Source organism: Haliotis cracherodii, unplaced genomic scaffold (assembly GCF_022045235.1).
Source record: "Haliotis cracherodii isolate W230 unplaced genomic scaffold, xgHalCrac1.p SCAF_10, whole genome shotgun sequence".
NCBI classification, from domain to species: Eukaryota; Metazoa; Mollusca; class Gastropoda; order Lepetellida; family Haliotidae; genus Haliotis; species Haliotis cracherodii.
This window is the reverse complement of record NW_027266265.1, coordinates 43,089,126-43,161,214: the sequence shown is the minus strand read 5'-3', so window position 1 is coordinate 43,161,214 and position 72,089 is coordinate 43,089,126.

Sequence of the window (72,089 nt, the reverse complement as noted above, 5' to 3'; positions counted from 1 at the left end):
GTTTCCAACTAAGTTGGTTGGTTGGTTTGTTGTTTAACGCCGCACTCAGCAATTTTCCAGCTATATGGCGGCGGTCTGTAAATAATCGAGTCTGGACCAGACAATCCAGTGATTAATATCATGAGCATCGATTCACGCAATTGAGATCAATGACATGCATCAATAAAGTCAGCGAGTCTGACCACCCGATCCGGTTAGTCGCCTCTTACGACAAGCATAGTCGCCTTTTACGGCAAGCATGGGTTGCTGAAGACCTATTCTACCCCGGATACCCAAACCGCACTTGTCAAGTAGATCAGCAACAAATCATGTCTTGAATCGCCCTCTTGTCGTTCTTATATTTGATGTCCGATTCAGAAACTCCTAGATGTTCAAACCTGGTCAGGACAGCACTTGATATTTTTTCTAGTAGTTATATCATTTACTACCAAAGACAGTTGCTACAAATACGTTCACGACAGTTTCTACCGACACGAAATTACTTGCATATATAAAACTGAATACTGGGTTCCTTTCTTATTGTTCATCGTTTTATATAAACATGTTTGGTTAGCGTATGATACCTGTGAGTATCATGCAATTAACGCAATATCTAATGACTTCCAATCTTTTTAACCACCATCCAATCTGCACAAAAAGCTGTGACATTTCTTCTGTGAGGGAAGCTTAACATCATGACAAATCTCTCTAAATGAGCTTCATCGATTTAACTCTAACAAGGGTTTTCATTAAGCGGTTCTGATGTCTGGTACACATGGGATTCAGTCACGCAGTCTACCCACTCCATATCGCAGGCCATCACTTTTTACCCACTAATCTGATTGAACGAAGGTCAACATGATATATATGACGACCCCTAAGTGGGGTCGTTAAATGATCCCTTGAATTGAAAATCAATGTTGTGATAATGAATATTTTTCATTTTGAAACTGGTACTTGAACGAATTATCCATTACTGGAATACATGGTCGATATCGTTCGTGTGGAATCTGCGATTGGTCTGTGTAATGCAGCACTTTAATTCTTTACCACTGCAATTGGTCATTTGAAATAAAATGAATAAACATCACATATTTTTAACCTCAATGCCATGGCCATTGCATTGATAATGACTTCTAGGATCACGTGCCTTCAAGACATCCCATATATGTACACGTATCAAAGACACTGTGATGTCACTGATGCCAACATTAGATGTGGAACGTATGTTTGATGTTATTTTGTACAATACAAAACATCCGTTCTAAACAAAATTCGCACTTGTATTCAAAGGAGTTTGACCCAAAGTATTTAATCCAGTGAGAGATGACACTGTCGATATTTTCTGTCTCTGTGATGAGCCTTGTAAATGTTCAAGAGGGTCCAAAATTTAAACATCCGCTTTCGGACATTTGCAGTGATCTCCAAATCCTCGTGAACAACCCCTGCTGACGTCATACTGTGTTTCGATGCATTAATCTTGCCAGATTACAATACATTGATGAGTACTTGAAACATTTTTAGGTACAAGTGGGTGCGTGATTTAAAACGTCGCATCGGCATTATTTCAGCCATATAGCGACGAGACCAAGTTGAAATGTTTACAATTGAGTCATTTATGTAAAGTTATATTTAAAACCAATTTATGAAACATATTTGAGTATAACAATATCATGTTTACAGTTTTAAAACACGGGCAAAAGGCCGGCAGTAACAAAAGCAAGGCCACCTCGCTGGGGATCGTGGGGACTAAGAGTACCTCTGCTTCCTGCATGATACCCCAGCAGGATTTACGTCATCACTTTAGCTACAAGTGGTTGTGCACAATACCAGCCAATAATAAAAAAATATTCAGCAATGAGTTGGCTTAAAAACACTGGTTGATGATAGTAAAATCGATTATGATAGGTGGGTACAAGCCATGTCCTGCAACATAACTGATAGCATGATAGTTATTAAATGGAGAAATAACCTGCAGTTGATCATTACTTTTAGTTACCATTCGCTTTCCATACAATTTAAAATGTGTTTTTCCAGACACGTGAAAACACAATCAGAATACATGTATGTTGTTATTTCAGGCTATAATCAGAGTCCGCCTCCATGGTCTAGTAAACAGAGCCTGCCCGGAGTGGTTCTGTCTATTACTCTTTAAAGTGAGTGAATGAGTAGGGTTTTACGCCACTTTTAGCAATATTCAAGCAACATCACGTCTGGGGACACCAGAAATGGGCTTCACACATTGTACCCATGTGAGGAATCGAACCCGGGTCTTTGGCGTGACGCGAACGCTTTTACCACTAGGCTACCCTATCGCCCCTACTCTACAGATTTAGTTATGATTTATTTATTTTTACAATGGGTTTTATAACGGATCATCTTGGGTATCGTCTTCTGGTAGTTTGAATTTCCTCAACAACAAAAATATACATAGACATGATGATCAAGCATTTTAGAGCATTTGCCCCACAACAACACTTTGCGTGTACTAGAATTCCACGTCATGCACTTAAGTGATAGCTCAACTGGAAATCATGTACACCCACTCCAGGTTTTAAGGGTCAACACATTCAGCTTTACGTTCCTACTTTTGACAATGTTCTATTAAGCTATCAGCCCGATATGCCCTGCTTGAGACAAATTGAGCGTGAAAGAGGCTTGCTACCGGAAGTCAGGTTGTTGAAGTTGCAAGGTATGTTTTACGTTACCAGAGCAACAGTTCAAAGGATGAGGAAGCAGCTTCACGCAACCATTAGTAATCATCACTGACGTGGTAGGCCAGGGGTGACCACTCCTTCACAGGATCGATATTCGCACCATCCTTTGTCTTCTCTTTAACCTGGAAACCCATTTCGTGGTGCAGTAGCGCTATGGAAGTCTGCCCGGAGAGCGGAAGGTCGTGGGTTCGATCCCCGGCCGCGCCCTACTAAAATACGTTAAAAGTCGGTACTTGTTGCTACCCGTCCTGACGTTCGGCATTAAGGGGCTAAAACAAGGACTGGTTGGCTCGGAGTCTGTACACTGTGACTGAGTGGGATATCCATGTTAAACTGCGACATGGTATCTCAGTAGTCCAGTATAGGTGTAGCAGGGCGTAGAGTCATCCCACAGATGACATCCTTACCTTGTCACCATGCTGACGGGGTTAACCTCTTTGGTCATGTGGACAAGGCGTCCGACCTCTGATTAGAAGGTCCGTGGTTTAAATCCCATGACGGGATTCGGAAATTTTATGGTCGCTACATTGGCTCCCAACGTGGGGCTGAGCATGTTCATATTAAATTTGAGCAAAATAAGTCTCAGTACCCTACTATGCGGCCCGAGGCGTACCTTCTGTTGATGGGGGAGTATGTAGCAGGGCGTGGAGTCATCCCACAGATGACATCCTTACCTTGTCAGCTTGCTGACGGGGTTAACTTCTTTGGTCATGTGGACAAGGCGTCCGACCTTTGATCAGAAGGTCTGTGGTTCGAATCCCATCACGGGACTCGGAAATTTTAAGTCGGACTGGTGTAAGTGTAACTTACGTGTATACATGGAAAAAGCTTCGTTGCACCCCACTGCACCTCACCGCACCTCTTCAACATGATAGAGCATCTTCATCATCCTGTTTAATATGAGTTTATTAGAGCAACATACATACGTCTATTCACTCCTTGTGAACGTGCCGATGATACATGTATTCATATCCACGGCTGTTGTCCTCAGCAAAGTATTGCATAAATGAATCACTTCACTTTTCAATTACATGCATCTGTACGAATCAAGGAAAAGGGTTTTGTCGTAGACTTCGAGCTGTACAATTTCGTGTAGTAATTTGCAGGAGGTTAAGTTCACATATGACTCCGCTTCCTAATGTACCTATTCTTTAACGCAGACCGTGTTATGTGAGATGTGAAGGGGTTGCCCGTTGATCAAATCTCACTGTCCCCTCAGAGCATGAGTTTTTAATTTTACACTCTATCTGCTTCTCTGTCTGTTCAGGTTACAACTTCAAAGAGTCTCCTCTGAAACATCTAATGCATATATTTCCCATATCATGTAAAACCCATACTGACCACATCGAGGTACAAATGCAACCTCTTTAACAATTCCCTCAGTGATAACATGAATATAAAGACTAACCATTTCATGTTGGCTAACATAAACGACATCACTGAAGACATGACTAAATCAATAAAAAAAAATGATATAATCGATACTTTTGTCAAAGATTACTGTGCACCAGGGTAGTTCTCATAATAACGAGCTTAACGTGGGTTTTTTCAACCACTAGCACGGCACTATCATGTGTACAATTCTTGGAGGTAATTGTACTACAGTAAACTACGGTTATAACGAACTCAAAAGGACTACTAGTGAGTGAGTGAGTTAAGATTTTAAGTCACATCGTCAATACTTCAGCCATATCGTGACTTTCAAAGGTTATACATAATAGATACGTGTAAACTGTAAAAACCTGTCAACAAGGGACAGTAAAATAACTAGACTTATCACAGATTATTATTACCATAAAAATACATCACTAGACAGAACAATACATTATAAAAAAAAGAGCTATAGATCGCCAGCAACTGAAGGTAGATCACCATACTGGGGACCATGGGGACTTACAGTACCTCAAAGGGACCACTAATTTTAGTTCGTTATAACCGTAGTTCGTTATAAGCATATACACAGCATAACTACAGCAGAAAGTCGGGACCAAAAACGTAAGTTCGTTATATCCGTCAGTTCGTTATAACCGTGGTTTACTGTATATATAAGGTGAAATTCAATACAATTCAAGTCATGTGTTACAATGCAATATTATCATATTCTTCCCTGGGCTCAGAATCAACAACCATCAAATAAAAACGACAAAATCATTTCCATAATCATAAGACATTTCTATTTCAAGCAACGGAATTTCTGGTCATTATTGTAAGGCATCATGTACACATCAATGGATGACCCTTGCCATTCGTTTCACCAAAAAACTGCGACCAACACGTCCTGTCTCGTGTTTGCATTCGCCTCATCAAAAATGTATAAAGAACTTTCAAGATGATATACGTCAGTAATCTTTTTATCTGTTGCAAAAGACGTGATGATAGATCTACATGTAGCTAGCCACCAACTATTTCTGTACTGTGCTTGTCTGGCGGATCCAAACGCTGCTCCTTACCGAAAAAGTCAATCAATTACTCACTGTCATCACCTTGACAGAGTGTTGTCCGTATTAGAAACACTTCTCTTGCACGTAATGATGTATTAAGTGGTAGGAAAATTGTATTTGTTTGCAGCTACCAATCCTGACCTCTTTAAGATGATAAGAAATGCAACTCTCGTTCGTAGACAGGGGAGATCTTTCCACGGGAACACTTGTTTGCCTGAACAGATCCATCATGATATTGATTTTACGACTGATCTCTGTGAAGGGGTCATGTCCTTGCGGGTTGGAACTAATTCATCTTGTGAAGACAACATTTATGAAAGCAAGATAACTTCGTATGATACTGCAACTCTAGAGTCACGTCTTGTCGACATTGCGATATGATCTGACTGATTACGGCGCTGTGGTCATCAGGTAGGATTCACTTGGAGCGTCGCAATTTGCCACGCTGTAGTATATGTTATTTTTCTACCAAAGGCTGTCTTGAAGGAAAAGGGGAGGTCGGGTAGCCTAGTGGTTAAAGCGTTCGCTCGTCACGCCAAAGACCCGGGTTCGATTCCCGACATGGGTACAATGTGTCAAGCCCATTTCTGGTGTCCCCCGCCGTGATATTGCTGGAATATTGCTAAAAGTGGCGTAAAACCATGCTCACTCACTTACTTGAAGGAAAATGTTGAATAAATTTACCGATCATTTTTCAGTCTGTTTTATCTTTTTCATGTTTACATATAGACGTATTCTTTATGTTTATTTACATGTAGTATTCAGAACTTATTAATATTATACAACCCCTTATACAATAGACATCATGACTCCTTGAAAAGTGCCATATGAAAATATCCGATAGTCTGACTTATTTGTTTTCCAATTGTGGATACACTTAACTGCCATTGTGTATTTAAACAGGATTGACTGTTTCTGTTATCTGTTGGTATTTTCTTTTCAGATACTTAATGTTTGTCTAAATATAGGACTCATATCGGGACAGAAGTGCAATTGGAGTCTGGTTTATTTCTGCTGCATAGTTTCTAAGGTATAACATTGCGAAAAGGAAATTTATGTTATTATTAATTTGTCGTTACTTGATCATATATCGGATAATTAAAACATTAGTTCCAATTACCAGCCCCTTCGACAGGGTGTGAGCGTTGCGGCTCATCATGATATCATTGCGAAAAAGAAAATTAAATCGACGTAATTCAGCTCTCGTGTGATTAACACCCTTGCATTGCCGCATTGTGTTCAAGACATGTTAAACCGGTGTGTCTATGTTTCCGGATTCTTTGTGTCATTATTAATGTGTCGTTACTTGATCATATACCGGATAATTAAAACATTAGTTCCAATTACCAGCCCCTTTGACACGGTGTGAGCGTTGCGGCTGATATCATTTATTCTGAAGGGAAGAAAAAAAGGGAAAAAGGAGAAATTAGATCACAAAGAGTGTGGTTTGATCCTTCATCAAATTACTCAGTTCAACCAAACTCATCAAAACATGTGTAAATAGTGTTTCAATTCTTCTATGATCATGTACACTGCACACGGAGTTAATGATTACAGAAACATCGAAGGCTTATATACTCACCGTCAAAAGAAACGTGAATTCCATACATGTTGGTTAATATATGAAGATATACTCGTATTCAAGAGATATTTTATTGGTTCGATGCACAAATGAACATACTGGTATGTTATGTGAACCGAGGCTCATGAATGCATCACAAGCGACGTCATAGATCCATGACTTAAGATGCACCAGTTGTCTCGTGCAGGATTAGCGTGTAAAATTTAGAAAACACTTAAAGCATAAAGGATAAAGTTAGTCTGTGGTAACACTTGAGTGATGGTTAGTTTTGTCATTATTTGGTACACATTGGAAACATCTTCTTAACGTACATACTTCTCTGTGTTTCTATGGTTCGCATTTCTTTCTGTGGTTAGTATATCTCGGTAAAACATCCATATCCTCCTTGACATTGTAGCTTTAGGCTAAGATGACACTTCTTTAAGTTCAGTTTAAGCCATCCCTAAGGGGGAGATTTCTAATCCTAAAAGAGGATATTGTAGTTAAATCTACCTTAAGACACCGAGGAGTACAGTTTTATGTATTGCATAAGAATGTATTAATGCTTTCTGGGAACAAACCAAACAATAAATATTTTGCTACATTTCCAGGAAGGATTGTTCAAACATGATTACTGCCATGTGGGCGGAAACAGATTGTTTTGTCAAAAACTGACGCCTTTGCAAACTTACTTCAGATTTTCATCAAAGCAACGTGGAAACGTTGGAGGAAGAAAACAAATACATGACAATTTGCCTACAATTTGGTATGCACTATGGACATCGCCCGTCCTTTCATGTACTAACAAAACGGCATGTCACAAAAAATACCGTTTGTAATGAATAGTGCCACGTGCACCTTGGGGCACGACAAGGCTATTTTAAGATGTAAATTTGTTTTCTGTGAATGTTTCTTACTTGCTGTTACACAATGATTCCCCACGAATGTTTACGTCAGGAAAAAGATATCGATGGAGCAATTAAACAACACAGAAGTAGCGTGTTACTGGTGTATTGAATGGGACATGAGAACTTAAATAGGAGATACTGAATTTTGACGTTTTTCTGCGGAACCTCTCAATGTCTCCATGAAGGTATTTCCAAAGAAATATACATACGATTGTGGGTTAAAATGCAGATTTGCAATCCCTACAATGCTCAAATGTATGTGTGGCACTCTTAGAAAACTCAACGGAATTCAACAAATGTCAGGGACACTAGAGAGATTGTAACTTCTCGTATTGTGACCACAACTGCATCACTATGAAGGACGTGACAGCTTTGCAGTTTAGAACTAAGCCACCGTTAGGGCAAGATACGCCCACCTTTTCGCAAACACCTGGCATCATCACTGTTTGATGGTGATTCACCATGTGTTCAGGTCGCCTAGGCTCGCTAAATACAATGTTTATTCCTAATACAGGATATGTATCATTCACAAACACACAAGCGTGATAGCCGCTGTACAGACATGGATGATTGCTGCTGAGAGAACATATCCACAAACATCAAAGGTGAGTTAGTGGGGTTTAACGGTGTTTTAAACATTGTTTCAGATAAGTGTGCAACACTCTGTTAACTTCGGCATCTGAAACCCACAAACATGCAAAGCCAAGGGTCATAAGCAGGGCGAAACCAGTATTTGAACCATCGATAAGCGGATCCTGACCTGGCTAAGCCATGCAACTCTACATAAAGCGAACTGTTACATATAACACTCTTGTCGACCACACCCTCTATGCCTCTACCACATGTCCACCACTCTACCCAAACCTAAGTGAAAACCTTTAAAGTGTATTCGATCAAGTAGTAATTCTTATCTCAGGTGGTTTAGGTTTTCTTTCCTATCTTTGACGTCTCGCATTTCGAGATACCAATTATTATTTTTTCACAGCCGGGAAATTACTTTTAACACTTACTCAGTCTTCAACTGATGATGGAGCAAGAAGTAGCTCTGAAACGCCGTGACACAGAATAAAAGAAGTTCTTATCAATAAACAGTGTCATGTTTTCCTGTTCTTCCAAATTCTAAATGACAATCAAAGACTTCAGATAGTTCTTACGATTATGTGGAGTTTCATCGCTAATATTTCATAAACCTTGAACATAATTTGTAATTAAAACCAAAGATGAACTCTACTTTTATGTTCTAATATATATGAAATCAACAATTCAATCGCAAAAACTTTGAATACTTATTATTAAAGAATATTATTCAGTAGGTATCTGGCTGGTTAATCATGATCTGTTCTCTTTCACTTTCAGGATATTTTTTTTAGACGTGTTGTCAAACTATTCATGAAAGATGACAGGCAAATGTTATTTGTAAATCTATGAACGTGTATCTACGGTTTCGTGGGTTCGAATACCGTTTTACCCTGACTATGTTTCTAAGTTTGTCAGCACCATAGACATTGCAGAGGGTTTCACCAAAGTGGTAAACGTGTAAGACTGTCATAACTTCAGGCTTCCCTCCCACACAAAACTGACACGCCGTGATATCACTGAAATACTGTTCAAACCGCCGTCAAACAAAAATCACTTTTTTCTCCACATCCAAACAGAAGCCGATCACACGACCGCGGGCCCTTAGAAAGAGGCGAGAGGGTTCAACTTATACCAAACACTTTACTTTGCGGAAACACGACGTTGAATTGTATAGGATTAATAGACGAGAATATACCGGCATTAATTGTATCACGATCCACCCATGTATCTCCACGTCGAGGAATGACCTCCAGGATTTGGATTCTCACCAGGCCTGTAGTTAATGAATGTTTTGTTGCCAACCTGCCCGCACATCACACAGACTACATCACAAGGCCCAGATCCGAAAGGAAATGAAACGGATTTGTCCGCTGCCATGTCAATTTCTCTGTAATCTTGAATCTGTATGATTGAACAGTAAAGTCCGCAAGACCACACAAGAGAAGAATCAGCCCCGGACGAAAGATCTACGTGGGATTAGCTTCCTCTCGGCGCTATCCAGGCATGACGTTTTGGCCTATGGCCGAATAATTGTGATATAATGCCTATCATTTCTATCAGGACATGTTCTTGAGACTTTTGTGTGGTGAAAAGGGCCGAAAGATGCTAATAATGTTGTCTGATCAACAAGAACGATGGCTTAAGCAAATGGAGCACTATTGCACAGGCGGATCCAAAGTCGTGAAAAAAGGCGTGTACACTATGCCTAGTTATGTTAACAAGTGAGAGGTCTAACGAAAACACCGCCTCTAGTTCTGCCAGTGCAAAGCAAATGAGAGTGTGCTGTAATCTGATTTATTGATGAAAAGGATCTGAAGCTTACAACTGGACAAGGCAATACGTATGCTTGCATGTACGGAGAGACTTTCTTCTGAATATTACTTTGTCACTGAATTGTCTGAAGCATGATATATATATTATATACTGGAATACTGTTTAAAGAGGTGTTTAACCCAACTCACTCACTCTTATTATAAATTTCGCTACAACAGAGCCCACAGAAAACATATTTGCAATGTTAGTCAATTTTTTGCATTTATAAAAAACACATGTAAGTATTTACAGAGGATGAAAGATTTATATTATACCTCTATAAAAAAAATTGCGAAACAACACGTGCCTTAACAAATGTCCAGATCTGAAATTCAAATGTGTATCAAACTCCCTTGCATTGCGACAAGGTTGAAAAACAGAAAAAAATTGTCATTTCGTAAAATGTCAATATCTGACCTTTCAGAAAATTGTCATGCGACACAATCGGTTATATGTTACCAGAGGTCACGGTCCCCTCAAACCGACAGTGAAAACAGTTTCTTGTCAGTTATGTCTAGTGTTGCTTCGCTTACCAAGCGTCTCGTGTATTTTTTGTTACATTACCGCTTTAATCCCGATTGTCATAGTGCGTGCTTATACCTTACAAACGTAATTCGACTTATAGGATATGAAATATACAGGTGTCAATGTTCCATATCGTCTAGATCTATCGATCGTTTTTTAATCGATCTAAAAACTTATTCTCTGAGCCTTATGTAATCTCACCAACAGGAGACTTCAGCGCAAGCTGTGTCCACGGTAGAATATTGAATACGTTTAAATTCTTAAACCTGTCTGGCTTATTACAATGTAACGTCCGTGTATGTAGTGTTTAAGCATGAAAAATGGAAAATATATACCCAAACCTCTCTGCTTGCGACAAGTCTAAATGGTAAAATAATACAATCTACTGATTCATTCTAAAAAAAGGTTGCGTCTGTTTCTAATAACCCGAATTTTGCTACGTAGATATACCATCAATCTCCATCTTTTGACACCTTTATTCAACCGGTGGTGTCATGCGCCTTATGCTCTGATGTCCACTGGCTTGTAACAAGATGGCTTTGGTTTGTCATCAGACAGCTCTAGCTCCCCGCGTGTTTGGAATTAATCACCTGTTTGGAAGGCAACACCACTGTCACGGGGAATACTGATATTAGCTCGACAAAAGCCGGTTGAATTCATCTTTCAGGTCAGTTGATACTAGAGGGCGCCATAAACGTCAAGGTCGAATGAGGGCTTGGAAGCACTTCAGCTGTGTTTGCACGAATATTTGAGACTAGTTTTAATCTCAGATAGCTTTTGTGCTTCATGTTCTTACGCAGGTTCCGTCAGTTGTTCAAACTAAGCTGTTTTCATCTCTTTATAAAAAGTGTGGGTAGAGTAATTGCTGAGCGTAATTAGGACTGCTTTTAATGAATACGAATGATGGCAGACAAGTAAGTGAACAACAAATATTTGTGCAACTGTCGATGTGTCATGGAAAGCCAATGAATATATTGTGGAGGTTAAGGGATTTGAAGCTACGAACAGCAAATCATGACAAAAGGAACGATAAATATGCACAGTGAACTCTATTTGACGGCGGTCTGTATGTAATCTAGTATGGACAAAACTATCCAGTGATTGTCATCATGAGCATCGATCTACTCAATTCAGATACGGTGACATACATCAACCAAGTCACAGAACCTGACCATCCGATCCCGTTAGTCGCCTCTTATTACAAGCAAAGGTTAACGTTGCTGAAGACCAATTCTAAACCGGACCATCACGGGGATGGTATATCTAAAATATGTATGATACTTAATTCAATATTTTGCTTCAGTGGAATAAAGCGACAAACCCCTGTCCATATCCGATAGAAATCTCTGCATTAAGCAGAATCGATTGTACAATTCCAACTTTATCACGAATCACTATCATATAATAATGATACAAGGTGTTCGCGAAAAGGTGAGCGTATCCTTCCCCACCGGTGGCACCCGTCACAAACACATGCAAAGGCAAGTCAGTTGTTTACCTGAAAAAACACGGGAACAAATGGTACAAGTCAAAATTTGGAAATGTATCATTTTTGTTACTGTTGCGTCAACTTTTGAAATATCCTCCACCTGTACATGTCTAACATAAAAAAAAAACATTCCTGAGGCTTTGAATGTTGTAACCTTGATCAAACAACTTCTGAGCAAGAGTCGTATGACGCTCTTTGAAATCTTGGTAGGAAGATATAGTATCTCATATATTGTGAAATGTAAACACCAAAGGCTGGAGCTGCTGGAATATTGCTATCAAATAGCAATGAAACTAGGTGTTCGCGAAAAGGTGAGCGTATCCTGGACAACGGCATCGGACATCAATGTTCTCACTGATGCGTCACATTTGGAAATGTCCTCCACATGTCTACCATAAAAGCTTTGGGCAAGAGTTGTATGACGCTCTTTGAAATCCTGGTAGAAGGAGCATGCTCGATGGTATCTGGAAAACTGTGAAATGTAAACACCAAAGGCCGGAGCTGCTGAGATAAAGCTCGACATGAAGAGAAAGTTGACTATTGGAAAGTTGAAATCATCCTTCTTATCATACAGTCTTGTGGAGAGTATTTTGGTACTCTAAATCTTTATGCATTGATCTAAATATGAAACAGATGAGGCGGTCTCACGCGTCTCCTATGTTTCTACTTCAGGTGGGTAAATCAGTGGAAGGGAATTAGCTTTTTGTTTGTTTTGTTGTTTAACGCCGCTCTCAGCAATATTCAAGCTTTATGACGGCGGTCTGTAAATAATCGAGTCTGGACCAGACAATCCAGTGATTGACATCATGAGCATCGATTCACGCAAATGGGATACGATGACATGCATCACCCACGTCAGCGTGCCTGACCACCCGATCCCGTTAGTCGCCTTTTACGACAAGCATAGTAACCTTTTACGCCAAGCATGGGTTGCTGAAGACCTATTCTACCCCGGATCTTCACAGGTCAGGACCACCTGAAGCTGTAATCTGATCGTGTTGATAGTGTCTACCGGTGTGTAACCACTGTACATTTTACTTCTTTTCCCTCAATTAGTTTTATGTTTGTTTCTTGTTCACTCAGGAATATATTATCAAACATCTTGCAATACTCTATCATTGGTCTGGTAATAGTCTATATAAATTGTCAATGGCACGGCTGGCCCAATCGTCTAGGGCGCCGCGATTCGCTGTGCAGAATTACGTCCCTTGGGCACTCCAGAAAACTATGATTGTGGGTTCGAATCCCGGTTCGTCCCGATTATGGTTCTAGGTTTGTCAGCACCATACCATGCTCGTGGGTTTCACCGAAGTGGTAAACGTCTGGGACCTGCATCACTTCGGGCTTTCCTTCCACATTAAGCTGACACGCCGTGATATAACTGGAATACTGTTAAAAGCGGCGTTAAACCCAACTCACTCACTGACTATAAGTTGTCTGGCTATACCGCGGTAGTGTAAAGTGTACAATGTCCTCTCGGATTTCTTAGCTTTATCAGTGTCAGGAAAATGTGTGTTTCGGCTATTGAGACATGATGCTGTCATTCTGACACATTTGGATATCAATACCAGACAATCCAGTGATTAATATCATAAGCATCGATCCACGCAATTGGAATCGATGACATGCATCAACCAAGTCAGCGAGCCTGACCACCCGATCCCGTTAGTCGCCTCTTACGACAAGCATAGTCTCCTTTTACGGCAAGCATGGGTTGCTGAAGACCTATTATACCCCGGATCTTCATGGGTCGAATTAGCTATTTGATTGTTATTGAACGATATCGATATACCTGAAGCTTAAGTTAAACTTCTTAGCCAAATTATCTTGTGTTGACTTTGCCAATCCGAACAGAAAATCCGATTCATGTGCAAAAAGAAACATATCCGCAAGAAGGGAAGCACAATTGGTGCCCATGGGTATGCCTACTTACCACTAAATTACCACGAAGATGTTATCAATGAGGACGTTCACATATTGTTTTCTCAGTTAACTTAATGACATTTGCATTCATTTTTCACAAATTGTCCTGAACCTCTGAATATAGATACGTAACTGTATCTGTGTTCACCGTGTTTTGACACAAAAGCCCCATGGATCAAGGAATGAAGTTTGCCATGTCGAATAGGCAAGTTCTTTGATCAAACAATTAATGTAGTGATGCTTACATATAATGGTTATGTTATGTCTTTTCAGTGGAAACAACTACAAAGTTTTCATGGATGAAAGCTGGGTTTGTTACAACTCCGTTTCCTCTATTCTACCAATGACAACATCACACACGGACTTAACCCACTGTGAAAGACATTCAACAGGTTCCCATGTTTTAGCATATTCTTCGACAGCATCCATAATGATTTGAAGTTGTGATCCCAATTGGTAGGAGGTAGGAGGTTTTCACGTTATTTTGGTACTTATTTGAATAACTGACGAAGGCTGTTATTGTCAACAATTGATTATATGATCTGCAGGTTGATTGCAGTATGAGTCTTGGCAGCCAATTTACATCATGAGCCGCTACACGTTCCTATAATGGCACAATTTGCATAAAATATATGTGTCTGTTTCCTCACACCGCACAGCATGCGACGAAGCTTTGAAAACAAACCAACAAGTCAATCCAAGAAATCAAGTCACACGATAGTGCAGTCACTGATTTTTGTTAACACAGACAAACGATATGTTAATTTTGAATCACGTCTGCTGTGTACAAGTGCAGAGATATTTTAAGAAGATAAAACGTTTCAGCACTAGTGTTCGTAAAACTATACTTTCATTGTTTTATTGTTTGTTTGTTGTTTAACGCCGCACTCAGGAATATTCCATCTATATAAGAGCGGTCTTTATATAATAAAGTTAAGGCCAGACAATCTAGTGATTGACACCATGATCATCAATCTGCGCAATTGGGATACTATGACAAACATCAATCAAATCAGCCTGACCACCCCATCCCATCATGACAAGCATGTGTTTCTTAAGACCACCTCAGCCGGAATCTTCACGGGTCGAGAAGCAATTATTTAATAGTGTGTGCCAATATTTGCTAATATATCATTCAACATTCTATTTTCAGGTTTCCAAAGACAGGATTTCTGGATTTACAACAAGTAGGAACTAGTTGCTCTTACGTATTTCCAGGTTTCCACTTACAAGAATTTTCAGTTTAACACAAGCACATGTTCTACTAATTAGAAACCTGGGACTGTTTCAGTGGCACTAAGCAAACATTCGACGTGACTATTTCCCTGGAGATCGCCTCCGTGGTCTAGTGGTAGAGCGTCCGCCCGGAGAGCGGAAGGTCCGGTGTTCGATCCCCGACTGCGTCATACCAAAATACGTTAAAAGATTGTACTTGTTGTTACCCTGTCTGGCGCTCGGCATTAAGGGGCTAAAACAAGGACTGGTCGGCTCGGAGTCAGTATACTGTGTCTGAGTGGGATATTCATGTTAAACTGCGGCATGGTATCTCAATGAGCTAGCACTATAAATCGACATCAGTCCGGTCTAGTACAAGCAGCCACACACACACACGTACATGCACGTGGCTACGTAAGTGCAATAATCTTGGACGCGACGTTAAACCCCATTTCACCTCACCTCTCCTGTTTCCTTTGTTCATTACCGGGGAATCGACCTTTGTCATGTAATAACAAATCGGGTGATGCATATAAGGATTATTGGGGTGGTTGTCTTTCAGAACAAAAGAAGTTTAATGTGATTACAAGCCTAATTTTGGGTAAATACAAATTAGGGAATGAACATTAGACGAAATAGACTCATCTCATGTTTATTTACTTATACCAATCTTTAACCATTTGTATCAGTTTGAACACATTTTTAGTACAGTTGCCACAGTTCATGCCAATTTAAGCAGGTGTTCAAGACATGTTACACGACACGTGAAGATCCGGGATAGAATAGGTCTTCAGCAACCCATGCTTGCCGTAAAAGGTGACTATGCTTGTCGTATAAGGCGACAAACGGGATCGGGTGGTCAGGCTCGTTGACTTGGTTGATGTATGTCATCGTTTCCCAATTGCGTGGATCGATGCTCATGATATCAATCACTGGTTTGTCTAGTCCAGGCTCAATTTGTTACAGACCGCCGTCATATAGCTAGAATATTGCTGAGTGCGACTTTAAACAACAATCAAACAAACAAACAAACAAAGAAATGTTATTATTAATGTGTCGTTACTTGATTATATACTACTCAAAAGAAGTTAAGGATCACCTGATTCTTTCATATTACTATAGTTAATCTCTCATGTCATGCCAGATTAACTTTACCTTTATGAAAGAATCGGGTGATCCTTAACTTCTTTTGAGTAGTATATATGTAAGAATTAAGACATTAGTTCAATTACCAAGGGTTAGAGTCTAGCGACTCATAATGATGTTAATCATTCTAAAAGCAAGACGACACTGGGAAAAGGAGAAACTAGACTATAAAGAAGGTGGTGTGGTGTGCAGGGCTGCAGGTTTGCTTTGATCCTTCATTAAATTACCCAGTTCAACCAAAGTCAACACAACATTCCGGCAATGTATATCATTCACACATCTAAAGAGGTTTCAATTCTTCTTTAGTAATGTACACAACAAACGTAGTAAATGGTTATACACAGACGCATTTGTTAAAACATTTGCAAAGATCCTTTTTACAGTTCATTTTATTCATACATGAGCTGATTTGTTTTCAACAATGTGTTAAAAATGATTTTTTTATTAATCTTGAGCTACATCGAGTTACATCATCTCGGTAGAGCACATTTATTTAAGCATGGTGACATTTGCTATATCCTCTTTGACATTATAGCTTGAGGCCGTAGAAATATAACATTTCTTTAAGTTCAGTTAAACCACCCCCAATGGGGAAGATTTCTAATCCAAAAAGAGGACATTGTAGTTAAATCTATCTTAGCGCACAGAGATGTTCAGGTTTATGGAAATTCGTCAGAATGTATTGAAGGTTTCATTTCATATTTTGCTACATTTCCAGAAAGGTTTATTCAGATCAAAACTGCTTACTGCCACATGGGCGGAAACAGATTGTTTTGTCTTAAGCTGACGCCTTTGTAAACTAACTTCAGATTTCCATCAAAGCAGAGTGAAGACGTTGGAGAAATCAAATCCATAATAAATTGCCTACAATTTGGTATGCACTAAGGAAATCGCCTGTCCTTTCATGTTCCGGCAAAACTGCATGTCACCAAACAATTAAATATTGGTTATAGACTGGGCCACAGGCACCTTGGAGCAGGACACGGCTATTTAAAGATGAATTTGTTTATCTGTGAATATTTCTTTCGTTCTGTTACAAAATATCTTCACGAAAATTTAAGTCAGGAAAGATTGCGGTGAAGCAATTAAATAACACAGGTGTAGTATGTAACTGTTGTATCGAATGTGAAATGTGTAGTAGCGAATCGTATTGCTTTTGGAATTCTTAAGTATGTTTCATTTATTCCACCATGGATTAGGGGAACGTGTGGCCCAGTCGTCTAAGGCGCCGCGATTCGCTGTGCAGAGTTGCGTCCCTTGGGCCAGAAACCTATGATTGTGGGTTCGAATCCCGGTTCGCTCCGATTATGTTTCTAGGTTTGTCAGTACCATACCCGTGCTCGTGAGTTTCAACGAAGTGGTAAACGTCTGACACCTGCATCACTTCGGGCTTTCCTCCCATATTAAGCTGACACGCCGTGTTCAAAGCAGCGTTAAACCAAATCCACTCACTCACTCACTCACTCACTCCACCATGGATTTTGAATATAGTCAGTTCTGATTGATAAATCAGTGGTTTCTGATCACTGTTACCATGATTGAAACCCCTGATTTCACGGTCGATTCTAAGCGGACGCAAATGGTAAAAAGGAAGAACTTTTCTCTCAATGTTTGTCGGAAGGTACATTTAAAACGATGATAAGAATCACAGTGACAGACCTGTTGTATTGAATGGGAATGAGTACTCAGATAGGCGATAAAGATACTGAGTTTGTAATTCTGTTGTATGAATCATGCCCTGGGAAAATAGTCGGTTCTGATTGGTCAGTCATAGGATTCAAATCACAGTTACTCTGATTGAAACCTCTGATTTCACGGTCGATTCACTGCGGACGCTCATGGTTGAAAGAAAGAACTTTCTTCTCAGTCATTGTATGTTTTAAACAAATGATAAAATTACAAACAAATGTAGGTTACAATACACCAATACCCTATAGTACACGAAATATGTGTGAGCAATTGTAGAAAACACGATGAACGATGTCACGGCAGGATGTCACGATTTAGTACTAAGCCTTGTACGGTTCGCGTTATTTTTCTTAAAGGGTTTCCACGTGTTGTTTCCTTACGAAGTAGTGGGACGAAGTGTAAACTTTCAATGCGAGTATATTGATGAAAAAGAATCAATCCAGGTTAATATACATCTACCTTGCTTAGAGACGATTATTGGTGAGTTTTTAGGTAACCAATTGACTTGCTTTGCGTGTATTTGTGACGGTTGTCGCCCGTGGTGCAGGATACGCTCATCTTTTCAAGAACTCTTGGTATTTGATAGCTATTCATAAATAGTTTGCTTTTGATATAGTCGGAATCGTATAATTGTCTCTGCTTTGAGCAGAGATTTAATTTTATCATTAAAATGACTGTGCCGCTTTTATTTACTTCTGAAACAAACCCTACTGTTAGGTGAGGTGAGGTGAAATGGGGTTTAACGTCGCGTCCAAGATTTTTGCACTTATATAGCGACGTGCATGTACGTGTGTGTGTTTGTGTGGCTGCTTGTGCTAGTGCTGATGCCGATTTATAGTGCTAGCTCACTGAGATACCATGCCGCAGTTTAACATGAATACCCCACTCAGGCACAGTATACTGACTCCAAGTCGACCAGTCCTTGTTTTAGCCCCTTAATGCCGAGCGCCAGACAGGGTAACAACAAGTACCATCTTTTAAGTCTTTTGGTATGACGCGGCCGGGGATCGAACCCCGGACCTTCCACTCTCCGGGCGGACGCTCTACAACTAGACCACGGAGGCGGTCCCTACTGTTAAAGTGAGTGAGTGTTGAAACATTTAACCTCGCATCGATATTATTTCAGCCATAAAGCGACGACCACTGTATAGTAGGCAATGCAGGCATGTCTGTTCAGTAGACTTGCCATATCCGACATTAAGATACTGAAGTAATCGTTTGTTTGTTTGTTTGTTGTTTAGCGCCCCACTCAGCAATATTCCAGCTATATGACGGCGGTCTGTAAATAATCGAGTCTGGACCAGACAATCCAGTGATTAATATCATGAGCATCGATCCACGCAATTGGGATCGATGACATGCATCAACCAAGTCAGCGAGCCTGACCACCCGATCCCGTTAGTCGCCTTTTACGACAAGCATATTCGTCTTTTACGGCAAGCATGGGTTGCTGAAGACCTATTCTACCCCGGATCTTCATGGGTCTGAAGTAATCGTGCTTCATCGGACTTCTGTTAGTTTGAAATCGGCATTTTGTAACATCAATTGATAATTGCTTGAAACGACTTACTGATTACGATTGAGAAAAAAAGAGTTGTCTTACACAATTATCCAAAGCCTACACTTTACAGGGGAGATTGGTACCATAATGTGATAATATTACAGAGAAAGAGAAAGTGAATAACAACTAAATTGTTGAGGTGATTAGCTGGTTTTGCCGGCCAAACATAGAGAAAGAAACTCTACTTTCTCTAATTACATTATATAAATATTGTAAGAATATACATTTCGCTGAAACCCACGGACATGGTTTGAACCCACAAATAGCGGATCCTGACATTGATAAGCGATGAAACTCTACATAGAAACGAACTATGTCTAACACTCCACCAACCTACCCCTGCCTTCACCCGAAATCCAGAACCCTTAAAGTGGATTCGAGCAAGTAGATATTCTTCTCTTAGGTGGTTTAGGTTTCCTGTCGCCTTTTTTGACATTTCGCATTCCGATAAACCGATTATTACTTTTTCAGTCGGGAAATTACTTTTAACAGGCGGTTAACTTTGGAGGAACATTTTCAATTATCCCTTGAGACAGAAGATGTTTTCGTCCTGGAAATTGGTCTCCCTGTTCATAGAGTAGGGTCAGGTCCGACTGGTTAAAACGTTTTAAATTGTACAGACAGGAGTGTCATTTCGCTGTCAATTGTTTGCCAGTCACATGCACCTATTCCAGCTTGGCGGATTGACTTGTCGCTAACAGATCTCGTTTTCTTCAATAACCTGGATTGTTTTTTTCGGGTTTTTTCTCAATTGTAAATACTGTTACACTGTTGTTGTTTTTTTGTTTTTTTGTGGGGTGAAAAGATATTATGCTGAGATGTTTTCTTGAGCTCGGCCTTTGTAGAGAGTTTCGTCTTGGCAAGTATATATGCTAGCCTGGGGCACGGGTGATCCAGTCGTCTAAGTCACATCAAAATTCTGCGTTGAGATGCGTCCCTTAGGCGTGCAAGTAACCTCTTTGCATTGGGTTCGAATCCTGATTCGTTTTGGTGATGTTTCTCGGCTCGCTGACTAAGTTGATGCATGCCATCGTATCCCAAATTGCGTAGATCGATGCTCATGTTGTCTTTGACTGGATTGTCTGGTCCGGACTTTTACAGACTGCTCTTATATAGCCGGATTATGGCTGCGTGCGGCGTTAAACAACAAACAAACAATGAAAGAAAGAACGTTCGGTATTACTTATGTGTTGGAAAACGAACATCGTTCTGAAACGTTTTATCTTTACATATAAGCAGAACTTCTGAACTTGTAGACAGCAGACGTAATTCACAATTAACATATCGTGTGTCAGTTTCCACAAAACTAGTAAATGCACTATCGTGCGACTTGATTTCTGCTTGATCGGGTGGTCAGACTCGCTGACTTGGATGATGCATGTCATCGTATCCCATTTGCGTGGAATATTGCGGAGTGCGGCGTTAAACAACAAATGAGACCAGACAATCCAGTGATTGATATTGTGAGCATCGATCTATGCAATTGGGATCGATGACATGCATCAACCATGTCAGCGAGCCTGAACACCCGATCCAATTAGTCGCCTCTCACGACAAGCATAGTCGCCTTTTTACGGCGAGAATGGGTTGCTGAAGACCATTTCTATCGATATCACGAGGAAACGCCTGTACTGTAAACAGAGATTTCTAAAATAGATGACACCTTTAATGGATAACAAATTGTTTTCGTCTTTGGTACGAAGTTTCAGAGCTACTTCTTTGCGCCTTCATCAGGTGAACACTGAGTAAGTAATCCGTGCACTTAGTTAGTATTCACTTGATGAAGGAGCAAGAAGTAGTTTAGAAACGTGACAAAGAATAAAAGAGGTTGTTATCCATAAACAATGTCTTCCAAATTCTAAATGCTTATCCAAGGCTTCAGAGATTTCTTTTGATTAAGTTCCGTCGCTAGTATTTCACCAACCTTCAACAAAATATGTAATCAAAAGCCAGGATAAACTCGAATATTATGTTCTAGTCTCTGTGAAATCACCTATTCAATCACATAGAGTTTGAATACTTATAATGTTCATGAAATATGACGGCATATGTTATTCTGAAATCTATCAACGTGTATCCATGGTTTCCCGTTTAGGTCACTTTCCTCATGTCCTAGTCGCCTGAGGCTCCAGAGATTTGCACTCTTGGGTTCGAATACCGTTTTACCCTGAATGTTTCTAGGTTTGTCAGTACCACAGCTCTTGTCGTGGGTTTCACCAAAGTAGTAAACGTGTTAGACTATCATCACTTCAGCCCCCCCCCCCCCCCCCCCCCCCCCCACACACACCAAACTGACACGCTGATATCACTGAAATACTGTTCAAATCGGCGTTAAACAGAAACACCTTCACTTCCCCATATCCCACCACAAGCCAGTCATACGACCGTGAGCTCTTAGACAGGAGGCGAGATGGTTCAGATTATACCAAACACTTAACTTTGCGGAAACACAAAGTTGAATTGTATAGGATTAATAGACGACAATAAACCAGCATTAATTGCATGGCGATCCACACAGGTATCTCCACATCGAGGAATTACCTATAGGATTTGGATTCTCACCAGGCCTGTAGTTAATGAATGTGTTGTTGCCACATGCCCGCACATCACACAGTCCACATCACAAAGCCCAGATCCAAGAAGAAATGAAACAGTTTTGCCAATTTCTCTTTAATCTTAAATCTGTATGATTGAAAAGCTAAGTCTACAAAATCACACAAGAGTGAATCAGCCCCGGACGAAAGATCGACGAGGGATTAGCTGCCTCTCGGTGCAATCCAGGCATGGCCTATGGCCGTATAAGTTTGATAAAATGCCTGTCATTTCTACCAGGAAATGTTTGTGTGACTTCTTTAGACACTTTTGTATTGTAATTGTTTGTTTTTTTGTTTGTTGTTTAACGCCACACTCAGCTATATTTCAGCTATATGACGGCGGTCTGAAAATAATTGAGTCTGGACCAGACAATCCAGTGATTAATATCATGAGCATCGATCCACGCAATTGAGATCGATGACATGCATCAACCAAGTCAGCGCGCCTGACCACCCGATCCCGTTAGTCGCCTTTTACGAAAAGCATAGTCACCTTTTACGGCAAGCATGGGTTGCTGAAGACCTATTCTTACCCGGAATCTTCACGGGTCTTTTGTATTGTAAAAAGGGCCGAGCCGCTAAAAGTGTTGTCTTATGAAGAAGTACGATGGTTTAAGCAAATGGAGCACTATTGCACAGGCGGATTATGAATTTGAAAAAAAAGGCGTGACCACAATACCTACTCATGAAATAAACACACAACACATGACATGTTGACACATGATAGGTCTAACGAAAACAAAACCTCAAGATCTGCAGGTGCAAAACAAACGAGCAAGTGCTGTAACCTGATTTATTGGTGCATATGATCCAAAGCTTACAATTGAACAATGCAATCCGTATGCTAGCTTTCTTGATTGAACATTAACTGTCTGAAAAGTAGAGCCGAGTATCGTCTTCAGAACATCGAGCATGTCCATGAAACTTTCTTCTGAAAATTATTTTGAGTTAATCTGACGTCAAACACACTTTAAAATCACATAAACACGTATGAGATCTGGCTCTGTGCTAATATCAGAGACTGTAATACTGTTCAAAGTGGTGTTAAACCCCACTCACTCACTCTGATTACAAATTCCACTACAACAGAGCCCACAGAAAACATATTTTCAATGTCAGTAAATCTTGGCACCTATAAAAAACACAGTATGGAATACGTATAAATTAATAAACCTGTCTGGTTCATTACAATGGTACACAATTGGGATCGATAACATGCTTTAACCAAGTCAGCGAGCCTGACCACCCGATCCCGTTAGTCGCCTCTTATGACAAGCATAGTCGCCTTTTACAGCAAGCATGGGTTGCTGAAGACCTATTCTACCCCGGAATCTTCACGGGTCGCAAAAGTGAGTGCTTACAACGACGTGTCAGCTTGAGAGGATAGCGCAAGGTGACCAGGTCGTGTACATTCATCACTTGAAAAATACGGGAATGGTGTCGCAACTCATTGTTATGCATCGGAGGAGTTTTGTACTTTGCATTTTCTTTGTGTAACGCCGCACTCAGCAATATTCCAGTTTTTGACGGCGGTCTGTAAAAAAATCGAGTCTGGACCAGACAATCAAGTGATAGACATCATGAGCATCGATCCACCCAATTGGGATCGATGACATGCATCAAACACCCGATCCCGTTACTCGCCTCTTACGACAAGCATAGTTCCTTTTACGGCAAGAATGGGTTGCTGAAGACCTATTCTACCCCGGATCTTCCCGGGTCCCCCTTGTAAAGAGGCGAGATGGTTCAACTTATATAAACCAAACACTTTAATTTGCGGAAACACGACGTTGAATTGAAAAGGATTATTAAACGAGAATATACCAGCATTAATTTATCGCGACCCACCCATGTATCATTACATCGAGGAATGACCTATATGATTTGGATTCTCACCAGGCCTCTAGTTAAAGTGTTGTTGCCTCTCCAGGTGCAATCCAGGGATGACGTTGTGGCCTTTGGCCGTATAATTTTGATATAATGTCAATCATTTCTACCAGGATATGTTCTTGTGACTTTTTTAGACACTTCTATGTGGTGAAAAGTGCCGAGAACTGCTAATAGTGTTGTCTTATCAGAAGTTCGATGGTTTAAGCAAATGCAGCACTATTGCACAGGCGGGTCCAGAATTTTTAAAAAAGGGGCGTGACCACTATACCTAGTCATGATATGAACACAAAACACATGGCATGTTGACACGTGATAGGTCTAACGAAAACACCGCCTCTAGGTCTGCAAGTGCAAAACAAACGAGCGAGTGCTGTAATCTGATTTATTGATGAATAGGATCTAAAGCTTACAATTGGACAACACAATCTGTGTGCTTAGTTTCTTCAGCAGAACATTACTTGTCTGAAAGGGAGAGCCGAGCATGGTCTTCAAAACATCGAGCATGTCCATAAAACTTCCGTTCGAAAATTATTTTGTCGCTGGAAACGTCTGAAGCATATTATCTTCTTCCAAAACATCTTATCTGAATTAGTGCGGTGTGCTAACCTTACATCATCTATACTTTGAAATCACATAAATACATATAATATATCGAGTTTGGGAAAAACTGTTCAAAGCGGTGTTAAACCAAACTCACTCACTCTTATAATAAATTGCACAACAGCAGAGCACACAGAAAACATATGTGTAAACAAAACAAAATTACCATTTCGTACAATGTCTCAATCTGTGTTTTCAGAGGTGAGGTGAAATGGGGTTTAACGTCGCGTTCAAGATTATTGCACTTATATAGCGACGTGCATGCACGTGTGTGTTTGTGTGTGTGGCTGCTTGTACTAGTCCGGACTGATGCCGATTTATAGTGCTAGCTCACTGAGATACCATGCCGTAGTTTAACATGAATACCCCACTCAGACATAGTATACTGACTCCGAGCCGACCAGTCCTTGTTTTAGCCCCTTAATGCCGAGCGCCAGACAGGGTAACAACAAGTATCATCTTTTAACGTCTTTTGGTATGACGCGGCCGAACCCCGGACCTTCCGATCTCCGGGCGGACGCTCTACCACTGGACCACGGAGGCGGTCCTGTCTTTTCAGAAACTTTAACATGCAACACAATCAGTTATAGGTTATAACAAAAAACCCGCCTGTGATAACGGATGTCTCTTGTTAGTTATGTCTACTGTTGTTTCCCATACCAAGCACCTCCTGTAATTTATGTGACATAACCGCTTGATTCCCGATGGTCAAACAGCGGACTTCGTCATGTCTGGACAGGTTATATCGTGCCAGTGCTAATTCCTTACAAACGCAATTCGACCTCTGGATAGAAAATATACAGGTGTCATGTTCTATACCGTCTAGATGTATTGATCGTTTCTTAATCGATCTGAAAGCTTACAGTCTGAGCCTTATGTAATCACCTCAACAACATGAATGAGTGCATGCTGTGTCTACGGTAGTATGTGGAATACGTATAAATTCTTAAACTTGCTACAATGGAACGTCCTGGTATGTTGTGTTAAAGCACGAACAATGGAAAATATATACCCAAACCCCTCTGCGAGCGACATGTCAAAATGGTAAAATAATACCCTCGATCTCCTCCTTTTGAAACGTACATGTAGATTACTACATTGCGGCGTAATGTCAAACGGTTCTGTCATACACCTTATGCTTTGGTTCCACTGACTTTTAGGGGCGGTCGGGTAGCCTAGTGGTTAAAGCGTTCGCTCGTCACGCCGAAGACCCGGGTTCGATTCCCGACATGGGTGCAATGCGTGAAGCCCATTTCTGGTGTTCGCCACAGTGATATTGCTGGAATATTGCTAAAAGCTGCGTAAAAACCATCCTCACTCACTCCACTGACTTTTGTTTGGAACGTATCACAACAAAAGGTAATACCACGTTCACGGGGAATACTGATATTAGTTCGACAAAAGCCGGTTGAAATCATGTTTCAGGTCACTTGACACTCGAGGGCGCCATAAACTTCAAGGTCGAATGGGCTTGGAAGCACTTTATCTGTGTTTGCACGAATATTTTAGACTAGATTTAATCTGAGGTAGATTTTAGGTTTTTATGTTCTTACACAGCTTCTTTCAATTGTGCAAACTAAGCGGTTGCCATCTCATTTCAAAACAATGTGGGTAGCGTAGTTAGGACTGCTTTTAATGAATACGAATGATGGCAGACAAGTATTAAAGTGAACAACTAATATTTGGGCAACTGTCGATATGTGATCGCAAGCCGAGGATTATATTTTGGAGGTTATGGGATTTAAAGGGACGGTAAATATGCACCGTGGAATCTATTTGACGGTGATGTGTAAATAATCTAGTCTTGAACCAAACAATCCAGTGATTGATATCATAAGTATAGATCTACTCCATTCAGATCCAATGATATGCGTCTACCAAGTCAGCGAGCCTGACCACCTGGTACCGTAAGTCGCCTCTGATCACAAGAATAGGTTTCTGGTTCCGTGAAGATCCGGGGTAGAATAGGTCTTCAGCAACCCATGCTTGCCGTTAAAGGCGACGATGCTTATAAAAAGCGACTAACGGGATCGGTTGGTCAGGCTCGCTGACTTGGTTGATGCATGTCATCGATCCCATTTGCGTGGATCGTTGCTCATGATGTCAATCCCTGGATTGTCTGGTCCACACTCGATTATTTACAGACCGCCGTCATATAGCTGGAATATTGCTGAGTGCGGCGTTAAATAACAAACAAACAAACTAAAGACCAATTCTTACCCGGACAATCATTGGCATTTCAAAAGAAGAACCTTTCCACGAACAGAAGAAACTGACCGCGTAAACACAACACTGCAACAGACGGAGCGGTATCACGGTAACGTGGACACGGACCTGTTATCTATTCCACATCTCCACTGACAGATGAATGATGACAGACGTCAATTGGCTTGTTAAATGAACTGATTTTGCCGTTCAGTGATCGCATGACCACATGTAAATAAAGATTCAGACAAGGCATCACACGAAGACAAATGGCGACACATACTTCCGGAAAGGACACGATGGAGTCTTGAACGAGATTCTGTTACTTTATATCGGAAGGTATGGTCAATGCAGAAGGTGATTAAACAAAACAAATACTTGCGGCAGATAAATCTCAGCCCTTTAAAAGCTAATGTGAACATCACCTGGCTGTTAAAAAGATTACTGTAAATCGCTACAAAAACTATTATGATAAATAAAATGAACGTTAACACTATAATATTAATAAAAAACGGACAGTCTGCATTTAGTCTGCAGTGTGCAAGTGCAAAGAATCTGCTTAAATGTAAAGATATGCTTATTAAAAACCTGGGACTGTTTCAGGGGCACTAAAGAAACGTTCCACGTGTCAATTTCCTTCACTGTCAGCCAGTGATTAATGTGTCTTCAGCAACAATCGTGTACATGTCATGCTTCGTCAAGCGCACGCCGGTTTATAATGGAACTGTTTCATGGTCTCTGTAGATAAGAGCAAAACAATGTCCCGTTTGCAATTGCCAGTACACGACATTGGTATCTCAACTAATATGCTTATTGAGGGCACACATATTATAACCATCAACCCGAAGGGTGCGTAAGTAATTTTCAGGATGAGAGTTGAGTACTTGACTCATTGATGACTCACTATTCCTTTCACGCACGTCACGTGTCCGTCACACATTTTATTTACACTGCCGGGCTAAGGAAACTATAAAGCCATGTTTGAAGGTCGCTAAAATGAAACAAACAAGTGGTTACTCAATGGTGATGTATTTGATACTTAACATAGTTGTGTTTTGGACCTTAAGTTTCCAGTGACATAAGGAATGCAGCTCTAATAGATAAGTGAGTGAGTATGGTTTTACGCCGCCTTTAGCAACATTCCAGCAATATCACGGCGGGGGACACCAGAAATGGGCTTCACACATTGTAACCAGGTCGGGAATCGAAATCGAACCCGGGTCTTCGGCGTGACGAGCGAACGCTTTAACCACTAGGCTACCCGACCGCCCCTCTAATAGTTGATATAAGAGCGACAAAGATCATTTCCATATTATAATTAATAATATGTATAAAACTGACTGACAAGAAACATTTCCATAATCATAAGACATTTCTACTAAAAGCAAAGGGATTACGGGTCATTATTATAAGGACACGTCGCCTGATGACCTCTGGCCATTCGTTTCACAAATATTGCGACCAACACGTCCTGTCGCTCGTGTTTGCTGTCATCAAAAAGAAAAAAAATGTCAAAAATTGAAGATGAACTGTTGCAAAAGACGTGATGACAGATCAGCACGTACATGTTTCCATTCACCAACTTACCCGCGAAGATCCTGGGTAGAATAGGTCTTCAGCAACCCATTCTTGTCGTAAAAGGCAACTATGCTTGTCGTAAGAGGCGACAAACGGGATCAGGTGGTCAGGCTCGCTGACTTGGTTGAAGCATGTCATCGATCCCAATTGCGTGGAACGATGCTCATGATATTAATCACTGGATTGTCTGGTCCAGACACGATTATTTACCGACCGCCATCATATAGCTTGAATATTGCTGAGTGCGACGTAAAACAACAAACCAAACCAAAACCATCCACCAACTATTTCTGTACTGTGCTTGTCTGGCGGATCCAAACGCTGCTCCTTACCGAAAAAGTCAATCAATTACTCACTGTCATCACCTTGTCAGAGTGTTGTCCGTATTAGAAACACTTCTCTTGCACGTAATGATGTATTAAGTGGAAGGAAAATTGTATTTGTTTGCAGCTACCAATCATGACCTCATTAAGATGATAAGAAACGCAACTCTTGTTCGTAGACATGGGAGATCTTTTCACAGTAACACTTGTTTGCTTGAACAGATCCATCATGATATTGATTTTACGACTGGGCTCTGTGACGGGGTCATGTCCTTGCGGGTTGGAACTAATTCATCTTCTGAAGTCAACATTTATAAAAGCAAGATAACTTCGTATGATTACTGCAGCTCTAGTGACATTGCGATATGATCTGACTAATTACGCTGTTGTGGCCATCAGGTAGGATTCACGTGGAGCCACGCAATTTGCCTCGCTGTGGTGTATGTCATTTTGCTTCCCAAGGCTGTCTTAAAGGAAAATATTGAATACATTCACCGGTCATATTTCAAGCTGTTTCTTTTTTTTCATGTTTACAAATATAAACATCATTTATGTTTTTTTCAAAGTAGTATTTAGAACTTATTAATATTATACAACCCGTTATACAATTGACATCGTGAATCCTTGATAAGTGTCATATGAAAAAATTCAGAATATCATAGACGTGTTGGAGAATTGCTGTGTTTTGGCACGATATTTGTGAAGAGTGTGATATTACCACCAAAATCCTTGGGGTACACATATGCTTTACTGACGTGTTTCTAGTGGGTATTCCTGCGTAGAATATCCAAAAGTAAGCAGCGTTCGTAAGAAAATATTAAATTAAAGATCGGATGGTTATAATGTGTTAGCTGACTGAAAAATGTGTCAACATACCCAACCGATCGACAGAGGTACTCGTAAATGTACGTACCTCTTGTGATTCGATTTACTTAGAATCAGGGTGACCAAGTTATAAGAGACATCCATTAACCCTTCCAGGATCCACTGATTGTGGATTCAAATTCCAAACTGATACATTCATCGTTCCGCAATATCGCCACTGTGTGGGTTCAGCCACCGTGTCACATTCATAAAACATTTCCAAGTTAACTTAAAATTGGACATGACACCATGCAAGTAATTTAAGTAATATTTCTAATAGAAACAAGTATCTGTTGTAGAGTGGACAGAACCGACGGCAGACAACAGACAATTTGTGTTCAGTGAGGTTCCCCGCTTGTCTGGCTTTCAACATTGATTGGAAGCATCACTTGACACTACGAATATGGCTTTCCATGTTCCGGTTTCAAATGATGCCGTCTTTTGTAGCGTCTCTGGCAGGAAGCCGTTAATCTGCCGGGTGCTGTCACAGTCATACTTCCAGCCTGGTCCTGCCTGTAGCACTTGTCTGACAAAGTTGGTTGTTGGTTGGTTTGTTGTTTGACGCCGCACTCAGCAATATTCCAGCTATATGACGGCGGTCTGTAAATAATCGAGTCTGGACCAGACAATCCAGTGATTGACATGAGCATCGATCCGCGCAATTGGGATCGATGACATGCATCAACCAAGTCACTGAGCCTGACCACCCGATCCCGTTGGTCGCCTTTTACGACAAGCATGGGTTGCTGAAGACCTATTCTACCCCGGAATCTTCACGGGTATGGATACATTTAACTGCCCTTGTGTATTTAAACAGAATTGAATGTTTCTGTTATTACTTCGTAGACATAAAATGTCATTCGTTAACCTGTCCATCTTCGAACTTTGAAGTCGGGTTGTTTTCTGGTTTCTTAGGTATAAAATAGCCCCAAAGAAGTTTAATTTAGCTCCAAAAGCAAGGCAGCTTGACGTTATTAAGCTCTCGTGTGATTTACACCCTTGCATTGCCGCATTGTGTTCAGGACACGTTATTACAGTGTTTCTTTGTTTCCGTATTCTTTTTATTTATTGATTTGTCGTTACTTGATCATATATCTGAGAATTAAGACATTAGCTCCAATTACCAGCCCCTTTGACAGGGTGCGACCGCAGGGGCTCTTCATAATATCATTCTGAAGGCAAGAAGAAAAGGGAAAAAATTAGATCACAAAGAGTGTGGTTTGATGTGCAGGACTGAAGGTTGGCTTTAATCCCTCATCAAATTACTCAGTTCAACCAAATCAACAAAACAGTTGAATTACACATGTAAAGAGTGTTTCAATTCTTCTATGATACTGTACACTGCATACGGAGTTCATGACTATACAATAATCCATTTTGATAAAACATTTGACAAAGTTCCTGTGTGCAATTAATTTAATTCCTACAGAAAACTTGAACTATTTCACCTACGTGTTGAAAATAATTTTAGTAATTATCTTCAGATGCATCGAAGGGTTATATTATCTCGGTAGGGCATATGTATTACAGCATGATGTCATCTGCCATATCCTCTTTGACATTATAGCTTAAAATAAGATGACACTTCTTTAAGTTCAGCTTAAACCATCCTCAAGGCGGAGATTTCTAATCCAGAAAGAGGATATTCTAGTTTAATCTGCCTTAAGGCACCGATGAGTACAGTTTCATGGAAATGCGTCACACTGTATTAAAGGTTTCCACGAACAAACCAAACATTTCATGTTTTACAACATTTCAGAGGAAGGGGTTTTCAAACATGCTTACTGCAATATGTGCGGAAACAGTTTGTTTTGTCATAAAATGAAGCCTTTGTAAACTTATTCAGATTTGCATCAAAGCAACATGTAGACTTTGGAGGAAAACAATCAAATCCATGGTAATTTGCCTTCAATTTGGTGTGCACCACGGACATCGTCCGTCCTTCATGTTCTGACAAAACTGCGTATCACCAAAAAATAAAACGTTTGTAATGAACTACGTGCCACATGCACCTTGGGGCAGGACAAGGCTTTTTAAAGATCAATGTGAATTTGTTATCTATGAATGTTTTTACTCGCTGTTACAAAATAATTCCTCACGTCGGGAAAGATATCGATGGCGCAATTAAACAACACAGAAGTAGAGTGTTACTGGTGTATTGAATGGGACATGAGAACTCAAATAGGAGATAAGGATACTGAGTTTTGAATTCTGAGGTATTTACGATTTATTCCGCAATGGCCTCGCGACGGCCGATTCACCGCGGAAGCTAATGGTAAATTGAGAAGGGCCTTTTTTCTCAATGTTTCTCAGGAAGAAAACTTCAAAATAAAATCATACATACGACTGAGGCTTAAAATGCAGATTTGCAATCCCTGCAATCCTCAAAGTATGTGACCCGTGGAGATCCGGGGTAGAATAGGTCTTCAGCAAAACCATGCTTGCCCTAAAAGGCGCATATGCTTGTCGTAAAAGGCGACTAACGGGATCTCGTCTGTTACAGACCGCCGTCAAAAAGCTGGAATAGTACTGAGTGCGGTGTTAAACAACAAACCACCCAACCAATCTAAGAATGTGTGGCAATGTTAGAAAGGCGGAAATAGACAGATTTTAGTGGGATTAGAGAGATTGTATTTATTTTTACCATATAGCTATTGATGATGTGACGGTATGATTGTGCTCCGTGGTTTAGAACTACGCCTGCGTCAGGGCAAGATACGCCTACCTTTTCGCAAAAAAAAGGTATCATCACTGTTTGATAGTGATCCACGAACACAGGGTTTCGGAATTGTACAATGGTCTCTGCTTTTTGCAGGGATTAATTGTTGTGTGTAAATTGTGTGTGTGTCGGGTGCTACCGGTTGAGCAATACATGTTTATCCTTTTCGGGAACACCTGATGTTATTACTGATTGTTAAGTGATCCCTTCACATGCATTAAAGACGTTGTACACAATAAGTGAAACCCACTACAACGCTCTGAGATGTAACATGAAGAGAGTGTATAGTATACTTGCACCGAATAAAAAAACAATAATACCTTTCCATGTTATATTTTGTTGTAGGTGGCACCAATGTATGGTGGGGTGGGCCTCAAATGACACGATTTACCATCACTATAAAAAATTGCTTAAGCTGACTCCTGGAAACACATAAATCTAATAGTGTAATTAAACGTACTTTGTGGTATTTATTACTATTCAAGTTTGTTAACTACATAAAGGTATGGTGAACCATTTTCACGCATAACGTACAGTATCTACCAAGCAATATAAACTTAGAAAAAAATCTGTAGGTATCCCCCAAAATATTGAGTATTTGCATGCCTAAAGAAAGCTAGGGGTGTCAATCCTGATACCTGAAAAGGGAGATAACTCATTATCAAGCGATAACAAGCATGAAATACTCACATCCGCCGCCAATATGACATGTCAGGTGTGTGCAATGCATTAGCTCCTGTGAACTATGTTCACTGGGCCTTTTTGTAAAGAAATATAGTACGTTTTTCAAGATCTGCTCCGGAAACGAGGACTACCGCCATTTTCAGTCTAAATCAAAGTCGGTGCCATGGAAACTCGAAAAATAACTTTTTTTAAAATCCCAAACTATCAAAAGGCACCAGTTCACCACTAGGTCTATCTATGCGCCAAGTTTGGTGAAGAAATATGGTACGGTTTTCAAGATCTGCTCCGGAAACGAGGACTACCGCCATTTTCAGTCTAAATCAAAGTCGGTGCCATGGAAACTCGAAAAATAACTTTTTTTAAAATCCCAAACTATCAAAAGGCACCAGTTCACCACTAGATCTATCTATGTGCCAAGCATGACGAAGAATTAATTGTACGGTTTACAAGATCTGCTCCGGAAACGAGGACTACCGCCATTTTCAGTCTAAATCAAAGTTGGTGCCATGGAAACTCGAAAAATAACTTTTTTTAAAATCCCAAACTATCCAAAGGCACCAGTTTACCACTAGATCTATCAATGCGCCAAGTTTGGTGAAGAAATATGGTACGGTTTTCAAGATCTGCTCCGGAAACAAGGACTACCGCCATTTTCAGTCTAAATCAAAGTCGTTGCCATGGAAACTCAAAAAATATTGTTTTTAAAAATCCCAAACTATCAAAAGGCACCAGTTCACCACTAGATCTATCTATGTGCCAAGTTTGGTGAAGAAGTACGGTACGGTTTTCAAGATCTGCTCCGGAAACGAAATGTGACAAGTTGATAAAATAATGTGTAGGAACTTTACACACTGTTTTCCCAATGAATCTGAAAATTCAGAGATGCATTGGAACAGTTATTGTTTATTACTTATCGGCTCATGTTAAGTAATAGGGGAGGGGAATGTGTCGTGTGTGAGAGGAATGTGTCGTGTGTGAGGGGAATGTGTCGTGTGTGAGGGGAATGTTTCGTGTGTGACATGTTGCTTCAACCACCAATTATGTAGAAGACAGGGAAGACCTCAAGGGAGGTAATTCGCCACGGTAAACTCGCGTGCAACAGTGTGAACTGAGGTGCGCCCGAACTATTGTATCCAACGTCATTAAATCACCATTTTACCTTTTACGCCCAATGGAATCTGTTTCGGCGGATAATCGAGACTGAGGTTTCATTCTCAGAAGGTTTAGTTATGAAAAGGGTTTTATCGTTTTTATTATTTGCTTTCGTTATGTTTGTTGTTTAACGCCGCACTCGGCAATATTCCAGCTACATGACGGCCGTCTGTAAGTAATCGAGTCTGGACCTGACAATCCAGAGATTGACGTCATGAGCATCGATCCACGCAATTGGGATATGATGACATGCGTAAACCAAGTCTGTGAACCTGACCACCCGATCCCGTTAGTCGCCTCTTACGACAAGCATAGTTGCATTTTACGACAAGCATGGGTTGCTGAAGACCTATTCTTCCCCGGATCTGAATGGGGTCAGTTAACCGATCCCGTTAGTCGCATCTTAAGACAAGCATAGTGGCCTTTTATTTCATCAACCTTGAACACAATATGTAATTAATATCTTGGAGAAACTCGAGTAATATTGTTTCAGTTTCTGTGAAATCAGCAATTCAATCAACAGTTTGAATAGTTTTTATAAAGTAATACTATTCAGTATGAATCTTTTACTTTCAGAGTGTTGTCAAACTATTCATGAAACATGACGGTATATGTTATTCGTATATCTATCAATGTGTATCTCTGGTTTACCGTTTAGGTGTTTCTAAGTTTGTCAGCGCCATAGCCATTGCCGTGGGTTTCACCATAGTGGTAAACGTGTAAGACTGTCATCACTTCAGGCTTCCCTCCCACACTAAACTGACGCTTCAAATCGGCGTTAAACCAAACTGACTTACTTCCCCACATCCCAACACAAGCCAATAATACGACCGTGAGCCCTTAGGGGCGAGATGGTTCAATTTGTACCAAACACTTTACTTTGCGGAAACACAAAGTTGAATTGTATAGGATTAATAGACGAGAATATACCAGCATTAATTGCATCGCGATCCACCCATGTTTCACCACATCGAGGAATGACCTACAGGATTTGGATTCTCACCAGGCCTGTAGTTAATGAATGTGTTGTTGCCAACCTGCCCGCACATCACACAGTCCACATCACAAGGCCCAGATCCGAGAGGAAATGAAACGGATTTGTCCGCTTAATCTTGAATCTGTATGATTGAACAGCAAAGTCTGCAAGACCACACAAGAGTAGAATCATCCCCGGGCGAAAGATCGACGAGGGATTAGCTGCAATCCATGCATGACGTTTTGGCCTATGGCCGTATAATTTTGATATAATGCCTATCATTTCTGCAAGGACATGTTCTTGTGACTTTTTTAGACACTTTTGTGTGGTGAAGAGGGCCGAGAGCTACCAATAGTGTTGTCTGATCAGGAAGCACGACGGTTTTAAGCAAATGGAACACTATTGCACAGTCGGATCCAAAACTTTTAATAAAGGCGTGTACACTATACCTTGTCATGGAATAGACACAAAACACATTGCATGTTGACACGTGAGAGGTCTAACGAAAACACCGCCACTGGGTCTGCCGGTGCCAAACAAATGAGCGAGTGCTGTAATCTGATTTATTGATGAAAAGGATCTGAAGCATACAGTTGGACGACGCAATCCGTGTGGTTACTTTCTCGAGCCGAACATTATCTGTCTGAAAACGGGAGCCGAGCATGGTCTTTCGAACATCGAGCATGTCCATGAAACTTTGGTTGGGTCTGTATTGCTATCAGAAACTGGTATACTGTTAGAAGCGGTGTTACACCAAACTTACTCACTCTTCGTTTATATATTGCACTACAACAGAACCCACAGAAAACATATTTGCAATGTCAGTAAATTTTTGCATCTATAAAAAAACATGTAAATATTTGCCCGAGGATGAAATATTTTTATTACACCTCTATAACGAACTGCGAAACAACACATGTCATAACAAATTTCATAATCTCTTGTAATTCAGATCTGTATCAAACCCCATTTTTGCATTGAGACAAGGTTGTAATAATTTTTCGTACAATGTCAATAACTGTCCTTTCATTAAATGTATCATGCGACACACTCAGTAATATGTTGTTACCAGAGATCCCAATTCCTTCAAACCGCCAGTGAAATCTACATGCTGTGGCTACGGTAGAATATGGAATACGTATTAATTCTTAAACCTGTCTGGCCTTTCACACTTGGAACGTCCGTGCATGTTGTAAAAGATGGAAAATATATACCCGAACTGAACCTCTCTGCGAGCGACATGTCCAAATGGTAAACTAATGCAATTTGCTGATTAAAGGTAAAACGGGTTGCGTCTGTTCCTAATAACCCGAATTTTGTTACCTGGATTTACCATCGATCTTGGTCTTCTGACACCTTGATTACGACATTGCGGCGTAACGTCAACCGGTGGTGTCATGCGCCTTATGCTCTGGTGTCCACTGGCTTGTAACAAGATGGCTTTGGTTTGGCATCAGACAGCTCTAGCTCCCCGCGAGTTTGGAATCAATCACCTTATAGGCAATATCACTGTCACGGGGAATACTGATATTAGCTCGACAAAAGCCGGTTGAAATCATCTTTCAGGTCAGTTGACACTAGACGGCGCCATAAACGTCAAGGTCGAATGAGGGCTTGGAAGCATTTCAGCTGTGTTTGCTCGAATATTTGAGACAGTTGTGCAAAATAAGCTGGTTCCATATCTGATGAAAAATGTTGGTAGTGTAATCGCTGAGTGTATATAGGACTGCTTTTAATGAACACGAATAACGGCAGTATTTAAAGAATAGTTAATACATGTATATGTGCAACTGTCTATATGTCAGGGCAAGCCGATTTAAATTGTTGAGGCCACGAACAGCAAATCCAGACTCTAGGAACGGTAAATATGCACAGTGGAATCACTGGCCTGGATTGGGGACCATAGGACCCTCTTGGTATACTGGATTCTGTTTGTTGTTTGACGCCACGCTCAGCAGGTCAAGCCATTTGACGGCTGTGTGTAAATGATCCAATCAGGACCAAACAATCCTGTGATTGACATCATGGGCATCGATCTACTCAATTGAGACACGATGACATGCATCAACAAGGTCAGCTAGCCTGACCACCAGATCCCGTTCGTCGCCTCTTACGATAAGCATGGGTCATTAATTCTTATGAAATATGTATTTTTGATGTGTAATACTACGGTTTGTCAGTTACTTAAAACATGTGGAGTGTGGGCAGACAAAAACATCCCAACTTCATGCGTTTACTTTTTATGCTTTTTGTTATATGGATGCATTGTGGGTCGCCTGTCATTTTAATTTTGTTCCTATATTCTTTACAGTCATTTATTTTCATTACTTTCAGATAACACTAGCAAAGCGCCGACACAAGCCTCCGTATCAGCAGGACAATGGGTGAGTGAGTGAGTTTGGTTTTACGCCCCTTTTTACCATTTTTCCAGCAAAATCACTGCGGGGGACACCAGAAATGGGCTTCCCACATTGTACCCATGTCGGGAATCGAACCCGGGTCTTCGGCGTGACGAGCGAACGCTTTAACCAGCAGGACAATGAAGAATGAGCAGTAAGTATAACATTTCTGAATGTGGCGAGTTGCTGAATATTTTTTGTCCAAGCAAGAATATGTGTCAAGTTGCTGTGGCAGAGACATTGCCGATTTTAACTCATTGTTATGCATCGGAGGAGTTTTGTACTTGGCATGTTTTTGTTTTTTTGTTTAACGCCGCACTCAGCAATATTAAAGTTTTTGACGTCGGGCTGTAAATAATGGAATATGGACCAGACAATCAGATTGTCATCATGAGCATCGATCCACGCAATTCACGCTTTCAACACTGATTGGAAGCATCACTTGACACTACAAATATGGCTTTCCATGTTCCGGTTTCAAATGATGCCGTCTTTTGTAGCGTCTCTGGCAGAAAGCCGTTAATCTGCCGGGTGCTGTCCCAGCCTGGTCCTGCCTGTAGCACTTGTCTGACAAAGTTGGTTGTTGGTTGGTTTGTTGTTTGACGCTGCACTCAGCAATATTCCAGCTATATGACGGCGGTCTGTAAATAATCGAGTCTGGACCAGACGATCCAGTGATTGACATCATGAGCATCGATCCACGCAATTGGGATCGATGACATGCATCAACCAAGTCAGCGAGCCTGACCTCCCGATCCCGTTAGTCGCCTCTGACGACAAGCATGGGATGCTGAAGACCAATTCTAACCCGGAATCTTCACGGGACGTATGTTTCAGAATGTTAGTAAAGCTGTGTAGTATGTGTGTATATAAGATGAGTAACTGTAATGTGGACTATGACATTTATGAAACAATATATGCAGTTTTGCTATAAAATCGTGGTTATGCTATATGTTTATTCCATGTCTGATGTTAACCGACTTCTCAATGATGAGAATATCTTATTTTAGTTGTTACTTTAAATTCGAACCAGGAATCTCATATTTGTTTAGCCACATGGAAGGTTTATGAAATTTAATTTTTGAGAGTCACATTCACTTTCAACGTCGTACACGGCAAAGTTGTAAAAAGGCCATTGAAAATTTTCAGTGGTCACTGAAATTCTCATTCTGAGGTAATTAAGATTCTTATAGGGTAGACTCAAGGTTTAAGGATTTGCATCTGTCTAGTGTGCAAAGGTATGAGGCCAATTCATTGTTTCGTAGTCCATTTCGAGTGACTTCAACTTTTCCCGATAGAGGTAAAGATAATACCCAGAAGAATATCCTTTTTCTGGTATATTCAAATTAAACTCTCCAAAGATTGACCAGTCCTTCATTTCTGCTTGATATTACTGCAGAAAAAATAAAGTCTGCCAGTTATTCCTGCAGGAAAAATATTCTGCCATTTTTTTCTGCATTTTCTGAGCCAATTTTTGAGCTTGTGAACATAAGGATGCGCTCGGACCCACATTTGGATTTATCTCCTCGACATCTGTCCAGTGATGTAAAAATTGTTTTTGTAGCTCCTGTCCCACCGGTGACCGGTCATAAAGACATGCAAAGGCAAGTCAATTTTTCACTTGAAAAAAGACGGGAATATAATGTGGTGAAAGTCAAAATAAGGAATTTGTTGAAAGAAAGCCACGTCATGTGTTTATACACAATATAGTCTACACCATTTGAAAAACATATTACACAATGGCTTCCTGAGGTACTTCAGTCCTATTTGTCTCGCTTATATAATTAGAACACTATTCTGCGAAAGAGAGCCCCAAGTGGGAAGGTATCAAAAACATATTGTTCAGTGAACAAACTAGCACGCGTAACACGTTTAGAGAAGGATGTTAACGGCGTCATACTGAGAGGCTAATACAGACGATAAGTGTCCAGAATGCATTCTCGACGCATTTCTAAAGATTCCAAACCTTAAGAAATACTTAGGATTGGTTATAATTAGCCTGATATCACCGGAATTATCCAGAATTTCTGCACTCGCGCCGCAGGGAGTTTTAACATGAGCAAATCGTCTAACCATTACGTCACATCAACGCGCACCAATCAGCATCAAGTTCTGACCCATGTACGCGGCAAAAAAACGGAGCTTGTCGATTGCGCGGTAAGGAGCCCCAGTTACGATAATTGATCGCATCATATTCAAGTAATCATGGTCATAAAGCGATAATATGGGGAGATTACCCTCAGGCAATTTTCTAACGCTTCACTTGCTGAAAAAAACCTTCTAAGAAAAAGTCTAGAGGGCAAAAACATTACCCAGGTCCTCTGGGAGTGCAGCATCGGCGGTATATTGATATAGGCGTCAGGTTGAGATTATGTGCTGATACTTTATGAGTTAAGAAAGTCCTCAATAACTCTTTTGCCATCCATTCTGGGTAAGATTCTCATCCACATTTGAGGTATGAAGTGATGAAGTAGATGAGGATGAATTATCTTGTTTTTTTCCGAAATCTTTCTCTTTCCGGGTTTCTCACTGCAGGAGTGTTTCAATGTTGTCGGACCCATGGTGGCCGGGATTAGAACAGGTCCAGCCCGTGCTTGTCTTAAGTGGCGACTAACGGGATCGGGTGGTCAGGCCCGCTAACTTGGTTGATGCATGTCATCGTATCCCAATTGTGTTGATCGATGCTCATGTGTTCAATCACTGGATTGTCTGGTCCAGACTTGATTATTTACAGACCGCGGTCACATGGCTGGAATATTGCTGAGTGCGGCATAAGGACAGGTTCACACAGTGCCGATTATGGCTCACGTTTGAGACCAGACAGCGCTTCGACACGAAAAGTGAAAAAATCGGATTACTTTCCTACGGATCGGGAAAGGTCCAGAGAGGTCGGTCAAGCACTCCCGACAGCATGGTGCGTCCCGTAACATTCGGGAAACTCAGCCATTTGTCTAGTCGGATTACAATCGTGACTATGTCGTGACAGATTCTGCTGTATCGGATTAAAATCGTAACAATGTCCTGTGTTGTCTGGACGGTGTCCTTTGGATCGGGACGCTGTCGTGGTGAACGAGCATGAATTGTTCAGTGCCGTTTCTTGTCGATTGAGTCCAGGTTGCGTCCAGATCTTCCCGAATGCGAACCGTCTTTGTCGGTTCACTGTCCGATCACTGTCCGATCTCTGTCGGATCGCATTCGGGAGAATCGGGACTCTGTCGGGACAGAATCGGTCGTTTTTTGCCATGCGGAAGATACAAATCGGATCAGATTCGGATTGAGAACGGGAGAATCGGGACGATTGTTTGTGAATTTCCCGCACAAATCACAGAATCTTGATCAGAATTTTGACAAATTTTAATCGGCTCGCCTCGGAGTCAGTGTACTGTATCAGAGTGGGGTATTCATGTTATACTGCGGCATGGTATCTCAGTGTCCTAGCACGATCAATCGGCATAAGTCCGGACTAGTACAAGCAGCCAGACACACACACGTGCATGTACGACACTACATTAGAACAATAATCTTGGACGCGATGTTAAACACCATTTCACCTCACCTCACCTCACCTCACCTCACCTCACCTCACAAATAGTGATGACACCAGGTGTTCACGAAAACACATGTTAATGATGTTCTCGGACTCGTACAATGGACTCTGCTTTTAACATATATTACTTATTGCAGAGAGTCAGGTATGAGATAAAGAAGACCCATAAAAAAACATCTGTCCAACAAAACACAAAGTTATTTAATTAAATTGGTCACAAACTGTTTGTTCAGATGAGTTTGATGTAAAACTCACTATGGGAGTAGACCTGACTTTCTTATCGACATGAGGGCACGGGTGGCCCCGTCGTCTAATGCGCCGCAATTCACTTTGCAGAGTTGCGTCCCTTAGGAACGCCAGCAACCTATGAATCTCGGTTCGCCCCGATAATGTTCCTAGGTTTGTCAGATTGGTTTGTTGTTTAACGCCGCACTCAGCAATATTTCAGTTATATGACGGCGGTCTGTGAAGAATCGAGTCTGGACCAGACAATCCAGTGATTGACATCATAAGCATCGTTAGTGTGAGTGAGTTAAGATTTAAAGTCACCTCGGCAATATTTCAGCCATATAGTGACTAAATCAAGTTATACAGTTATAATACATTCATATAGATATTAAAATCTGTCGACAAAGGACAGTTAAAGCAGTAGACTTTCACAGATAATAATATATAACTAGCATGTTACCATGAAAATGTTATTATTCTGAACAATACATCGTAAGAAAGGGCTAGAGATCACCAGCTGCAACCAAAGTTAGGACACTATACTAGGGACCATGGGGACTTACGGTACATCTGCTTCCTGCATGGTTCTCCAGAAGAATTTACACCATCCCTCTGGTTACTGGTGATTGTTAGACATTTGAAGCCAAAGTATTTAAAAAAAAACAAGCATTCTACGATTAAAATCCAGGAAAATGAAACATACTTTGAAGGAAGTGGGACTTACGCACCCTCTCAGGGGGACAATTATAGCATGATCCATGCAATTGGGATCGATGACATGCATCAACCAAGTCAGCGAACCTGACCACCCGATCCCGTGAATCGCCTTTTACAAGCATAGTCGCCTTTTACGGCAAGCATGGGTTGCTGAAGACCTATTCTAACCCGGATCTTCACGGTTTGTCAGAACCATACCGGTGCTCGTGGATTTCATCAAACTGATTAACGTCTGAGACCTGCATCACTGACACGCCGTGGTATAACTTGAAAACTGTTCAAAGCGGCACTAAACCCTGGTCCCTCGCACACTCACTCAATCCTACAAACAATACTAGTGTATGAGGAACAGAATATTGTTTGAAGGATAATCTGCTTCTCAAAGCCTCAAATCAGACTCCCAATGAGCATGCTGGGGGATGTAATGCAGCTACTGCTGACAGCGGTGTACACTAACATGTACTCACTCTTTACATAATGTCAAGGAGCTACGAGCAAGCATAGATGAGTTTGTATTTCTTAAAACAGGAAACCCACAAGCAGGTTACCACAGTTACCCGTGAAGATCCGGGGTAGAATAGGTCTTCAGCAACCCATGCTTGCCATAAAAGGCGACTATGCTTGTCGTAAAGGCGACTTTGCTTGTCGTAAAGGCGACTAACCGGATCGGGTTGTCTGGCTCGCTGACTGAAAGTCAGTGATGACACTAGGTGTTCGCGAAGGCATGTGTCATCACATTCTCATCTTCCCGAACCTCATCTGTCAGAGGGACCCGTGAAGATTATTGGGTAAAATAGGTCTTCAGCAACCCATGCTTGCCATAAAAGGCGACTATGCTTGTCGTAAAAGGCGACTAACGGGATCGGGTGGTCAGGCTCGCTGACTTGGTTGATGCATGTCATCGATCCCAATTGCTTGGATCGATGCTCATGATGTCAATAAATGGATTGTCTGGTCCAGACTCGATTATTTACAGACCGCCGTCATATAGCTGGAATATTGCTGTGTGCGGCGTTAAACAACGAACCAACCAACAATCAACTACCACGGTTTTGTCAGACAAGTGTTACAGACGGGACATGAATGGAAGCATGGCTGTGACAACGACCGGCAGATTAACGGCTTCCTGCCAGAGGCGCTACAAAAGACGGCATCATTTGAAACCGGAACATGGAAAGCCATATTTGTAGTGTCAAGTGATGCTTCCAATCAGTGTTGAAAGCCAGACAAGCGGGGAACCTAACTGAACACAAATTGTCTGTTGTCTGCCGTCGGTTCTGCCCACTCTACAACAGATACTTATTTCTATTAGAAATATTACTTATATTACTTGCATGGTGTCATGTCCAATTTCAAGTTAACTTGGAAATGTTTTATGAATGTGACACGGTGGCTGAACCCATACTGGCGATATTGCGGAAAGATGAATGTATCAGTTTGGAATTTGAATCCACAATCAGTGGATCCTGGAAGGGTTAATGGATGTCTCTTATAATTTGGTCACCCTGATTCTAAGTAAATCGAATCACAAGAGGTACGTACATTTACGAGTACCTCTGTCGATCGGTTGGGTATGTTGACACTTTTTTCAGTCAGCTAACACATTATAACCATCCGATCTTCAATTTAATATTTTCTTACGAACGCTGCTTACTTGTGGATATTCTACGCTGGAATACCCACTAGAAACACGTCAGTAAAGTATGTGTACCCCAAGGATTTTGGTGGTAATATCACACTCTTCACAAATATCGTGCCAAAACACAGCAATTCTCCAACACGTCTATGATATTCCAGTTCCTATGATATTCCAGTTCCTTGATCAATAATACGACTGTGCGGAGGGATCAATGGGTGTCTAATCTTTTTCTTCATTGTGTAACGGAACCTTTTAATGCTGAAAATGTCTAGACATCACATGTTTTGAGCTTTCAGTTCCATTTTCTGATGGGATATTACTGAGGGTATGTATGGTAAAATGGTTCACAGTTTTAAATATGTTTTTAGATGGGACTTCAGTCACAACCTCTGCTATTCAGCTACCGTCCCATTACCCCGTGGAGATCCAGGTTACAAATTCAAAACTTACCGATCCATTTTCATATGACATAAAAGAGTTTTGATAATAAATAAAGCCATTTTCATAATCATAAATCATCTCTGTTAAAAGAGTCCATTGTCCCATTCTGACTGTATCATAAGCATGTGTTTATAATTTGGTTGGTTTGTTGTTTAACGCCGCACTCAGCAATATTCCAGCTATATGACGGCGGTCTGTAAATAATCGAGTCTGGACCAGACAATCCAGATATCAATATCATGAGCATTGATCCACGCAATTGGGACCAATGACATGTATAAACCAAGTCAGCGAGCCTGACGACCCGATCCCGTTAGTCGCCTCTTAGGACAAGCATAGTCGCCTTTTACGACAAGCATAGGTTGCTGAAGACCTATTCTACAAGAGGGTTTTCACGGGTCTGTGAATTACTACCACACACAAATGTTTAGATTTGTATATTTACGGTCATTGTGGTAAAACGACAATTTGCAATCATGGGATATAGGTGTGAATCATCCTGTTTTAGCTTTTCAGAATAGAAATGCTGAGTCAGTATCTTTTAACAGTGTTATCAGCAATATTAACATGAACGTGACACGGTGGCTGAACGCACACAGTGGCAGATGTGCTGAAAGATGAATGTATGTTTTGGAGGGTTAATGGACGCCTCGGATAGTTAGGTCACCCGGATTCTAAATAAATCGAATCACAAGGGGTACGTACATTTACGAATGACAACTCACCTGTAATACGTTCAGTGTTTTATCCACGTGTTGTTATGACAATGATTAATGTAAAACCCTACCAAGTTCAGTGATATATCTCGGGCTCAAAATCACTACAGCAGACAACCCAACTTTGTTCTTATAGATAAATGCGATTTTGTCTGTTCAGCATTTTAGTAAAATGCTACTATGTTAGTGATATTTCTCGAGGTCAAAACAGTAGTCGCGCTACTGGTGTAGAAAATGTTTGAATATAAGACATAACACCAGGTCATGGTGTTGATTCAAATACGTTGTATTACACTTATGAATGACATCTTGACTATTTGCCATTCAGTATTCTTCATACATAGCGCCGTAATTTCCGGCCGCCTTTTTCTTGTTTACCTCGGCGGCGAAGCTTAGGGTTGAGATTTGATGGTTGTTTTAAAATAAATACGAGGTGAGGTGACCTCAGATGAACACGATTGTGTAGCCAATGGTTTGTTTAGCAAGTTCCAATAGGTTCAAATAAGTGACATTCATATTTCATGCGATAATGAGCTATGATTCGAACCGAGTGTGAAATCTTGAATAAGAACTAAGATGGCGGGTGTCACTCCTTGTCTATATGTATATAGAGGGGTGTGATTTTTTTCTACACGAATATATTATGTTATACACGCTATCATCGAGTTCCTGTGGTCTCGTAGCTTTCAAGGATATTTCTTTGAAGTTGATTTTGTTTATTATCATATCCAAATCACAAGGAGACTCAGTGATGAAACGTCCCTGCGAGTTAGGTACATTTGTAATGAAAATAAATAATTTTCGGGTATAAAATTACACAAAAAGTACATAATAAATAGGATGTTTCATGTGTCTCGTGAAATATCATGTTTCTCTCATCTTGCCACTTGTGAAAATATATTCTTTTCTCCTTCACGAGATGGGAAAAACATGATTTTCACGAGACACATGAAATGTGCTCTATACGTTGCAAAGTTTTACCCTGCTGTTGTAGAAGATATTGAATAAAGGCAATGACGCCGAGTTAATAGTGTTAATTAATTGCGCAAACAATAACGAAAAACTTATTGTTCCGTTACGGAGAAAACAGATCTTCTCAATCGGTGAAATAAACATTAGGGGATTTTAGCGGCCTAATGAAAAATGTATGTGTGTTGATATGAATGTGAGTTGTCAGATCATAGGTCAGGTTGGCATCCTATTATTCCCCGAAGGCATTGACAGCTCCCGTCTTCACGGCTTCTCTGAAATATAATAATATGTTCAGGGGAAAGTATCACGTTGTTGTTGATTATTGGCGTCCCTAACCAGAAGGGGAAGGGGAAGTGAAATGGGGTTTAACGTCACGTCCAAGATTATTGCACATATATAGCGACGTACATGCACGTGTGTGTGTGTGTGTGTGTGTGTGTGTGTCTGTGTCTACTTGAACTAGTCCGGACTAATGTTGATCTTATAGTGCTAGATCACTGAGATACCATGCCGCAGTTTAACATGAATACCCCCCTCAGACATAGTATACTGACTCCGAGCCGTCCCGTCCTTGTTTCAGCCCCTTAATACCAAGCGTCAGGCAGGGTAACAACAAGTACCATCTTTTAACGTCTTTTGGTATGACGCGGCCGGGGATCGAATCCCCGACCTTCGGCTCTCCGGGCGGACGCTCTTCCACTAGACCACGGAGACGGTCCCCTAAAAAGAAACTGCTGTGCCGATGTCACAAGTAAATGCACCGTCAAAACAAAATGACGACAAATTCGAGAATGTTGGCCGAGGAAATAACTAATGCTTATTTGTCAATGAGGCTTATTGTAAGCAAAGGTGTGTCCGCAAAAAGTAGGTATACAGATTCTCGTACTTTTTGGGGGGTTGATCTTGAGTCGCGTCCGGGATTCCAACCCACGCTGCCAGAGTGAGGCAACTAATCGCCAGCACACAAAGTCAGCGATCTAACCCACTCAGCCATGGAGGCTTCCACAAAAATGAAAGTCCGACAACTGGTAGTCGAAATCACGTACTTAGTGTACCCCTATGACAATTTGGTTGGTTGGTTGGTTTGTTGTTTAACGCCGCACTCAGCAATATTCCAGCTATATGGCGGTCTGTAAATAATCGAGTTTGGACCAGACAATCCAGTGATTAATATGATCATCGATCCACGCAATTGGGATCGATGACCTGCATCAACCAAGTCATAAAGCTGGAATATTAGTGAGTGGGGCGTTTAACGCAAACAAACAACATGTAATGGTAAATAGAAATGTGTAAAAAGCGGCGAGAATTACCTGAATAGATCACTGAAAGTCAGTGATGACACTAGGTGTTCGCGAAGGCATGTGTCATCACATTCTAATCTTCCCGAACCTCATCTGTCAGAGGGACCCGTGAAGATTCCGGGGTAGAAAAGGTCTTCAGCAACCCATGCTTGCCATAAAAGGCGACTATGCTTGTCGTAAAAGGCGACTAACGGGATCAGGTGGTTAGGCTCGCTGACTTGGTTGATGCATGTCATCGATCCCAATTGCGTGGATCGATGCTCATGATATTAATCACTGGATTGTCTGGTCCAGACTCGAATATTCACAGACCCCCGTCATATAGCTGGAATATTGCTGAGTGCGGCGTAAAACAACAAACCAACCAACCAATAATCTATCAAAGGCATGTGATCTAATTCAATTTCGTGTCCGAAAAAATTCATGGAAAAAATATTTTCTTTTTGAGATGGTCTCCATTGAACACAGGCAGTGAATTATATTATGACTTCAACATACGAAATGTTTTTCACGTTAAAAATATATTTTTTAAGATGATCCCCATAACCCTCGGTGCAGTGAGTAAATTATTCATGCTATCGTCATCTGGACCGAGCCATGGAGCCAGATGTCTGACACCAACAGAACAAATCCCAATAATTATACCATCAGTCCAACATTATAACACCTTCGTCTTATGTATGGTAATTAGATACTAATAGAAGGTCATTAGGTGACATTCAGAGTCCTTTATCATAGCAGTCAGTCTGTCATATGAGTCATTGACATAGCTCTGGATCTTGTCATGCATATTTCACATTACTTGAAATCAGTGAGTTGACAGCATTGTTGAGGTACTGATGTTGTGGATCTTTGTATTTTCAGATACAATAATGTACGAGACAGTGACTGATGAGCCCTACATTGCATTATAGACGATTGTCCTAGGTCATAACACGGCCAACTTGTATAATGACCCGTGAGGATTTGTAGGGGTTAGAATAGATATCCACACAATCTATAATTGGCTTAAGAGTCGACTAACTGGATCGGAGGGTAATACTCGGTGACTTGAATAGTGAAGTTGAAATCCTTATGTGAACCACTTTACTGACACACCGGCTGCTAAATGCCACTTCAAGCTATCTCTGACTTGGTTGATTGCTTATGATTGTTGTTGTTGGTTTGTTGTTTAACGCCGCACTCAGCAATATTCCAGCTATATGACGGCGGTCTGTAAATAATCGAGTCTGGACCAGACAATCCAGTAATCGATATCATGAGCATCGATCCACGCAATTGGGATCGATGACGCGCATCAACCAAGTCAGCGAGCCTGACCACCCAATCCCGTTAGTCGCCTTTTACGACAAGCATAGTCACCTTTTACGGCAAGCATGGGTTGCTGAAGACCTATTCTACCCCGGATCCTCACGGGTCTGTACAGCTAAGAAAATCGATAGAACGATAATTCTATTCATATTATTTTTCGTCTTACAAACTAAATCGAAAATCAAAAGTATCCCTGATTGCTTATGATCGCACCCGATGAAGTATGGTGTTGTCCATAGTATCAATCACTGGTTTGTCTGATCGAAACTTGATAACATACAAACAAACGCGACAAAACCATTTTCTGAGAAGAGAACATTGTACATTGTCCATCCCTCCGCGGTATAGCCAGACAAATGTACAGTGGTTACACACCGGTAGACACTATCAACACGATCAGATTACAGCTTCAGGTGGTCCTGACCTGTGAAGATCCGGGGTAGAATAGGTCTTCAGCAACCCATGCTTGGCGTAAAAGGCGACTATGCTTGTCGTAAAAGGCGACTAACGGGATCGGGTGGGTGGTCAGGCATGTCATCGTATCCCAATTGCGCGAATCGATGCTCGTGATGTCAATCACTGGATTGTCTGGTCCAGACTCGATTATTTACAGACCGGCGTCATACAGCTGGAAAATTGCTGAGTGCGGCGTTAAACAACAAACAAACAAACAAACCAAATCAGGTCGCCCTGTACACTGCTCAGAACCGACCCGACCCCCTTGAGTCTGAGCCTCTGTTACGATATATACCAACGTTTCAAACAATTGCCATTTACATGCAAGTGTATCATATTTATTCAAAAATTGTCAGACGTATTTTAGAAGAAACCACGTGCAAGGGCAAGTCAACTGCTCACACGATAATAAACGTGAACATGTGGCACAATATTGCTAAGCAACCAACCAACATGTGGCACACGTCAAAGTAGGGAATTGCCTCTGACGTCACTGAAGCATCAATTAGGAAATGTTCTTCATAATTATGTCCTCAACACATGCATTTTTTCTGAAAGGCGTAGTGCAACAAGAATATCCAGCCAACGGTTTCTATTTCAAAGCTATTTTGCCTTTTCAATATATTTTTCGGTGGATGGTCGAGGCTTGTTGCTCTCTGGCGTTGGCGGTTTGTGTTTCTATAGAACTTTAGGCACAAATATTTTTGTGTCTATATGTTTAACTTTTATTCGAAAGAATACCAGGCCTAATCCCTGTATATTAAATGGTCAGTCTCTCAGTTTGCCCCGTTAAAAAACACTGCCAAAACCGAGTATTGATATCCACAGATGTGTCAGAATGACAGCAACCTGTCTCAGTAACCGAAACACACATTTTCCTGACAGCGGTTGTTTCTGATTGGGATAGAAATGAAAAAACAGTTAAGTAGAATTGTTCAAACTCCAACGTCATGGTGCGTCTTGCCGGTTCTATCAGAATGCACTTAGGACTCTATATACAAGATAACACCTACTGGTCTGCATCGATACCTATACATTCCTCGGCAGATCTGTCCCCCGGGGCACCATATCGACACAGCTTCCTCCAACAGCATCCCCTCTTTGAGAGCGAGAGACTAACATTTCCTTTTAATATTAGCGATGAATTGACTTCTCTTGTGATAATGCTGGTGATAGGATATCAATTATCTATATCCGATACCTCTGTCTGGGAGCCTTTCCTGGAGGTCCGGTGAAGACATTGCAAATAAAAGCCTGAAGACGTGAGAAGGAAAAAGGGCCTCGGAGATAACATGATTATATATTTCTCAATGCTTATCGGTGTTCAGTTACTCAAACGTGAACCTCTGTAATGTGTTGGCCTTTTAATTAGTTCAGCTGGCGCCCGGTGGCAAATAAGGAATTAGTAGACGGAAATGATAAATGAAAGTGGGATATTTTCAAACAGGCTTAAAGACCATTAACCTCGGACTACATTGATGCAGAAAATACATTCTTCAAAAAAAAACCGCACAGGTAGTATGAAGTTCATTGAACCTGACTACACAAAAAATCCGGTATATAATTTGGATAGATGTTATTGGAAAATGTTGGTGACCTGAAACGCAGCCATTGTAGATTTGCAATGTCTTAAACGGCATTGTTTTCACACTTGTTCAAAAATGTCATGAAAAAAAACGGTACAGTAAAATGCACATGCAAGTTACGGCATTTGCAACTCTTGGTAGTGACTATAAAGAGGCAAGTATAAGCCAATAACTTGTCAACATTTTTCAAATTCGAAAATACCGAGACTCAGCGCTGCCGAGCGGAATATCGCCTTAGGACGTAACTAACGAGGGGAATCGCAGTCTTCTGTTGCACGCCACTTCAACGTCCACCACAGCACCATTTGCCGCCTTTGTGACCGATACACACAGTTCAAGCCACTGCAGACTGTCCGAGAACCGGCCGACTACGAGTTACCACCCCTGCACAGGATCGCTACATTCGACTGTCCTACCTACGTCATCGCAGTGCCACAGCTATGGAGACAGCAGGACGCAGAAGACCAGTTATCGTCCCTGTTTTGCAACAGATCCATCGACAGCGTCGCTTGCGTTGGTGCAATACCTTACAGCCTTGGAATTTGAGAAACTGGAGACGAGTGTGGTTTAGCGATGAATCACGATTTCTTCTTCACCGGCGAGATGGAAGACGTGTTTATCGTCGTCGAAATGACCGTTTTGCCCCACATTGTGTACGTGAATTCGACAAACTCGGTGGCAGTAGTGTCATGGTGTGGGGGGCCATGTCCTACACCCCGAGATCTGACTTGCCTGTGGTTCACGGAAATCTGACAGCAAATCGCTACATGAATCAAATTCTTCAACCTCACCTTCTTCCAATCATTGACCGTCAGAGGCAGCTGGACAACGCTCCACTGCACACAGCTCGTGTCACGGTAGACTACCTTCATAATACCGACATCAACGCCTTGCCCTGGCGTCGAGATATCCAGATTTCAACCCAATCGAACACCTCTGGGATGAACTCGATCGACGTGTACGTCAACGTCAGAACACGCCGCTGACACTACCGCAAATGACCACCGCATTACAAGCAGAATGGCGTAGAATTCCGCATGACAGAATTCGTACACTTATCCAGTCAGTGCCGAGGAGATGCAGATCCGTGATTGCTGCCCGTGGCGGTCACACGAGATACTGAGTTCAGCGCAACCTTGTGTCATGACAATGAACAGTTTTCAATGCCTTTGTACACAGACAACATGTGACTATCGAGCCCCAAAATTTCATATTTGTATCTATGATATTAAATTAAATATACCGACTTTGTTAGGTACAAAACATTTACTAAAAATCTACCTGTGCGTTTCGATTTTGGAAGAGTGTATATGTCTAAGATTCCCTTGTGTCTGCACGATAAGGGCAGTGTGGGAGTATTCCCAATAGGAGATGAATATAATTATCAGAGAACCATTCTTGACTGTAGTATTCAAAAGCACCTCCCATCCACCAAAAGAAAATAACAATTAAAAAGAAAAACACAAAAAAGACTTAACAAACTCTCTTTAATCACGCACTTATCAAAGTTTACGTGCTTTTGTGCTTTATCGAATGGATGTTCAAATTGGATGTCATTGTCATGTCAGTACGTTATACGTGGTTTACACATAGACCCATTCTTCAGATATAATTATGCACGTTGCGTCAGTTGTGAAATATTTATGCATGAACATGCTTTTGTTGTAGGGAACTTCCATCGCCATGAATTTGATTTAATAGAGTTTAAAAGGCGTAGAACAAGACTCACTCTCTGGCACTGGGTCAACAGAAGATAACCACAAAATTTTCCAAGCACCAATTCACATTGTTCTAATAACCAAATTAACGTCTCTAAGGTCAATATGATAGACTACCATGTAATATAAATTATGTATAAATCATACTTTTGTTTCCATCAATAATAAAACAAAGTCAAAACATCGACAAATAACATACATGTATGATCTATTCGTTCTCACCCACTTCATAATCAGAGACGTCGAGGCGGGTCACGTTTCAACTTTTTGCAGTCACATAAACTCTCCAGCACGTCAACTTTAAGAGACAGATATCTTTTTAACTCTCAATGTATATTTGCCGGCCTTGCTGATGTCTCGAAAGAATCCCTAAGGGTGATTCTTTCTTAATGTTTCCGCTCAATACATAACGTTGCTTTTTTGCAGATGTTGCGTGAAACCTTTTTTCAGGAATACCAAAACCTTTGATTGCTATGACAGCGAGTTTCCTCCTTAAAACCTGTAGGAGAAGAACTTTTTTTGAAAACAAAATATCACACAAAAACACAAGAATCTACGGTTTAATAAGTGTCATTCTCCGGACGAAACCTGACACTGAAGACGATTTTCTGAAGAAAGTGTGAGTTGTTTTGTATGAAATAATCGCTTGTTTCCGGGCTTCATCGATATCAAGTGTCAGCTGTTGGTTGAAATGTAAGTGCTTTATGGATGCGTCTTCAATTACATTTGTTCTAGAGATATAAACAACGAGGAAATTGACAACGCACGTGTTTGATTGTAGCGGTTATGTACAGTGTATGAGATGCTTGGTCTTTATGGACCCCTTCGGAGAGTTTTATACGGCTGTTAGATTTCGGAATTGCACCCTAAAGGAATAATTCCACAGTTTGATTGATTCCAGTCGGACCTTTTGTAATGGCAGATGCCGATGGCCGATGCTTGCTCATTGTGTGATGATGGAGGAGTGAGGTTGGTTGGTTGGTTTGTTGTTTAACGCCGCACTCAGCAATATTCCAGCTATAAGACGGCGGTCTGTAAATAATTGAGTCTGGACCAGACAATCCAGTGATTAATATCATGAGCATCGATCCACGCAATTGGGATCGATGATATGCATCAACCAAGTCAGCGAGCCTGACCACCCGATCCCGTTAGTCGCCTTTTACGACAAGCATGGGTTGCTGAAGACCTATTCTACCCCGGATCTTCACGGGTTGCAGCATGGGAAGGGTGGGGCAGTTTTGGCCCAAACAGTTTCTATTTTGTTCTTTCAATATTTGTATGGTAAATGCTACCAACCTTGTGATATGTCTCAGGGACAAAATGTCTACTCCACCAGCAGACAAATTGGATTGGATCTATTCTACCCTGGATCTTCACGGGTTTGGAGGAGTGAGGTAACGGCCTCAAGGCTAGAGTGATATTGTCTCAGTATGTCGACTTCTCGACATCTTAGCTGTGTCGAATGCCGGTCAGTGACACTGACAATCACCTCCTTATGTAGTGACTACCCGTTAATCCGAACGGTGAGCTCATACGGGTTCACAAATATCCGGATAATCGAATCTTTCTTTGAGTCTCATACCCTCTGTTTCCTAGAAGACGGACATGGGGTTTCCGGAATCACAAGGATTCGCTGTTTATAATTGAGTGAGCGAGTATGATTTTACAGTTTTAGCAATAGTTTAGCGAACGGCTGAGGCTTCACACGTGGGCTTCACACGTTGTACCCATGTGGAATCGAACACGGACCTTAGGCGTGACGAGCGAACGCTTTAACCACTAGACTACCCTAATCCCCACTATTTATGAGACCATTGAACCACTTTAGGGCAGAAAGTGGGGCGTTAGGGGACACAAGGCTAAAATCGATTGACACGGTTTCTGCCAAGACTTAGCGGCTACTCCCACGGTCTGCTTTCTGTGGAAGGATATCTGGAACAAGTTGACCTAAATACTTTTCGTAGTAAAAGATGTATGCTTCGGATGCCTATTTCAGATAAATGTCATTGAGGGAACGGGTTAATGTTTCCTTCATATTAATCTTACAAAGCTTTATCAAATGAAGGATTATATACTGTACAAATATATGGATTTACACTACCAAGGTGGTTTGCTCACTGAATCACGAAGAGGAAATGTTATGTGCGTGTAATGATTAATGTTTGGAGTCAATACATTTAAAAAAGGCGAGAAAAACTTTCCCGTAATCATAAGAAGTCATTAATTTCACAGCAGAGAAATTACTTTCGACAGACGTGTTTTCAATGATCCTCTGGGACAATTTGTGTTTGAGCAGGAAACGTGTCTTCATTGCCATGGAGTTGTGTTTGGGGCTGAAGGGTTACAACGTATTAAACTGTAATCGCAGACAAAGCAGTCGCATCAAATTGCTGAGTTGCGTCCCTTGGGCGTGCAAGAAACCCACGATCATTTTGGATTGAATCCCAGCTCGCCTCACTTATGTTTCTAGTGTTGTCAGCACGAACCTGCGTTCGTGGATTACCAAGAGAGTGGGAGGTCGGTGGTTTACACCAAAGGACGTTAAAACATGATACTTGTTGTTACCCTGTCTGGCGTTCGGCATTAATAGACCATAACAAGTACTGGTCGGCTCGGAGTCAGTATACTGTGTCTGAGTGGGGTATTCGTGTTAAACTGCGGCATGGTATCTCAGTGAGCTAGCACTATAAATCGGCATCAGTCCGGACTAGTACAAGCAGCCACACAGACATATACACGTGCATGCACGTCGCTATATAAGTGCAATAATCTTGGTCGCGACGTTAAACCCAATTTCACCTCACCTCACTATTTATGAACTCAGCGTAGAAGGTTTAAAGCGCTCGCCTGTCACCCACTATTTATTAATTCGACCCGTGAATATCCAGTGTAGAATAGGTCTTCAGCAACTACAGAAAGAACTCATGTAAAATGAACACCTTTTTTCTGTACCTATACAATGGTTACACACTGGCGGACACTATCATCCTGATCAGATTACAGTTTCAGGTGGTCCTGACTCTTGTGATGCATAAAGGTTTCTTACTATTTATAAGTCCCCCGGCCCGGCCCGAGTTTTAATTATCAAAGCATAATTGCTTAAGCGTAAGATGGTGAAACAATACATTCCTTTTACCTTCTACCATCAAGACACTTCCTTCGCAAACGCGACGAGACCCGTGAAGATTCCGGGGTAGAATAGGTCTTCAGCGACCCATGCTTGCCGTAAAAGGCGACTATGCTTGTCTTAAGAGGCGACTAACGGGATCGGGTGGTCAGGCTCGCTGATGCATGAAAACACTGAAAATCAGTGATGGCACCAGGTGTTCGCATGTCAAGTATTGAAACACATGGGGCTCGAGTGAATACGACACAAAAATTGTCTCTGAGATAAGCATGGAGTCTCAGAAACCATCTTCAGAAAATACTCGTGTGATTAAAAATTATGACAATTATTTTTCGATGTCGAGATCGCTTGTTCCGAATCCCCCAGTCACCTTGTAAGCCATCTTATGAGGATTGTGAACATGCACTGTCACATGTATGTTAAAATTATGTGTACAAATATACACATCGACATGCTCGACAGCAAATAAGCGCGTTTCAACAATGACAATTTATGTATGAGAAGACATCGTCAGCGATGTTCTGTCACGGTCAGAAGCAAGGGAGAAACCCCTGTCATCACGGGACCACTCTAACATCTGAGTTGTGTCCAACTAATTGCACGGCCGTGTTATTAAGCGAAGAGTCTAGACGCTGCACGGTGCTAATTATAACCACTTCAACCTACTTCATGATGAACAGTGCTTAATCATTAATAACACGGAGAAAGGGATGCTTCAAAGGTTAACTAAGCACTACAAAGAGTGTGAGAGCTGGCGAATATGATTCCGATATTTTTAAAGCAATTTTGAAATGTTCTATCGGAAGTGTAGTCTTGAACTACTGAATTGCGCGTGTTAAACCAATATTAATCTAAGCATTTTTCGATAAATCTTAGGTACAAGTATATTACAACTAGATACATCACACGAACCTTACCGATTTGACACGAGTAACCTAACAGTGGACATTTAAAATCGTATAGCCGCAAGCTCTGCCGTCAGGGGGCGGAGGGGTAGCCTAGTGGTGAAAGCTGAAGTCCCAGGTTCGATTCTCCACATGCGTACATGTCCCCCGCTCGCTCACTCACTCACTCACTCACTCACTCACTCACACATGTGTATGCTCTAGGTATCCCACAGTAAGATTGTGCGGTTTGGTATGGCAAATGGTTTGACCACGCCTGTCAGAAACCTCCCCACAAGTAGATCACAGAACGTGGTGATACAAGACGACAACACATGATCTTCCCCAGTGTTTCATTATCTGTTCGCCATTGTTGTTAAGTATAATGAATAGGATAAGGTGAATATGTTTGCATTTAATATCCGCTGCAGGTAATTACACAGACGACTGCCAAACTGGCATTCTATCGGATATTGGATCGGTAGTTTGTGTGTGCCGAACGTTGTTCAGTAGGATGAGCTGTAGGCATTTAGTATGATGCTATACAAACTACTAAAGACCATGAGCTCAACATTTTTGCTTGTAGTTTGTAGACATGCCATGTAAATGAGTGTATGAGTACAGGTTAAACGCTTATTTGAGGCGTGTCAGCTTCATGTGGGTTGAAGGGGGTATTTGAGGATATTTAAGCTGTATAACCGCGTGTCAGCTTGATGTTGGTTAAAGGAGGTATTTGGGGATGTTTAAGCTACATAATGATCATGACCCAGAGTGTTGACCTTGCGAGAGTATGGCGGTGACAAACCAAGTATTTTCATAGGTTCGGGATCTGTAAATGTAAAACGTCAACGCCAGTGAATTACAAGTCTCGATTATCCACCGAAATTGATTCCATTGGAAGTAAAAGGCAAAATAGCGGTGACAATTATATAAATGGATAAAACAGACTCACATGTCATCGGATCCTGGGTCGGCTGAGGGGCAAAGCTATGCGGATTGCAGCATATATACCACACGACCTCCTAAGATCCCACACTATAAGGAGATCGCCCGTTCTTATAATAGAGCAGTCATATATTATTTGAACTTGATAAACATTCGTTAAGTAACCTTGGTATAATAGAAACTATCCAAATACTGAGAGGAAGTGTAGTATCTCAAAAAGCAAATCAATAAAGTTTCAAACGAAGCTGAAGTCAATATGCAATTGAGGTTGACGCTTTGATAAACTTTGAAATCTTTATTCTGTATTCATACGCTTCAAAGATTCAATTTATCAAAATAGCATCCCGAAATTAAGGATTAATCAGCAGAAGGACGAACCTCACACCTACCAAAATACTGATTGAAATTTTCGCATGGCCCCTTAATTCGAGGCTTAGAGAGCAAAAAAACATAAAAACGACTTCACGGGAAACATAAAAAAGAAATCAATACTTTACTTAGTGTTGAGACGTTCGTCCGAAAGAGACGTTGCTTTTGACCCCTAACCTTTCCTTCTATTTCCGGTAAGCATACCTAAACACCTAAATGTGACTTGCATGTATTTTGTAATATTAGAAGCTTTTCACTACTCTCTTTCCTCAATGTTGAGCCGTGGGCCATAAAAAATCTGTTTGCTCCCAATTACTACTTAAGTAAAAAAGGCGATCGATGCGGTGAAGTGGAAATTGGGATGTATGTGCCAGAACAAATCAAATTGAAGTAAAAACAGTTCTGTATATTCCCATGATTTAGTCGCACTTCAGAACATCAAGCGTATGAGAAGAGACGCGTAACCATCAAGAACACTTTTCTCCCAACACTTTCCACATACTTTTAGTTTTAGTAATTCTTGCTATGAAATTTTCGGCTTTGAAAAAAACATTATTAGACAACGCGACATACAAGCACATATATACGTTCCGTGCGATACAATCATGAGTGAGTCCCCAAAAGTGTTAGTTCCAGCAATGCGATTGGCTGAATATTAAAGTTCGTAAATTGATTGGCTGAGAAGTTACGACGGTACTGCTTTTCTTGCGTATACAACACTGGGGCACTGGCTTCTAAGGTGCAGCAATTCGCCGTGCAGAGATGCGTCCCTTATACGTGCCAGAAAACTATAAACGTGTGTTCGAATCCCAGATTCGCCCTGCTTATGTTTCCAGGTTTATCAGCACCATACATTTAATATACCTGAAGTTTAAGTTAATCTTCTTGGCAAAATTCCAAATTCCAAAAGACGTAAATGATGTCGGTTGCAAATCTCTATTTCGACTTGTATACATGTATGGACCATGTGAGCTCGAATGTCTTTTCAGGTGAACAACTGACTTGCCTTTGTATGTGTTTGAGACGGGTGTCATCGGTTTGGCGGGATACCTTAATCTCTTGGGGAATACTTGGTCACAGTCTGAGGACGAAACCACAATATAAATAATACCAACTAGTAAGCAACACAACACGGCAGTCCTCGATATACAAGCTAAGTCAGTAACGTCCACGACTGGAAATCCTAACTGGAATGATGTAGGATTGTTGTGACCTACATAACCCTTATCTGCAGTGCAAAATGTATCCATGTAGGCAATCAAGCCTTTGTGGCGAGCTGAAGCGCCTCCATTTGATGGACCCCACCCGCAATTAGGTCCATATAAGACATGATCAACCTCAACCTCAACCTCAACCGGTCAACCACAACCTCAACCGGTGTGAAATGGTGCCCAGTAACCTAAGCATGACCATGTATACAGAGGCGAACACATTGTTGCAGGTGTCAGGCTCTGCCGCTTCAATGATGAATCAATCACAGGTTTGTCTAGTCCAGACTTTATCAGTTTCTGGCCGGCGTGGTGTAGATGGAATACTTCTGGCCGTGGCGTTATACAATCAACAAACAAGAACACCTATGTACAATAATCACAAGTACAAGCTCTAAAGAGTACAATATATCTTTGCAGAGTGACTCACAGAGCGTCAGTTATTTAACAGTACGCATGGATCCACGATCTGGTGCCAGTTGAGGAAGTACTCCACTTCGTCTCGGACAATCCGGATGCTGAGATCAGCGCACAAGGAAACACTCAATCTTCAGCACGCGGGAACAGAAGAAATAATCAGTCTATCCTTGCGTTGAGGCTAACAGCTATCGACAAGAAAAACATCGCCATCACATCTCTGGGAAAACGCAAGATATAGTTGTGAACAAAAATATTATTCCAGCGACGACGGTTCGTTTTTAAGTTTTATCGAGTGAGCTCAAATGTTTACTTTTCTAACGTAATCGTATTTAGTTTTCAGGATACATTATTACGTCCGACATTCTTTAAAAATAATGTTTTAATTTTTTAATATTTGAAGGACGTTTGTCATTCGCTATTTGGTTGACATTACCCTCAGCGTTCGGCATTAATAATGTTCTGTCATCACAAGTTTGATTATGAAGGAAATCGACAGCAGTCATCCCAATGGGCTGCTAGTAATGTCATTTATGATATTACATATTTATTTATACAAGGAAATTATAGAGGTGAACCAATAATGTTTTTTCAATGTATCTCGTGTGAAAAGTGGCATGCCTACGATGAGTTAAATGAAACACGAACAAAATATTTAGCAACTAGATTTGTAGACTATTTATTTCCTTATGCTGTATGCCATGCTCACATTTCACGTAATTTTTTAAAGTGATAAATTTGGCATATTACTATCAACCTCCGACCAAAAGAAAGCATACATTGATAATATTTCACACAAAAATGCAAACGTTATCGAAATGTTACCAGGCTGAAATCAGTGGCTGAAACACTACAAACGTAAGATCCAGAACACAACTCCGATACCCGTATCAAATACATCAACAATGAATAAACCATAGAAATATAATCGGGGCGACCAAACTCAAACCCGTATCCTTTCAATCAATGTATACCTGTGATAACATTCGTGTCTCAGAATGAAGGGTATAACTGAAATGTTATTCAAAGCAATGTAAAAATCACTCTCTCTCTCTCTTTCTCTCTCTCACTCACCCACTCAAGTAAGGCGACACTCTCAAACCGTTGTAAGTCTAATATATACTCTTCAAAAAAGAAACTTGACACTGACTTTCAAAATGTAATATAATGCGATTGTTTCAAAATAGGACACAGAAACCATTATTGAAACACTGTTTGAAGATCAATGTACACACTGTTCAAAACATTAATCGTGTCACCTAGACAGACACACGTAATCGATACAGTTAATGTCACAGGGGTACAGAAAATGTCAGTATCGGTTGTGCCCACCACGTGCATCAATCACCGCTTGACACCGACGACCCATAGATGCAATCAAGTTGTCAATAACACGCTGTTGGATGTGCTGCCATTCATGCTGAAGTGCATCAAGAAGCGCCGGAAGTGTTTGGGGTGGTGGATTCCTTCTGCGAACGCGTCGATACAACTCGTCCCACAGATGCTCAATCGGGGACAAGTCTGGTGACCGGGCTGGCCAAGGTAATGTCTGGATGTTGTTGTGCTGTAAGAAGTCCTGACAAACACGTGCAATATGCGGTCAATCGTTGTCCTGCTGGAACTGTCCGCCATGAATGTTGACGTGAGGAAGAACGTAAGGTTGTAGGATCAAGTCTCTGTAACGCACACCTGTCAATGCACCTGCCACATGCACGAGAGGCGTCCTACCACCGTGGTGAATTCCGGCCCAAACCATGACACTCCCGCCGCCAAATGGGACAACCTGCTGCACACAGTTGGGGGCGTAACGTTCACCCCGACGTCTGTAGACACGTGCCAATGGCGTCTGTAATCTCCCAATGGCGTTGTTCCTTTGAGCTGCATTCAGTCTTGGCATTCTGTAACCGCCTCTACTGCCGTTATAAGGACTGTATGAACATCCTTGGATGAAGCTGTAAACTTGATCCCCAAACGCTACGTTTATGTGCTTTGCATGTGTTTTCGCGAATTATAGACACATCATCTTTCTGTTTGACTTATTTGGTTCTCATTTAATGTAATTATTTTAGATATTTGGCAAAAAGTGGTTTTACATCTATGTCAAGTTTCTTTTTTTGAAGAGTATATATATTAAACGTCAAACGATTATCTGAGCGAAATAGATTCCACTGGGCGTAAAACGCAAAATAGTGGGTAAAATTATGACTGGTTCATTGAAAATCAGCTATGACACCAGGTAATCTGTGATGTGTAATCATATACCAAACGAAGTATTTTCATGTTCCATGGCGAAAAAAGTATCTTTGATGTCGGATATACGTAGTTTGAAGACATTGCACAACCGCAGAGTGTCGGTTTCATGGAGAATAAAATGTCAGAGCCTCAAGGGGTCTCCAACTTGTTCGGCAGTCATAAGAAAAGAAAAGTACCTTTGACGCAAATTAAAGAAAAATACATATTTTGAATACTGAAATGTGTCTTGAATAAAATGTCTTTTGAAGGTATTAAAAAACTAAATGCTGTTGCCGAGTTCTAACGTATTAAGGCTTCTTAGCCATGGAAAAAGCTCGACGCTCCTGGGAAATTCATATTCACATCAGTGTCGGAAGAAAAGGCAAAACATATTTGGAACGACACATTTATTTATTTTTCGCGAGCGCCTGGTGTCGTTACTGATTTTCAGTGGTCCATTCATATAGTTTCAACAGTTATTTTGCCCTTTGCAAGGAGAATCTAGGCTCGTTATTCTCTAGCATTGACAACCTATATTTCATAGACACCTACATCTACCTACACCGTTACGTAAACAAATAAACGTTTACTTCGTGAGTCACAAATGTAACTATACTGAACCAAATTAAAAACTTCACAATCCTAAGATTTTAACATTTTGAGCAGTTATCATTGTGGGCCCTTATTGTGTATTTAAACAGTAATGGCCACGTGTTGTCTTCAGATAACACCCGTTTTTGTGCAGGTGAATCGATCAAAATTATGTGCACAGCACTATAGTGGCAAAAGTGTTTTTTCACGTGCAACTGGTCACGTGGCCATAATACCGCACGTGTTTTCAGCCATACTTCTTAGCAGTCATTAACAAAAAAAGAAAAACACAAGAAAACAAAAGTCTTTACGGCCATTTGTCATGCCACGCCTTTCAAATGTGCAACGTGAACGGCATGTTGCAGACGGGAACGTCCGTAGCTGAAGTCGGAAGGACGATGGGTTGTAGTCGACGGACTGTTTATGATTTACACACGCGACTACAGCAAATGGGTACCACCGCTGATCGCCCTCGGCCAGGTCGACCACGTGTGACGTCACATGCAGAGGATCGTCAGATTGTCTTACGTCACCTCCGTAACCGATTTTTGACGGTTACATCAACCAGAAATGAACTGTTCAGGGGTAGACTGAGTGCGCAAACTGTTCGAAACCGTCTGAGAACTGCTCACCTTCAAGCACGACGGCCATACTGCGGGCCGATTCTTACTCAATTACACAGACGTCAACGTCAATTGTGGGCACAGCGACACTTACGATGGACTTACGAGGAACTGGAATCAAGTCGTCTTCAGTGATGAATCCCGATTTAATCTTCGATTTGCTGATGGTAGGGCGAGGGTGTGGAGGCGCCGCCATGAACGTTACGCCCAGTGTTGTGTACAGGAAGTTGACAGATTTCGAGGCGGAAGTGTCATGGTGTGGGGTGCTTTCTGTGGCAATGCACGTTCCAGGCTTCTTGTCATCCGTGGCAACCTCAACGCTGCTGCTTACCGAGACCAGGTACTGGCACCAGAACTTCTGCCTTTTATGGCAGCACAGTCATGGACCCGGTTTGATCTTCCAACACGAAATGCCAGACCCCACACAGCAATTTTGACAAGGAATTTCCTTCAGAATGCGGGTGTCAACGTCATGGACTGGCCGTCAAGGTCTCCCGACCTCAATCCCATCGAACACGTCTGGGATGCTCTTGGCAGAAGTCTGCGCACTCTCCAGAACCAACCACAGAATTTGCAAGATCTTGGCACCGTTTTGCAGCAACAATGGCGTCGTCTTCCCAATCATGTGTTCACAAGCATCAAGCGTTTCAATCTGGAAATCATCTTGTAACAATATATAGTCATTCTAAACTGTAATTGTCCAGAAGCCGGAGATGTCAGCACTCATGAGGTTTCACTGAAGCCAGACAGTGTCGAAGTTGTCTTATCTTTACATGCAATCAGGTGCTTGCTGAAAGGGTCATTCCTGAAACGTTACCATTACCAGCGAGTAAGAATGGTTCTACATCACTTCCAGACACCCAGAATGACCTTCACGCCAATGGTACCAATGACGGAAATCGAACCCGGATATTCGGTGTGACGAGCAAACGCTACTACGCAAACTAGGCTAACCTATCCCCAAACCATCAAAATGCAGATTATCGTTTTGATGGAACAGGTGTAGGTTAAAGATGCCCTCCGTGCTAACAATATATCTGCCATGAGAGAATAACACATGTTTCATATTTAAGAATAACACATGTTTCATATTCAAGAGACCCGTGAAGATTCCGGGGTAGAATCAGCAACCCATGCTTGTCGTAAAATTCGACTATGCTTGTCGTAAAAAGGCGACTAACGGGATCGGGTGGTCAGGCTTGCTGACTTAGTTGATGCATGTCATCGATCCCAATTGCGCAGATCGATGCTCATGATGTCAATCACTGGATTGTCTGGTCCAGATTCGATTGTTTACAGACCGCCGTCATATAGCTGGAATATTGCTGAGTGCGGCGTTAAACAACAAACACACAAACAAAAATCATATTTAAGAAATCATGTCACACAGAAAATCAAAATAATTCGTTCTCCATTTTACTTCTGAAAAAAATATATCCTGAGAACAAATCTCCCGATTTTAATCTTATTGCATAGACGAAACAATCATAGGTTTCATTGTTGCCCCACACATCACTAACGTGATTTGAGTCATTGGAATATATTTTCATGTTTGTAAATTCAGAGTTTATTTTTAACACAACTTTGCATAGTACGTTATATAATCTATAACCTTTCTGCAGAACAGTTTAAGCATAATATGATATAGTCATTAACTGGTCATTGTTTTTCTCTTATAAACATTTTCGAAGACGCGTTTCTGTTCTTTTCATGTGACAGAGCTCCAAAGCAATGTGTTATCGGACTGGAGATTTTGTTTTTGAAGATAACATACTTTGTAAATGCACAAGGAAAGGACACCTTTTGTATTTCACGAACCATTAATCTCTAGAAAAAAGTAATTGTACAAGGAAGTTCAAATGTGCAAGTTCAATGAAGAACATTAGTTCTGTCTGCAATAAGATTCCGAAATAGACACCAGCATAAAAGACACTGCTTGTCTTGTGTGAAGTTCGTACATAGCCTGGACAATAAATGATGTCTTCAATGTTTGTAAAGATTGTCCCCTCGATAGTCAGCCGGGTGCTGTGTATGCAATCTGCTGTCTTACAATGTCTGTAAACGGACAGTTATATAGCATATAGGTAATACATGTGTCGACATATTGATACTGGCAGACAAATAAATCCTTCCACGTACAGATAGCGGACTCTAAGAAAGCTTTCGATATTTGATTATTCAAGAAAGCGATTTTAGCTCAAGTGATTAATCCTGTGGTAAAGCAATAAGGGATGTGTCTGTAGGTCACAAGGATGAATGATCAATTGTGCAGTTAATGGTAACTTGGATAGGTTTGATAACAATAAATCTAATTTGAATCGGGACTAAAAAATAATACCGAACTATATGTGATTAACTTGACATTGGTCATCAATCTCCAGATATTGTGTCTGGGGCTGCTTTCAATAACGGAATGATGATCCCAATGGTGGGGATTCCGTTTGGGCAAAGGTTGTTTGGTTGGTTTATTGTTTAACGCTGCACTCAGCTACATTCCAGCTATATGACGGCGGTCTGTAAATAATCGAGTCTGGACCAGACAGTCCACAGATTGACATCATGAGCATCGATCCACGCAGTTGGGATCGATGACATGCATCAACCAAGTCAGCGAGCCTGACCACCCGATCCCTTTAGTCGCCTCTCACGACAAGCATAGTCGCCGTTTACGGCAAGCATGGGTTGCTGAAGACCTATTTTATCCCGGATCTTCACGGGTCGTTTAGGCAAAGGAAAACTGGTGATAAAGATGAATCATAGATACATAAAACCAAGTCCAATTCTCACCAACAAATGACTTTTCCTACTCTACACACCCAAATCCCTCACGACAGACTTACGGGGAAACATCGTGTTGTGCTCCACCTGGCAGTGTATCAACACATGGTAACAATAGACGTGATCACATCTCAGTCTTCAGGACTATGTTCTCAAAAGTGTAAGCAATTATCACAGTAGTGTTACTGAGAAAACACTATGAAAATGCTCGACATCCTTACAGATAACATATATGTGACATTGGACAATGATACACGAAGAAGGCGACGCCATGGGCATAAAATGGGCATAAACTGTGATCCGAAACTGTTGTTGATCTATTTCTGCATTCTTATGAATGAACTTCCTGCTCGGATTGGGAACATCAAAGGATGGGAATATGGCAATGAAGTTTAACTTCAGCAAATATTATGTCGATGATCTGACTTCGTTCAAAAAAGCTTAAATAGCCAATTCCGTTCGACTGATTTATCCCCATGAACTAAAAATAAAACAATGGATAAAGGTTAAGAGTGTCATGAAACGACCCGGAAGACTGGATGACAAAAGGGAGGACATCCATTTTCCAATAGTCAACCTTCCGTTTACCTCCAAGCGATATCCCAGCAGATCCAGCCTGTGGTGTCTACATTTCACAACTTATGAGGCACAATCGACCATGCTTTTTCTCCGGACCCGTGAAGATCCGGGTCAGAATAGGACTTCAGCAACCCATGTTTGTCGTAGAAGGCGAATATGCTTGTCGTAAGAGGCGACTAACGGGATCGGGTGGTCAGGCTCGCTGACTTGGTTGATGCCTGTCATCGATCCCGACAGAGTGGATCGATGCTCATGATGAAAATCACTGCATTGTCTGGTCCAGACTCGATTATTTATATCGCCGTCATACAGCTGGAATATCACACGATTATAGTTATCACACGACGGGTCAGCTTAATGCGATAGTAAACCCGTAAGCGGCGCGGATCGTCGACCTTAAACACTTTTGTAAAACACACAATCGCAGGTATGTGCTGATAAACCGAGAAACATAATCAAGGCGAACCGGGATTCGATCCAAATGATCATCGATTTCTTGCACGCCTAAGGGACGCAACTCTGCACAGCACTTTGATGCGACTCTAATGTCTGGGACACCCGTGACCCATCTGGAATATGAATTGGTCAGGACGAAAGGCCCAGCCGAAGAGAACATTTCAGCAGAATATATCTCAAAATCCCTAATGCAAGGGTATTTACAATTTGGACAAAAACGTTATTAATGTCTTTTGATGCATTGAAGTTTTTGGTCTGTGAGAAGACGAAATTTGGTCTCGACATGCCAACTTTTGAGCCGCAAAATATGAATATGACTGGCAGACAATTGATAGTTAAGTGACACTCCTGTCTGTACAATTTTAAAAGTTGTAACCATTTATCCCACCTACACAATTCCATGAAAATGACGACCATTTTCAAAAGAAAAACAACTTGTGTCTCCGGGGATCATTGATAATGTTTTGCAAAGTTGACCGTCTACAGAAAAAAAATAATTTCCTGTGAAATTAACGATTACTTATGATGATAAAAAATGGTGTTGACGCTTTATTAAAATGTACCAACTCATAACATGAATCATAATAGGCACTTTTTTTCTTCATGATTCAGTGAACAAATCTCTCTGAAACTCTTCATCCGTTTATTTGTGAAGTCTATATTTCTACATTCGATACGAGAAGATTTATAAGATTAATAGGAAGGAAACATTAACCTTCGAAATGCAACCTTCTCTTAAAAAAAGCTTATCTTAAACAGTATTCAGGACAACGTGTTCCAGATATCATTCCACAGGAAGCAGGTGCCGTGTCTTGGCAGAAACTGTGCCAATCAAATTTCGCCTTGTGTCCCTAACGACGTCTATCTGCCCGACATATGAGACTTTGCTGCAAGGTTATTGGTGGAGACTAATCGCATGCACGGATTGATGTCCTAAACAGCCCTTATTTCAACATGTATTTGTTTAAAGAATTGTCCAATCCTATCTCGAAATACCGTTCAGAGAAGACGTGAAGCATTTATATATGGATCCCAAACATATGATATCCCGGACCAGAAGGCTGAATGGTTGAATAGTTCCTATGATAAATGAAACATGCGCTCTCGTTGTCAACGGGGGAGCATTCTTATGTTGGTTTCTACTGGTCGGAGAAAATAATGAAAGATTCGTGACGAGAGAGTAAGTGTGAGATTGTAACTTCAGGCAATCATTTGCTAAAATATACATGGGAAAGGCAACTTTGATTTTATGGATGTGAATATTAATATAGATATGATTTGTGAATACAAACTGAAAACTCAACAAGGACTCACCTTTTAAAGGGGCGGTCGGGTAGCCTAGTGGTTAAAGCGTTCGCTCGTCACGCCGAAGACCCGGGTTCGATTCCCGACATGGATGTGTGAAGCCCATTTCTGGTGACCCCCGCCGTGATATTGCTGGAATATTGCTAAAAGCGGCGTAAAACCATACTCACTCACTCACCTTTCAAAACTTACCTCTCTAATATTTTGCTACATTTCTTGATACATTTGTCGTAAATTATGATCATGTTCAAAATAAACCTTTCAAAAGACAATAAAGACAGGTATACACTGGTGTTCTATATATCTCGCTTTTGTGTTTGACATAATGTTGGATGATATATGTTTATACATATATATAGCCCCGTATCTGTTATCACCGTATTCAAGTAATATCATTTACCAAAATCAGGACAGTTGAGAATAAACCAATCTAATAAAGCAGGGCGATGCCCTTGGGAATAACTCAGTGACATCCTGGTTGTCTAGCAGTAATCTCAGTTACGTTGACTACACATGTCTCACCTCACGTGAACAACTGACAAAGACCGGTATTCTTACAACACAGGAAATATATCACACAATAGTCTAGGTGGGTAGTGCCCAGCCAGTGCTCTTGTCCTTTGAATGTCCATATGTGACTTGGACCCGTGAAGATTCCGGGGTAGAATAGGTCTTCAGCAACCCATGCTTGCCGTAAAAGGTGACTATGCTTGTCGTAAAAGGCGATTAACGGGATCGGGTGGTCAGGCTCGCTGACTTGGTTGATGCATGTCATCGATCCCAATTGCGTGGATCGATGCTCATGATATTAATCACTGGATTGTCTGGTCCAGCATCGATTTTTTTTACAGACCGCTGGCATATAGCTGGAATATTGCTGAGTGCGGCGTTAAACAACCAACCAACCAACCATATGTGACTTGACTGTAAAAAATCAATTCATTCCCAATTACTTCTTGAAAGAAAACCAATCGGTAGGTATAAATGAGCTGAAGTGGAAATCTAGAATGATAGAATGATGTAAATTTCAGAACAAATCAGGTTGAAACGACCACCTGCACCCTACAGTTTGGAAGAAGAACATAAATAAAACATATGTAATTACAGACATCACAAATGTCCTCCTGCTGTTTTTCCAGACTTAATGACTCATTGCTTCTGTTCTGTCCTAAATGATAAGAAAGCGATACTGACACATTTAGAGATTCTCATTTCCTGATTTACGTCATTTGGAAGCATTTGGGATGATTTTGCTCTCTCCAATAAGATGGAATGGTATTAGATTTGGAAGGCGGAAATCAAAGATTAGTTAACTTGTTTTGAAGACCTGTTAAGCTTGCACTCACAAACCGTATGTATTTTTTTGCAATTATCTTCTCACAAATATTTATTTGTGTATAGTCTTGAAAAGCGTCTTTCCGAAAGAGAAACTGTTTTAGAACCATTTCAACAATTCAACACACTTGAAAAACGTTTTCAATTTGTTATCAACTCTGTACATCGTCTTTGCCAGGATCATTTGATCAAATCTATACATCGGATGAATAAATACAGATAACATCTTTTCAAGGGTGTTTCAAAAAGCTGAATAGAGAGGGAGGACGTCAACGAAACAAAAGTTTCAGCTATAAATCCTTTTTATAAAAGACCTAAAACCTTGCAACTGAAGATTTCTATAACTTGTGAAATGTTAAGGTGTTTACTTTACACCACGGCCATGTCATAGATCCCAATTGTGTGGATCTATGCTCATGATATTAATCTCTAGATTGTCTGGTCCATACAAACAAACCAACCATCTATGAGGTCACAACGTCATGGCATGGAAATAACATGCAGGTACAGAGATGCGGAAAGGTCCAAGTTCCTCGACTTCACCTTTGAATCTATTTGACAAAATGTATTGCCACATGTACTTATATTAATATATGAGGTAAAGCTACTTTGTTTTGAGATTTGATGTAGTCCCGCTGTATATTAGATACCTCTTGTTGTAATTTCAAATGTATTAATCAAATTGCAAAACAGTTGGGTTTTTCCATTCTACCATGACGGCAAGAATGTTTTGAAAATGGTGCTCTCTTGGAATGCATAATAACATATAGGGACAAAGGTCCGTTATCTAAGAACATTCTGGTCACAGGTAGCATATGTAAACTATATTTCTAAAGTTACTACTAACGTCTTGACTATAACGGTTTAAAACACACAAAGTTTCGAAAAGAAGATGTCAAATAACCTTCCAAAGATATATGTTTAAATTTCATTGCAATCTGATGCGAACTTGCACTGTTTGGACTCAAACAAGTTATTCCTTGGAATCGACACGAAACGACAGGTCATTTCCTTGGAAATCAACATGACATCTCCCATTGTCGGGGTGAAAGGTTGTAGAAATAGTGAAGTAAATGATGTACGAACTTCTGTCTCCAACAAACCTTTTTAGATAATCGGATTGTAGCTATTTTGAAGTTGTACTTCTGTAGCAGTTGAATTGAAATAATTCCTTGACAGTAATACATTTTACGAATGACTGTCTCTCCAGCCTGACCTTCGAAATGACTGAACAGTCGATGCCAAAATAGTTGTTCTTTGTGGCAGTGCTATTTAAGAATTGTATGAACCTAGAGGACAATCTCGATCTGTAGTTCAACATTAACAAGATGGCGTACTGGTTGAACTGTGTCCACAAGCACAACCATTGCCAACGGAAACACCCTGAAGTATGGCTGAATACTACCGTTGTTAGCTGCAGACGATGACGTGAGAGAGACTTCTCGTGTTTGTGACCGATAATTACGTGGCCCTGACACAGTGCTTAGTGGATGTTTTACTTCTTTATGTATGTTCTTAACAAGATTTTGTCATGTTTGATAAGCTGTTGTTCTGATACCGACCGTATACTATATTTAAATGGGTTATCGTCAGCTATTGTTACAAGCGTCGTTGTTTTACGCCGCACTCAGCAATGTTCCAGCTATATGAAGGCGGTCTGTGAATACTAGTTATCGCGTATGGGCCAGACAATCCAGTGATTGACATTATGAGCATCTATGCGCGCAATTGGGATACGATGACGTGAGTCAACCAAGTCAGCGAGCCTGACCGCCCGATCCCGTTGGTCGCCTTCTACGAGGGCGGTTCTTCACGGGTCCCATACATTTGACGTATGAAAAGGGTTAATTTAAAAGAACTTTCAGTAAGAAAATGTAACTTCTTTTTAACCAAACACAATCAAGCATTCTTCAATGTCATTGTAGAGTAGGTGGTAATCGGAAGGGAATAAATGAAGTATTTATAGCCATTGTTATAAGCATCAATGCGTAGGCTGTCGATAGATCGATGTTTTCTTAGACACAGTTTTTGTGTGAAATGGATTAAGTTTTAAGAGCTATAAATAGGAACAAAGATGCTTCTTATTAACCAATCAGAATCAAGCATTCTTCAGTGAAGTATTTATAGTTTATGTAGTTATATGGATTCATGTGGTTATGTAGATTCATATCAGTGTGCCTCACTAGACTTTTTCAAGGGGGACTAGACAAGGGGGAAATATTGCAAGTGTTACATGTGTCGCTGTACTTGCAATCACCAGTCTGGGACTGTAAGTAAAAGCACCGTCTGATATAAGAAGTACTGCGTTGGCATATTGGCAATTACAGACAATGCAACAATCAGACCCATTTACATAGAATACCCGCAAAACTGAAATACAGATTCCAGCGAAGTTACTATAACTGTTTTCAAAAGCTATTTACTTCAGCAATCATGTATAACACAGAACTTCAAATTTTCTCATAACAAAAATGCATCCATATTTGTCAGTACCGACATGAAATAATCTTATAACCTCGTCAGACGACGACATGTAACGGTATTTATAAGTGAGACAAAGCATATTTAATGTCTTGTGGTGAAAAATTGCATTTTTGGTCCGTGAGAAGACGACAATTGTTGTCGACAAGCCAACTTTTCAGCCGCATAATATGAATGTGACTGGAAAAAATTGATTGCGAAATGACACTGCTGTTAGTACAATTCCATGAAAAAGAAGACCAGTTTATTTTTGCACGAAAACAAATTGTGTCCCAGAGGATCACTGGTAATGCTTTACAAAGGTGTCCGTCTGCACTAGCACTACAAGATTAATATGAATGAAACATTACCCCTTACGATGCAGCCTTCCCTCAATAGCGGTGGGGTTGCCTTGTGGTTAAAGCGTTCGTCCGTCACACCGAAGACCCAGGTTCGATTCCCCACATGGGTAAAATGTGCGAAGCCCAAGCCCCACCGTGCTATTGCTAGGATATTGCTAAAAGCTGAGTTAAGCTCACTCACTCACTCACTCACTCACACTTATGCGACTATGCTTGTCGTAAGAGGCGACTAACGGGATAGGGTGGTCTGG